Source organism: Motacilla alba, chromosome 1 (assembly GCF_015832195.1).
Source record: "Motacilla alba alba isolate MOTALB_02 chromosome 1, Motacilla_alba_V1.0_pri, whole genome shotgun sequence".
NCBI classification, from domain to species: Eukaryota; Metazoa; Chordata; class Aves; order Passeriformes; family Motacillidae; genus Motacilla; species Motacilla alba.
The window spans coordinates 69,018,163-69,090,251 of record NC_052016.1 but is presented as its reverse complement, the minus strand read 5'-3'; the positions used below and the strand labels follow the sequence as shown (position 1 = coordinate 69,090,251).

At 37.2% G+C, this 72,089-nt stretch overlaps 1 long non-coding RNA gene across 1 annotated transcript; it reads right to left on the bottom strand.

Annotated features, from left to right (window-relative positions):
- Nucleotides 1-30,464: 30,464 nt before the first annotated feature.
- LOC119704419 lies at nucleotides 30,465-71,002 on the bottom strand. Its single transcript, XR_005257968.1, has 3 exons — nucleotides 70,921-71,002; nucleotides 36,875-36,963; nucleotides 30,465-30,579 (listed from the first exon to the last, which is right to left on the bottom strand). It is a non-coding gene; the product is annotated as an uncharacterized LOC119704419 (long non-coding RNA).
- Between the last annotated feature and the right edge of the window lie 1,087 nt (nucleotides 71,003-72,089).

Genomic DNA, 72,089 nt, shown 5'->3' with positions numbered 1-72,089 from the left:
ACTCATGAGCAGGTGTCCTAACTATTGGCAACCAACAGCATCTCAACTGTCACATATCTTTAGCTCTCTTAGCCATAAATCTCTTTTTCATATATTTGGAAAATTTCTAAAATAAGCCATCAGCTATTAACAGACTCATGCTGTGAAAATAGCTTTTCTAAAATATATTTACTTTCTAGTCCCAAAGATTTCTGCCTTGTAATGTTTCTAAGGATGTATTAGCCTTTGTTACTGACCTCTATATAAAGACTGTCTTCCAACCCTGCAGAATAAATACAGAAATAAAACAATCTATTAGAAGAAAGAAATTATCAAACTGTAGAGGCATTCATCTTGTTCTGTGGAGAGAGGCTGAGAGAGCTGGAATTATTCAGCTTGGAGAAGAGGAGGTTCTGGGGAGACCTTAGAGCAGCTTTCAGTACCTAGAGGGGGCTACAAGAGAACTGGAGAGGGAATTCTACAAGAGCATGTAGTGACAGGACAAGTGATAATAGCTTTAAACTGAAAGAGGGCAGATTTATGTTAGATATTAGTAACAAATTCTTTACTGTGAGGGTGAAAGGGCACTGTAATAGGTTGTTAGACAATTTGTGGGTGCCCCATCCCTGGAAGTGCTCAAGGCAAGGTTGCATAGGTCTTTGAATAATCTGGTGTAGTGGAAAGTGCCCTGCCAGTGTCAGGGGGGCTGGAACTAGATGATCATTAAGGTCCCCTCCAATCCAGGTCATTCTATGATTCCATGATTCTATGATTCATCTACTAAGTCCAGAAGGGACTAAGTTCCTATAACAGCGTCAGTAACCAATGCTGAGATTGGTTGCTATTTAAGACTTAAAGTTTTAAGTAAATGTGCTAGTGAAATAAGAGCTTAAATACCTATCATTTTATTATTATCTCATATGGGAATTTAATTCAACAAAATATTGTACACACTCCTTTACCTAACTGGATATTGGACCATCCTCTATCACTTCTTTTTAATTTCACGTAAGTGTAGAGGAACTCATGGAAATTCTTCATTTTCAGTGCACAGCAAGCTCTGTAAAGGATAAGAATTGATGTTGTTGTCATGCCAATCAAAGCTAAAAGCTTTTTTGAATGAGTACTCAAATCAAGCTGATACTAAATGTCACTGCTTTCCTACCTCATGGCTGAAAGTGCTATAAATTTTAAGTACAGTTATCAGGAAAAAAGGCTGTGTGCATTTTGGAGGAACCATCTTAGCTTAAATACTGAAAATTAAAATGGAATACTTGAAAAATAATGGAAAGCAAAAGCAAAAGTATTCCATAATTTTAATTTTATGACAAAAAAATTAAATTATTAGAGTCCAAAATACAGTAGTTACAATACACAGAGAAAAGAAATTACCTTATAACACAAAGTATAATATGCACTAACTTGTTCCAGAGAATAAAAATATTCCATGACAGAATTCTGGTTGTATCTAAGGGTATCTCAAAAAAGCTTTAAAAATTTTAAAAAGCCAACCAACCAAAAAGAACTACCACCACCACCAACAAAACTGGAGTTAAGGAATAGCTCATTATCAACAGGTATGTCACTCGATACCAGTAATAGTTTTGGCTTTAAAACTTTTATTTCTCTGGGTAAAATGGAATAAAGATGGACAGTTATGTTTTGCAGATATGCGTATTTACCAATATTGCAAAAGCATATTATACAGAGTAAAAATGTATTTAAAGATTTGTTCAAGATAATTGCCAACAGTAAAAGATCTCTAATTAGACCCAGAGTTCCATAGCTCTGCAGATATCTTAATGGTCTGGATACAAACCTGAGTCAGGAATGAGGACAAAAGCATTTTGGGTAAACAATTTTAGAAAAAGAAGATAGGGAGGTATCATGTTCATTCCTTTTTCAATTAATCTTATCTTGCAAATCTGCCTGCAAATACCATCCCACCTGAGAGAGAAGGCAGAATTATCTTGTAAAGAGGCAGAAACTGAGTTCTATTGGGTCAAAACCACCCAGAGACTTAGTTCTATGGCCCAGTTATATGGAAATCAATTCATTTATTCACACCAGAATCTCTGAAATTCAATAAAAATATGCACATCCACAAGCCAGTTAATTTAATATATTTCCTCTCTATTGGCTATAAAGGAGTAGACTGTAATTTGTTCATAGACTTGTAACATTTAAAAATCTAACTTAGGCAAAGGGATCTCATCAACCATTTCTATGACACACAGTCATAGAAAGCAGAGAAAATTACTTTAAACTTAACCAGATAAAGAAGTGTGTGGTATTTACCAAGCTAGGATTCTACTGGATTTTATTTAAGGAGCAACTAACTGTCACACCTATTTTTTTATATATATACACACACACATATATATGTATGGACATATGTATATATATCTAAAGTAGTTTATGTTATAAAAGAGAGTATGTGCAACATATGTGCATATATATGTGCATATATAAAACATTAAACTTATACATACATGACCAAAGTGGAAGTGCAGACAAAAATTAAGCAATTTTCTGAGAAGGCCAAGCAAAAGGAAAAGATTTTCTTCTTGTTAAATATTTTCCATTTAAATCTTCTGTGAACATTTACAGCTGTTAGACAGAGAAGAAACAAGATATACCAAATACAGAAAGCCAAAATCTGTGATTTATGTGTCATGCTAGTGAAGTATTTATGCAGTGCACTGTTATATACACACTTGGAAATAAAGCATAGTTACTTGAGCCAAATAGAAAGATGTTGAAACCCCAGAACATAAATCTGAATTTTAAAGACTGTCAAGTTAAACCTATTAAATCAACATTGGACAAAGAAGGAAATAACTCAATTTCCAAAGAAACCGTGTATATATAAACACAAGAAAACAAATTTAAATTAGCATAGAAAATTTCTTTGTTTCATGCTTAACTTCTCTTTACTGTTACTATTATTTAATTTAAATTTTGTGCATTACATGGCACTTACATAACAGCTCAAGGGATTTGTATTTAAAATTTCATTGCTTTGAACTCTTTTTAGTAATAAAGGATTTTAGCATGGTTTTTAATGCACATAGATAATGAAATTCTAAATACATCTACTAAGCTGGAGATGCAAATTCAGGCAATGAACCCAGTCCTGCAATTAATCCATGCTGAAAAGTGTAAGGGACTCTGACATGCAAATGAGCTTAGTCACCACTCCTAGGTCTAAACAGAGACTTGGAATAAATAATTTTGTTTTATTTTGAATATGTCCATGTTTTCAAATCAAACAATCATACCTGAGTCATTAAAGTACATATGAACCAGAAGGCAGTTTCTCTCATGGATACTCTCCCAAAAAATCTTTAAACTTTATTTTGCATGTGACATTATTCCCAAAGATATTTATGAGACTAGTTTAGGAAAGCTGAACATAAAAAAAGCAAGAAAAGCAAAAGTTGGATCTGAAAACTAAGACTATCAATTCAAATTGCAAAATACTGCAATAAGAATGCAAAGGTAAATTCATTCTTTCTGATTCAACTTGTTACAACTACTGTATGTGATTTCCAAGAATCTCTGCCAGAAGAATGGGAACAGCAAAGTGAAATCTGTGTTCTCATATGCACCCTCAAGTGCTTCTGAGAAGTGTTGAAAATATCCCCTTGGGCTTGATGCTTTGGTACCTTGTCTTAATTGCTCTTTATTTGGCCAGGCTGAACAACTGGCAAAGGGAATTCATGTCACAAAGGACTGTGTTCAGTGCACAGCACTCTAATACCTGATTATGAACTTCATCTTACTGAACTGCAACTGCTTAACAAATCAGTGTCTAGGGTCAAGCAGATATTGAGGCCTCTTGCTGCAGAGCAGCAAGCACTTCTGGAACTAATAGACCCCAAAACAAGATAAGTTTAAGACTTACCTCTCCTCCTTTTTAAAATGGAGCATAAAGAACTAACTCTAGACACCTACCTTATGCATGGCAAAGGCTGGATGAGATTAATCACCCTCTTAAGAAGAAATACATGTCAGAGAACATCTGGCAGTAGAGCTTCCTTCTCTTTTTCAATTATGTGGAGTATTTCTGCCACAAACTGCCAGAGAGCATGTCTATGGCCAACAGTAAAGTGATATTATGAAAGGGCTGAATATATATAGCCATCTTTGTGTGAAATTTAGTAGTATTTAGAAATAAGGAGAGAAAGTAGAATATAATAATTGATGGATAAGAAAAGTAAATGTTCTTAATATCAATTGTGATTCAAGGACAAAAATATGGGAACCTCTGTTCTGGGCAGTTTCAGAGAAACATGGGTTTCCCAATGCTAAAAGAGACATTTCGCTTGGTGAGTTATACCGGTTTGTTTCATCACTTCAGCCTTAAACTCAGCAGCAATGTTCTCCATTTTGTCCATTTACATTTACACAATGCAAACTCCACAAAACATACTGTAGACACCACAGGGTACACTCACACTAGTGCTCAGAACAATGAGAAGAACAGCGATGTAGAAGGAAAGCATGCTGCATTGGCAATAATTCATGCCTGTGTAATGTATATAAAGTGCTACATTGGAGATGATTGCACTCTGCTGGACTGCTATAAGGGTTATGCAACATCCAAGACAAAAGACTTCTGATGCAATCACTCCCACATCAGACTTGTCTTACTGAAGTTGCCATTTAGAACATGGCATGATGTTCTATAGCCATGATTTAGCTCTGGGTAAATCTTCAGTATGTATGTACAAATGCTGTTCCACAGAGTTATCAATTATTATGCTTTTACTGTGAGTCTGATGACTCCAGAGCTGAAAAGTCCAATAAAATTTTGATAAAATCTATTTTGTAAAAAGACAAATGAAAACAATTATTCTTTCAGTTGACTTCATTTGTATTTTTTAAATTTCAGCCATATTTATGATTTTGAAAGAATTTAATATCTTTTTCTGGATATTTCAAATTTATAATTTTGATGTCAGTACCTGTTTCAGTTTTATTTGTTTGTTTTTTAAAAGGATTCTGACCCATCTTGGACTGGCAAATCCTAGAACTCAGAATCTTAGCTGCAGGAAATATTAAAGTAATACATTATTTCCAACTCAAATAAATAAGCTGGCCACCAAAGAGCCGCTTTCTTTGTTTATTTAAAAAAAAATCCTATTAAGCAAAAAATCTGATACCAGGGTAAAAAAGAAATTTGTTCACACTGGTTATTGCCTGTTTGAGACCAACAGCATACTGTGGGTAGACCAAAATAAAAGACAGGGTCATTTGTAGCTTAGCTGAAAGTGTTTCCTGAAGGGAAACTGTAGCTGCTCCACACAGTGGGAAATGTCATCTGAGGAGAGCACACTGTTCCAATGGTTAAGAACAGCACTGGATTTACACATCCATGCCCCTGCATATCCAAACAGAAAGATCACTGCTGCAAGCTCTGTGTGTGCAACCACAGAACTGCTGCCCCTCCTTGAACTATAATGAGTTGATTTTCAGGTAACCAGAAAGACAAAGTGAGTGTCTCATGTCTCTAAATCATTGCATGAGTAAAGTGAACAGGCAGATGCAAACTAGGCATGCACTATTTTTTTTTCCTGCTGTTTCAAACTCAGACTAATTATCTGGGCAAATAGATAATTTTTTTGAAAGGATGTCTGCTCCACAAGGATATGGTTCACATAAATATCATCCTACTGCTCTCTGTGCTTCCCTGTCTTCTCCCCCTCACATCCCAGCCTCCCATTTCAGGCATCTGACAATGCTTCAGGGAGTTTTGCTGACAACTTGGGGACACACAAACAAGGAAGTAGTGTAGCTCAGATATTTTTTATTTCATAATCTGCAAAAAACATTTTAGCTCATGCCCTGCAAGAAACACAAAGTACCAGAACCTCAGCTTCTTCAGATGAATTAAAAAGGAAAAAAACATTTAAAATCAATTTCTCCCTATTAGAAATTGTGGTAAATAAGAAAAAAAATAGCCATTACACTTTAAATGTCTACCTTTTTCAATATATGATAGTAAGAAGGCAAAAAATTTTCAATGCTTACTGAAACATGTAAACATGTTAATGCCCATATTGCAGTTAAAATCATCATGCTCAGCTTTTTCTTTTCTCCTTAATCTGCACTCACACCTTGGAAATAACCTTGGAAATAGACATTGCAATATACTTTGAAAGCTGTGGTAAGTGTCCCTCTGAATTAAGTTCCCATGGTTCTTTAAAGATAAGCATTACTCTAAAATAGTATAAAAAAGCCAGTGGATAAATCTGAAAACATGTTTTCTGGCTTGAGATGACAGAGCTCCCTTTTTACTTCAAGCAGTAAGTATGAACCCAGAGGACAGAGATCTGAATTCTTGTTTTACCACCCACTTCTCTGTATATGAACTTGGTAAGTGGGATGTATACCTGCTTGCTTTTGAGATATTAGCTGAGCATGTTTCTATTAAAAATACTGTAATCAGGGTAGGTATTATTAGAACAGACACTAAAGAAGGGCCACCTGAACATTGAAAGGTACTTAGGATAGGTTGGTGTTAAGAAATTTCCCTTTATCCACACTCTTACAACATTTTGCTTTCTACTAGTATTTCTAAAAGCTGTTATGCAAATATCATGTCTCTGATGCCTGTCCCCAATGATCATTGCACGAGTCCAAAACACCCTTTAAAATGCAACAGTAGCTCTTCCAGGCTACAGCAGCAGGGTATCTTTCAAATGAATCCAGCAGAGTAGCAAAGCTGCAGTGCTTATGTTCATGGCAGATACCAAGTCTAAAAGCAATTTCACAGATGAAAGACAAGTTATCAACAGCATTACAGCCACACTGGCATATTTTCTTTGGAAATCATCTGCCACATTTTAGAGAATAACGATAAAGTGGAAATCTACAAGCCCCCCTGCCTCTGCAACTAACTTCACATGTGGCTACTGAAAGCCATCAAATCATGCCCTGTACATGTGTCAAGAAACTGAATGACAGTGACCCTTCACTGTGCTTTGTTGTGCTGAGCCGATTGACAAAGTGACTAACTCATGCTTCAAATGGTGTGGGAGATAAGTGTTACTCTCCAGAGCATCTCTAAGAAAGTTACTGTTGTTAAGCACGTCTTCAAAATACATGACCTGCTTACTGAGTTCGTGTGCAACTCAGGCAAACATTTTCATTAACTTTTCAGTTCTTCTTCTAGGCCCTAGAGGAAATGTGCCTCAGCTTTTGTGGTTCAAGATGTGATTTCTAGAAGCAGCAGGAGACAAGCAATACAATATCTGACTCCAGTAGCCAGTGTCATAAGCCACTTGACTGGATTTCTTGTCCTTCTTTCTAATCAAGTTAAAATGCAGATAGTGACAAGAACTGGCATTACTTTCTGTGTTGACTTCATTTTATCTAAATTAAAACTTCAGGCAAAATCTGTGGAAAATCCTGGTCTTTGTTGATACCAAGCAGCAGTTATTACACTTAAAGCACATTTAGACCAATATGACCCAGGGTTTCTTGTACAAAATTTCAGATAGGAGAAATAGTTGCAAATTGAAGAACTTCTCCCTGATATTTATTAATCAATGCTACTTTTGCTATGGCGGGGACAAAAGAAATCTTGTGCACTTACATGCAAATGCACTTACATGCAAATTATGAAATTCTACAATTTGCAAACACAGTAATGAGGTTTCTGAGGGAATAGCATTGATATCGGTTATTCTGTGACTATGTTTGTAAGGTAGGAAAAACTGAATAAGTAAAATAAGACATTAGCAAATTATCAATACAGAAACCTTCACTGAATTTGGAAAAGCAAACAGCTGATGAAGAGTACAGTCCAGTTTATGTATGTGACTGAGGATCTCTGAATGAACAGTGATGGTTTCAATATTCTCATTATAAATATCTGATACTTCCTATTAAAGTTAATAGCGTTCTCAGATTCCTGCCTCAGAGACCTGGAGAAAAGGCTATCTAGGTGCAATAAAATGTATTGAAAAAGTGGTTTCCATGCCATACAATCTCTTTTCCAGGAGAAAAAAAACAAACCCTTCCAAGTTCTTCCATAACTATAATACAAAAAATATAAAAGTAAATACAAAATTAACCTGCTTGCTTAGTGTGGAAACAATACTTACCTCTGCATTTCTATTTTATCAACTCATATTGACATACACAATATATCACCAAATGGTAAAATGTTAATAAAGCTATTAATTAGGTCAGCAGGTACTCATGAAACTTCCCACCCTCTCATTCTGCTTTGAATCTTTTCTCTCCACAAATAAAGAATTAAAAAAAATGTATCACTGGACTTGCATAAACGGACTTCTGCTAGAAACTCTTTATGATGGCTGTGCAAAATGTGTCTCCTATGTCTTCTAGCACATCCATTTTCCTCTTCTGTGTCTCATTTAGTTTTTTCCTGGCTTTTTGTCCTCCTTGTGTTTTCTTTATATCTTTTTACCAAAAGATTCCATCAAAGTGGTTCAGCCACCTTCCTTTAAAGGCATTTTCTGCACTTTAACTTATTATTGAAATGATATTAACTCATGTCACGCAGCATCAACATCATCTATTAAGAGAAAAACACCATGCAGAGATTGCTGATTTTGTGTTAGGAATTAGTAACGTTTGTAATGGAAATGAAAAAAGGAAAAGACAAAGAATCTTAAACACACACATGTAATCAAGTAGGGAACAAAATGGGACTAAGAGCCCTGAAAGCCCAAAGCTTCATGAATAAATAAGTATTGCGACTCTAACCTTGGATTGTTTACATTAAGTGTAAACACTCTTTTAAACTTTTTATGAAATTCACAAACTTCATAAAACAAAGCTCTTTAATTAGTAATAGCTTCACACAGTGAAGTGTCAAGTAATGTACCTAAGAACCAGAATTTTCTGCTTACACAGCAACATGAACCACTCTGCCTCATCTTTGAAAGGCAGAGCTCTAATAGGTATTCAGGGGCACTCTGCCCAGGAGGAACTTTTACAGTCAGGCAGCCATTATACAGGAATGCACAACAGTAATTTGAAAGAGTAAACTTCTTTTCCCAATGCTAGACTAGATTTTTCTAGTTGCTATGACAAAGCCATAGTCTGTTAGACGTCTGGTTTTGGGATATTTTTTATTTTAAGAATTCTAAAATAAGGAAGACCTTTAATGCTGGAATAAAAAGAAAAGTGTTCCCCACCACCTTTCTTTGGTTCAGTAATGAGCAAAATCCAGAATATTGTTTTCAAGTACTTTAAATGAATTGCTTAAGTTGCACCAATTAAGTCTGCTTGAAACTCATCTTACTCTTAAACAGCATAGAATGAAGATAATGATTAATTGCCTTTCATAATGTTCTGAAAGTTGGGTGTGTGGAGTTTGGATTCAAATCCCATGTGATTTTCACTTCAGGTTTGCTTTGAAAACCAGAATATTAAATTTAATATTTTCTTCTTTATACAAATGGATTTTAAAATTAATTTTCAGTTTGTTTGGGAGGAGGGGCATTGCCTTTTTCCCCCCAAATGGAAACATTTCTGAGCAGTGCCTAAAAAGATCTGTAACAAACACCATAACAAAATATTTAACTTCATATTTATTTTACAAAACTCATAATGCTATCTGAAAGAGCCATACATCAGTCTCACTCTGCTGATGATGAAATGGGTCTATCAAAACACAAGACACCATTGTGAATAACTGGAAACCCTTATGTGACCTACAGTAGCTCTATTCATGTCAATAATTAAATGAATATGTGATTTCATGTCAAGGCAGACCTTCATATGCAGTCTCCTGACTATCACCTCCTGATCCTAATTGTGGTTAACTGCTAGTGGAGCTGCTGTTTCTGAGGTAATTCTGCATCACTGTTTGATATTTAGGCTCCCAAAACCAAATTCGGAACCTCCATTTCACAATGAGCTTTTTTTTTACTCACAATTCAAGGATTGACTTTTTCTGCTGTTTGGTCTTCTAAAACCACCTCATTTACTATTTTTTCTTTATTTTGGGTTCCCTGTTAATTCTGTTCTTATCATTTTAATATGAGTTTGTTCTTTATCAAAGAATTGCAGTTGCAATTCAAGTTTCAATCCTCCAGAGCCAGAGGTTACAGGATAAGCCTAGAAGATACAAAGTTCCTTCGTGTGTTTCTCAGCAATTTTTTCTTTCTGAAAGGTTTCTGTCTGCTACTCGCAATTTAGTGAGAAGCTGAGACATGAAAATAACCCCTATCTTGTTTATTCAGGAAGAATACTGAGCAAAAACTCTAAGCAGACTGTACATGGCAAAAAGACTTTTTAGATGGGCTATTTCTGCAAGGAAGAACTTCCTAATGAAAGGTATGATTACATGCATTTTCTCACATTGCATACTGGAGTCTCAGATATATGGGTTTTTTTCACCATAAAACCCAAACTGGATAATATAATTGGTCTAAAATGACAACCTCCTGTCTATAGGTAAGAAGGCTTGGTTCTGTTCTCATTTCTGCCTCTGACTGTATCTTACTTTCTTCCCTGCATGAATTGATGAGAGTGTTTAAACTTTTTCATAGCTATCTTTGAGATCTAAGAAAGAAAAGAGGCATGTAAATGTCAAGTGTCATATTTAACTGCCTATAAATCTTCCTGATAACATAGCTGTGTTGTCAAAGTAGTATTCTGGAGGCAGCCACAGACAAAGGAAAAGAGTACAAGTGAGGAGAAAGATTCACTTTTTATTCCATGAGTCTTTGTAATATAGCTGGAGCAGAGATGGGGACAGACTATTGTTTGTGTGAGGGATAAAGCCATAAATATTTTCCCAATATATATTATGTTTTCAAAATGGAAGTTATGTGGGACAAATTTATGCAAATTCTATTGATAGCTAAAACATATCAGGAAGTATCTTCTAGTATACAACTTAAAACACATTTCTGAGGCCCACAGTTCTCACAGACCTGGAGAGTTTTCTGTCCTTCGTAAACAGAAATACCTTGAAATAGCAAGATTTTTTTTTTCTTTCAAATGCAAATTCCCAGTGTATATACTTACTTTAGAAGATCTTGTATGCCTGTGAATTTGATTTTTCCTATGTTTTTTCACCTGGTTGAATAAAACCACTTCCATTCACCTGCAAACTGTTTCTTTCCTCTCTTATCAGACAACCACAGCTACAACAGCCACAGCTGTTTCCTTCTGTGCCATTATCAGAGTGCAAGAAGGCTCTTAAAAGCACTGAACTTTCCCTTCCTTTCATGGCTATTTATTTGCCACACAGCCTGTGAGTTAATACAAAGCAGGATTTCATTTGGGTTGCTAGATTAGGGCTGCCCTATTTGAACAACAGACATTATGCAGCAAGGCTAAATTCACCTTGCTGCCTTCTCCTTAAAGCTCACCTCAGAAAAGCAAATGAAATAGTGGCATAAAGACAGAGTTTTGCAGATGGTCAGGCAATAGGCCAGGCAAATAACAGGAGAGAAGAAACAGAGTCAGGGCTTCATCTGAGCCCTGGGGAGTCCTTGAAGACTGCAGAAGCATATTGTCCATCCTTGCTGTAGGAAATACTGCAGTATGTGAAGCTTTATAGACACAGCATCAGTTCCAGCACGTCAATATTAATGACATTTTGAGTCAGGAGTGAAACTCAACTGACACAGACCAACCCTCCTTGTTGACTAGGGAATATTTTCTACAACTAACTCTCATTTAGGATTCTTCAGTGCTGGCTTTCCTACTTTATAGCTGTGAGCCGACAAAGCTACAAATGAGGCCTCCAGTAAAAACATTAAAAAAAGGGCAAGTAAAGAAAACCAAAAAAAAATCCCAACACAAGCAAACAAACAAACCCCAAACCTTAAAAATAATAAACTGTAATTCCTCTTTTTTTTTTTTTTAAACAAACACAAGGAAGTGAAACTGGAAAGCATCAGTAAAGAACATCACTTTTGCTACACTGCAGCTGAAATTTGGCTTTATTTCTTATTTATTCTTTATATTTGTTTACAACCTTTGGTGGTGGGTAGTAAATTGTCACTGCAGAATTAAACAGTTCTTACAACTTCTTTTGCAGAGCAGTAATAATATAGATTCTCTGGCCTAGCTATGCACAGGGCTTAAGCAATATCTGCAAGGATCTTAACACCTTTAGGTATAATTTTTTATATACTCAGTTTTTTTCATCTTAGGGTTCCATATTTTTGTGTTCCCTCTATCATCCTGGTTATCTTGTGTTGAATCAAATTCCATAAAGAAACATATCTGAATCACTTGGCAAGACTATTTGTATGTAAGAAAAAGAAATGCAGATCACCTTTGAATAGCTAGAAATGGTTACATGAAATGCAGTAAAAATGCAATGATAAAAAAGTATGGTAGAAATTATCTTTCCTAATCCAAATTAGATGCCTAATTATGGATTAGAAAAAGGTAAAATTCTTTCTTCTCTAACAAACAATAATACATAGGCACTGGTAAAAGAAAACTTATCTCCCCCAGAGATAGTTATTAAAGTACAAATCTTAAAATGACTCACCTTTTGAAGATGCTTATTGTGTGACTGCCCCAGGCACAGATGTTTCATTCTTGATATCTAAAGACAGACAAATCCCTTCCTACATAGAAACTTATGAAATAGTGACTTGGGAACTGGACTGCGTGGCACACAGTGACAGGCATGTGTAAATTTGCAGCTCATCAACCACAGGTATTATTGCCTTTTTACATGTTATGAATTCATGTAACCCACAAAATTACTCAGGCTCACTGTTGTGTGAAAGTAGGATGGTAAAATTAATCACATGGTCTCTAATTATGAAAACAGAGCTAACATTCTGCCAATGTTAATGACACCATTCAGTGTGACTATTCCTGGCACTGACATACAATAACATGTAAATTTCTGCATCATTTAATGCAGTCATATCCATGAAACAGATCTTCCCACCCCTCTTATCAGTTTGAATCCCATTTCAGATTAGGATTTTGTTTGCCTTTAGGATCTGCTTTCTCTTCAGCAGAGCAATTTCTCTGAGGATACAGCTTGTTATAGCATCATGCAGTTCTGAGATCTACCTCAACATGAGCCGAAAAGACAACTCTACTACTTTTCCCTGAATCACAATTACACTTCTTTTTTCCCTCATAGAGCTAACATTTGCATGTTGAGTTAATTAAATTTAATTCAGATTATTTTTATGGACCTAATATTGAGATCCTGCTGCCAACCTAAAATGTCCATGAAACAGCTCCACTGACATGACTAGAATTCTTCATAGGAGCAGGAATTTACTGCAATGTGATCAGAGCCTCGTGAACTCCCTGTGAAAGCAGTGACTTGCATCACTCACAGAAATCTCTCTGCTGCTTTATATGATCATCTGTTTCTGAATGAAATCATATGTCTTCTAATCAGAAAAATCTGAAACTTGCTTCCACAAAACTCAACAAGTGATATCTGTCCACCTTGTTTAGGAATAACCTTCTCACAAAGAGAATAAAGCCTCGAAAGATTTTGCCCAATGACACTCTGTGATCTCTCTCCTTGGATACTTTGAAGGCTAGATCAGCCCTGAGCAATCTAGTCCAGCCTTGATACTCACCATGCTTTCAGCAAGAAGATGGATATTATCCTGAGGTCCTTTCAGGCCGAATTGCCTTGTCCCACAAGCATTTAGTCACAGCTCAAAACCAAAAGTGCCTAACATTTGTTTTTCTAATATGGTGTAACAGAAGTAACAAAATTATCAGGTGTGAAGGATGGAAAGAGAGGAAGGATATACCAGAGGGGTATACCAGAGTGCAATACACTGATGTCCACTAAATTTACCGGTCACTGGGACCCCAGACACCCAAGCACAGCGATTAAATCCTGATAAGGCACACAGCTGGTACAGAATAGAGAAGCCAAGAGCCAGATGAAGTCAGAACAGCCAGTAAGATTCCTAAGGCACCAGTCAAGTCTGTGGAGTTTATTCTCAGTACATCACATGACACTTTGAACGCTATGATTCTGTATAGGAAAAAATTAAAATATTTGTTTATTCTTTCTAGCCATTGTTCTCAGACATTTCTCAGAATTCTGTTGTGTTCAGTCACTTAGATTATGTTCTATTTTCTTGGTTTTAGTATGAAATTTTCTCCACCTACAGGAAAATTTCTCCATAATTGAATGTATTTTTCAGTCCAGGCAATCGGTCTATCAGAGTAATTTTGTACTATACTTTTTCTATCAATGGCTACTCTAGTTTTTAGTATCAGGAAATTTTATCTCTACTGCACATCTCTTCCTCTGGGTCATTGCTTTACAAAGTGAACAGTATTGCTTTAGCATTTATTCCCACCTCTGACCATTTATTTAAAACATTTTGTCTCTCATATGGAGTTCCAAACCCGTAGGTCAGTACTGTAATGTATTCACCAAATTTTTAGGTGTATTTCAGAAAGCATTTTTACACCTGCAATTTGAAAGTAAGAAATAAGCTTTCATTTGCCTTCTCTAATAGAAATTGCTTAGCTAACAGCCTGTGTAGTACTCAAAAATTCAGTTGTAAGTTAATGCATAGACACATTATGTCTACGACTTTCTCTTATCAGCCTTATGCTTCCTCTTTTTAGAAAAAAGTCAAATATTGACTATAGCCTTATTTTTACACAAGCATACTGATATACTTAATTAAATTGTTCTTTACTAGATAGTACAGCCACTAACTAGTGTCTCTGAGGTATTGACAGCTGCAGTATTGTAGTTTAAATGTCCATTGTGACTTGACATTTCTTTAATTCACTTTCAAAATATAGATGAATTATAAGACTCTTTATTCCATCAGTTCCACAACCTCCTTCCAAATGTACCTATACAAAAATATACTCTTTTTTAGACCAATGCCAATCTATACCCTTTTGGTGATAAAGGGAGATAAATATAAAGCAAAGGACAATTTAGACAAAACTTTCCATCCTAAAACACCTGGTGAAGTTGAACTGAGTTTATGATGTCAAAGCTCCAGTTCAGACCGGTGTGACTGCAAAGAGGTTTTCTATATATGTACATACGTGCAGACCGAATGGCAAGTTTCTTTTAGCCCCTTACTAACTGAGCCTCTTCATGATTTATTCTTTTGTATTTTTCATCAACTGAACTTGTGCATATTTCAACTGCATAAGTTGTGAAATAGATTTGACAGGAGATTAATGTGACAAATATTATCCACAGGCTTGCTTACGGAGCTATCTTCTCTACAAGGGTAGCAAACAGAATGAAGTAGTCCCTAGACATTAAATTTCCTTGCTGGTTTACCCACTCAGGCACTGAATATATAATAAATCAAGTGGCTCAAAGGGAATAAGTGCCACTTGTATCCTCACCATGCAAAGTGTTTTAACTGACTGCAAATCTGCTATTGCTCCTATTTTTCCATCAGACTTAATATGTCTGTAAATTTAAATAAATATATATTTTGTTCATTATTTTAAAGAAAATTTTACAACAATACAAATAGTTATATTTTTATGATATATAGGTTTGTGCTTCATTTTACAGCTTCTGGTGGCCATGAACTTTCCCATATTCATCTTATCAAAACAGATGGAAAAATATACTTGAGTTTTGACTTCAGCTGACCATGGCACCTGATTTTGAAAACCAATTTTTATCCCTTAAAAGCTAAAAAACCTCTCACTTTTCTGGCACGAATCTTGTTTTGTCGTAATTGAGCCACAATACCATGTGTAGAAACAGCAGTTTATTAAAAAAAATACATTAAGAGGAAAACAAGAAGTAAGTTTTTGCTTGACTGAAAAAGTGATAAATAGTGTTGTTTTAAACTGTAAGACAAGCCATAAGACAAGTTGCCAGGAAAGTAGTACATAAAACAAAACACAATCAGAAAAAATAAACCCAAAAGTGGTCTGAATATACACAGTTCCTGTTGCTGTTACTTTTTAATTATTTTTTTTTTCCTGCATCTCATTCTGAATGTACTATCTTTGCTTTTAAGCTGGAAAAGGGTAGATTTAAATGGTAAATAAAGAAGAAATTCTTCACTGTGAGGTGAGGCACACAGGTTAGCCAAAGAAGCTGTTGGCATCCCATCCCTGGAGCTGTTCAAGGCTAGGCTGGATGGAGGTCTGAGAAATCTGGTCTAGAGGAATGTGTCCCTGTCAAAGGCAGGGGACTTGAAGCTAGACTACCCTTTAAGTCCTTTCTGAACAAAATGGTTTTTAGATACAGTGATTCTATATGTTCTGTAAAGCTGAGAACTCACTTTTTCTCCAACTCAAGTTCCAAGAGATAAGATACTGATGAACCCCCAGAAATTCTTATTTTTGAAGAGAATTTCTCAATATTTGTATGTAGAAATCACCTATCCATTTAGTGAAATAAAAGAAGTTACATACTTACTTTGCAAATATTTTTTGCAGACTGTGGAAAGAGGGAGACAAGAAAAATACAAGAAGAACTTGCTACCCTTGTGAACCCAATTCTTTAGCTTTCCAGAGCCATTGTCTACTTGGACATAGACTTATTTAAAAACAGCTGGAGGGTACATCTACACTGTGAAATAACTTTGTGATCAAATTTGCCCTTGAACTTTGGTCTCCTTTTTTGTGTTAATTGGTGTGGATAGAATACTGCAGAAGACAAGTTTTACTTTCCTCTGACACGGTCTTCAAAAACATGCCAGCAAAGCTTTATGTCCTCATATACCATCACATACCCTCATTTTCACGTTAAAAAGTACACCATTCTAGTGAGCTGTGCTAATTCTGAATTGAAAACAAAACAAAATGAATAACACACACATAAAAAGTGTTTTTTTAAGTCCTAAATTCTGTACCTCGGGCTCAGGGGAGATGTGAAAGTAAATCTTATACAACGTGGATATGTCCAGCCCTTCTGTGAGGGAACACCCTTGCACATGTGGACAGAAGAACTCATCTCTACCAGCTTCAGCTCCAGCTCCAGAACTCACTGTCCAAGGTAGAGGTACTTCATAGTGTGGACCTTCTGAAAACAAGGCAGGAATCCACTGATTAACCTTCCTTGCAGGGCTGGACACTCACCCAACAGGAAGGGTACTGGTAGTATGTGTAGTAGAGAGATGAAGTTTTTTAAAGTGTATTCCATTATTGTTTCTAATAACCATTTTGTAGATCCCTTCCTAATTTCTCAGAGACTAGCAACACTCTGGAGAAGTTCAGGATCACTTTATATTGGCAGAGATAAAAGGCAAAACAGCAGAATAGCCCTTGGCAGGTATGAGGGCAAAGTGATGGGCTTCACACTATAACCCCACCTTATGAGAGCCCATGTTTTTGTCTCCCCATATGAGAAGCTTTCAGTGAGTCACAGACTGGAGTGACCAGCTGGGACCATCACAGGGGGTCCCAAGTTGGAAAAACACATGCAGCACAGCATGGCAAGTGGGACATATATGGGTTTACATCAGTATGCTAAGATTCACATCTTAATTCTCACGATTACTTGTGTAACCTTGTGACATGTTGTCATGGTTTGACGCTGGCCCAATGCCAGTGCCCCCATGAAAACCTATTCTTCCCTGGTGTCTGCTGTGAGATGCGATCAGAGACAGAGCAAAGCAGGCCTCCACTTGTAAACAAAAGGGAAAAAAAACTTTATTATCACACAATTATACAATGAACACACAGAGCAGAATGGAAACCTTCCAAACATTTCTCCTCCCCCCACTCAATTTCCACAGAATGACACAAAACTTTAGATCTCTTCCCAGTCCATCACCCTTCAGATAATCAACTCAGTCCATCTCCACCCTTCCGACAATCACCTCTCATTTCATCAAGGAGAGAAGAGCCCCCTTGCGCCACAGGTTTCCCTGTCACTCAGCACCACACGTCGTGACTTCTTCCTTCCATGTTCAGTGCTCTCACCACTGCACATGGACCAGAGCTGCTTTTAGGGTTTCCCCTTTCAAGGATGCCTTGCCCAGTTCCAGAAGAGAACGACAGTCTCTCACCTTTTCAGGACACCAGTCCCCCCCAATATTTCACCCCCTGGGGCCGAGGGGTCTCACCATCACTTCTTTGGCACCGCCTCCTCCTGTTCAGGACACCAGTCCCCCCCAATATTTCACCCCCTGGGGCCGAGGGGTCTCACCATCACTTCTTTGGCACCGCCTCCCCCTAAAATGCAGTCTCTGTATTACAGGAAAGATTCTGTTCATGGCTATACAAGAAAAGTCCAGCCAAAAGCCACTCTATCATCTCCTCCACCTAGGATTTTCTCAACTTCTCTCCGTTGTTCTTCACTTGCACAGCTCTCATCACACTTCTATATTTCCTCTCATCCGTCTCTCTCCTCCTTCGACTCCCGGAGGATCAGCATTTGCCAGGTTTCCACCGTCTCACAGAAGGGTTAAAATCACAGTCTCTGCTCATCTCGAAACTCCCACACTAGCTCTCCGCCGGCTCCGCTGGGCACGCTTCCCATTGCCCCCCCACTTTTCTTCCTCGGCCAGGCCGGTACTATCAAGTTCAAGATAGCACTGGCACCTCTCTCTCTCTCTCTCTCTCTCTCCTGAGGAAGGGGGGGGCTGCCCGCTGCCTCTCTGAGTTCTTCCACCCTTCCATCTCTTCCACCCTTCCATCTCTTCCACCCCACATCTTCCATGATGTGGGGAACTCACTCTTGTCCGAATCATCGCCTCCCGTCCTCTGCCCAAGGCTCCGGCCCACCTCCCTCGGCCGCGTGGCTTTTCCCCTCCCCCGCCCAGCCCGAAGCTGGGCAGGGGAGGTCTGAACTCTTCCATCCACCGGAACCAAGAGAGGACGATCTCCTGGGAGCTCTCGCTTTTAACCCCTGTGTTCTCAGAGGCGGATCCATATCCTCAATGGTCAAACCAGGTGTCAATATCCACATCTGGGCACCTATTGGTTTGACCACTACCACCTCCCAAAAACTCATTTCCTCTCAAACCACGACACATGTCTAGAGATTACCCATTTAGAAATATTTAAGACACATAAGATTAAAAGTAACCAAGATGGGGTTTTGAGTTACTTTGTTTTGACATAATGTGTAAAGGGATCATAGATTGACTTTGTTTTTTGTGGATTTGAGAGTTAATGTTACTTACTCCTAAGGGAGAATATTTAATGCATTGACACTACTCTGCAGCCACCTGTGAGGTAGTGATTAGACAGAATATGTAAGGAACAAAAGGTATCTTTGGGAAAATATAGGAACAAAAAATGTCACTGAAACACTATTGTGTATTCCCTTTGGAAACCTTAATTTAAGGTAATTACACTTCAGGAGTGAGCAATGCTTTTCTAATTGCTTGTATTATCTCCTTACCAGTGTTTCACAACAGGTAGTAGATAGATTGTAACTGGCAAATCTCTAAAGACTCTAGACAGAAGCATAAACACACAAGAAAAAAAAATATAATTTCAGTGATTACCTTCCAAGCCTTTAATAAAAGTAGTTAAGGCCTGATTTAAAAGCCTCCCCTCTGATGGTAATAGCCTATTTGTCAGATGTTATTATACAGTGATGATAGTCATTGTGCAGTAAAATGCTTAGCATTTAGCACTAAAGGCTGATTTTTTTTTTTCAATTTTTTTCTCTCTAGAAGTTTGTATCATGGCAAGTAGTGAAGAAATTGGCCTGAAGACTGGCTCTCTAACCCCAAATGCTTTAAGATTAAAAACAAATTTTAGAACTGTATACTTACTCATATGTTGAAAGGAAAGCTATTTCACATCAACAAATAAGAAATATGTCTAATTCATATACTGAAAGGAAAGCTATTGCACATTGACAAATAAGAAATATGTGAAAGTTCCAAATGATATAATTCCTAAAATGAAAAGGATTTATATTCAATCTAAATAAACACTGAACTAAAGTTTAACCCATTACAGATGTCACCTTCGGGTTGAAACAGTCTCTTCCTCTTGACTTAAATGGGACTTTCATTGATGGACATATTTCTCTATAAATTCTAGCCCTCAGGTTCTGTCTTTTAGAATATTATATTCTGTCTGTCTTTCACAGAGTTTTATTACATGACTTTATGAATGAGTCAGATCTGGGACTCTATTTATTTCACTCCTTTCATAGAATATATGGTGTGGAAATCTGACCACTAGTGAATATGTGTTATAGGAAAATTACTATTAGCCATCTTTGAGGAGGCAATGCAATGGTCTTTAAAATCTCTGTGTTTTTTTCGCCATAAATTCACATTAAATTAGACAGATTATGAACTAATAGGGATGAAAGAAAGACTAAAAATTTCATTTTAGTATACAGAAACTTAAATACTTCCATATTTACTTTTATTTTATTTACAATGAATTCTTGTTTATGGTCTTTATCTAAGCCAGCAAAGTTAATAAATAAGTGTGATATCAATAAGTGTTCTGGAAAAAACCTTCAGACTATATTTTCCATAATCAGCTGTTACTATACAAATAACACTTTATAAATAAGATACTTGATATTCAGTTCATGCAATGCAGTAGACACTTCACATCATTTACTTGGTGCAATAAAAAGACTTCTTTTTTCTTCCAAAAAATAATCAGTCTGAAGTATGTCAAATTTCCTGTGAAAAGTACTAACTTTTTCTGTACGAATGACAAGATATGCACCTAATTGGCAGTGGATTCATGCAAAGAAAATGGGAATGTGCTTATTGCATAGAAATAATAAACTGGGGAAAAAATTAAAGAAAAACACTGAACCATTGCTAAAATTGAGTAGAGATCCCATGTTACACTGTTGAGTGGTTATGATCACGTGGATAAAAATTTTTCATTTTATTCAAAAAAATACTTTATAAGTATGTAATATTTATTTTACTACCTCTCCCAAAATTTTCAAGAACTTGTTAGCTTTATTTACTCAAAATATAAAGCATTATTAATATGAGATAAATTGTTCAATGATTTTATTACTATAGAAGATACAAGTTTGTTCATGTGTTATCCTTAATGAGTTTTCTTCCATCATTAATTCTAATTTAGTCTTCAGTAATTTGCAGTAACATATTAGTTTGCTATCAAGGAATAGAAGTGCACGCAAAAGCCATGTTAGGATTGGCTGCTGAACATAGGGAGTCAGTGTTCTGGTGACTTTTATAGATAAGGAAAAACCTTCTGTGGCTGGACTGATAGCAGAGACAGTTCTATCTGACAGACTTGTGTTCTTATGTGAACAACTTCCCAGTACACTATGTTCCCCCTAAAAATATATCCAGATAAGTGGATAACAAAGAAAAATATTATTATTGCCAAAGTATTTTATCAGATCAAGCATCAAATTCCTCAAAATTCCAAAATAAATTTCTTTAATTCCACAACAAACTCAGCATACTTAAATGCAATACATTCTGGTTTTGTCCTCGACCAGAAAGAAAGTGTATCACCTTCAGCACAAATGTTCACTAAAGATACAGATATGCTGCAGAACATGTCCCGTGTGAGGTCCCTGGTCAAGAGGAGTCACAAAGGCTTGTGTCCACTCTCTTCACGGGTGCCCATCTACACCAGATTGACTGCATCAAGACCTCAAAGGTTTCAATTTTGGGTCTCCTGGCCCCATACTGCACTTTGGTTACCACAGGACAAAACTGGATGAGGAAGAGAGAGACTGAGTGTTATTCTCAATTCAAGTGTTTTAAACAGTTTGAGGACTATGCTGTACCCAACTGGACTTTTTTTTTTCTGAAAAACAGGTAGATGTGACTGTGCTGCATAAATAGCACATTGTCAGTAGGACAGGTAATGAAGGTTCAAAGCATTCTGGGATAGTACTGAAGGGCAGAGAATGCAAAAACCTGGGGAAATCTCATCCACCTTGTTTATTTGGAATGGGTCACTTACACTTCCTGCACTATCCAGGAGAAAAGGGCCTTAGTTTCCTCTAAACTGTCTTTTGCAAGCAATGCTCCTCACTGAATATGCTATAAATCAACTTCCTTTTAGCACCAGAGTCTCTCCAACTGTATGAGGAAGTGATCTGAAAAAACATGAGATGTTTTGAAAAGCTAATAATTTATGTTAAGCACTTAATAGAAATTGTGGAATTTGAAAATCTGGCTTTAACTCATGCTAAGTCTGCCACAGTTTCATTAACCATAACATTCTGATAATATTATCACTTACTCACTGCATCAAAATATCACAAGGATTGTCTAGAAAGGAATTGTAAAATAGCTTTGTCTCAACTGAAGAAATAATCACTTTTCAGGAAACCCTTCAAGCAGTCCTTTAAAACCTTTCCCGACTGAGGTTGACTAAAGTTCGGGACACTGTCCTCACAACTTAACTCTGGTGCTTCAACAGATTTTAAGGTGAAAAACAGCATCTAATGATTGTGCTCTACAGGCAGCAGCATGTGGATTTCTTTTTTATGCAAGATGAAAATATAAACAGAAATTCAAATCTGTATATAATCTCTTTGGTAAATCAAATAATGTTATACCCCCCAAAAAAAAATCCAGGTTTAAGCATACTGATGAGCATACTGTTAGTTACTTCTGATTATTTAATATCTTTTGGGAATATTCCCCTTTTATTTTTTCACTCTTCACACATGGTATATGATGTGTGAGTTTATTGAAACAATAAAAGATACAAGCTTCAATTTATTTTCTTCTGGAGAAAACCAATTAATGCACTACACCTCCTGAAAAAGGAAAATTGCACTATTGTGTTGAATTTTCTGTCTCAAGAAACCTGGGAACATGTCAAATATGTTACCCAACTGAGTTTTGGAAAGAGAATTTTGCACATGTTTAAAGGAAAAAAAACAACTAATGACTGTTTAAAAGGCAGACTCGTTCTGTTCTTTCTTGTGCATTCATTATTGCAAACATTACAGCCAGAATACACTGCTCCGTTGTTTTTTAATGTTAGATTTAATGTTAGTATATAAACCCCACTATCATCGTCATAACATTACTTACTGAAATTGACAATGCTGCAGATTACAACAGAAAGCTTGAAAAATACAATGCAGACTGCACCAAGAGAAAACCATTTCAAATTCATCAGGAACCATTTTTAATGTCTGAAAATCAAAGTTATACCACAGTCTACAGCTATTACTGAATTTCTCATGTAAGAGTCTTTAATAGCACCCTCTCAAGATTCTGAAATTGCAGCCTGGGATGTACACAGTTTTTCTCAACTTACTTTCATGCTTTAAGAACTTTTAATTACTTTTCTGTGAAGGCAAAAGCTACCACAGAGACTTTATAATTACAGAAACTCTCATGTCTTTTTCCAGTCATTCTCAGGCCATTTGCAGTTTATTCCCATGAATTACACAGAAGTTTCTTCATCAAATCCACATATAAAAACTGTAAAAGGTATTGATGAAGTAATAGTTCTTGCCAGTATTATACCACATTACACATTTCCCTAAATCCCTGGGTAAGAGCAACCCTCATTAAAGTTCTCAGCTATCCAAGACTGAAGCCCAAATACTCAAAGAGATCTCTTTTTAAAAACTTTGTATAGGCTTCAGTTTTGGGTCTCCTGGCCCCATACTGCACTTTGGTTACCACAAGACAAAACTGGATGAGGAAGAGAGAGACTGAGTGTTACTCTCAGTTCAAGTGTTTTGTTTTAAACAGTTTGAGGACTGTGCTGTAGCCAACTGGACCTTTTTTCCTGAAACTCAGGAAGATGTGACTGTGCTGCATAAATAGCACATTGTCAGTAGGACAGGTAATGGCATCAGAAGGTTCAAAGCATTCTGGGATAGTACTGAAGGGCAGAGAATGCAAAAACCTGGGGCAATCTCAATTGGAATTTCAGGAATTGGGCAGTTCCCTGAAACGCTTCAGAGCCATATAGTCTGTTGGGACATAGACTAACATGGATTGGTTAGCTATTACATATGTAGAAAAAAATTAATTGGTTTTACAAAACTGATAAAGAAAACAGCTGAAAAGACTGAAGCTGCCATGAGATATTTGCTGTCTTAAAATGTAAAACCTCAAATTTATCAGCCCTTGTGGCTGAACAGGTATCCACGGTCAGCAACATGCTGCATGAAGAAAGCTGCAATCATATTTCCTCACCAGTCTGATAGATATTCCCTTGTACTGGGTAGAAATATGATTTCCAGGTTCTTTTAGGTCCTTTGGATTCCTTATCAAACATATAAGTATCGTGGCCCCTTCAATGCAGAGGAACAGTATGATCTCAGGAGACAATGGATTTTGGTCTCTGCTCTTGAGGCTTGAATTCTAAGTGAAAATCTAAAAATACATCGATTCACTACGATCTGTCTCCATTATACAATTGCTAGACAACATGAACATATTTTAGAAATATAACCTCAGTTCAACTGTTTTATTAATTCTTAAATATAGATATAGAAATAGATAGATTTTGATATGGATATATAAGTATCTTCCCACTCCTTTTCAGCCTACAGATAGGTAATTACGGTTGCCCCCACACTGCATGATTCCCCTCATTGCAAATTTGCATTCTGGCTATATCTCTTACCATATTATGGTTTCTATTAGATGGAAACTTGTGTGTGGGTAGGCAGAAAGTCACAGTGCTCTCTAGCTGTTTTCCTGATCTGGATGAACGAGCATTTTGTGAAATGTGAGTGCAGCACAGTCCAATTTCAGCCACTGATACAAAGTAAAGTGCCAATTATATGCAGAAGACACACAGTGAAACTTAATCTTCACTACATCTGATTATTATAGTTGCAATATTAGAGTGCTGGGAGAGAGTTCCCTCTAGAATGGAGCAGTTGGATAAGATTCAGCTGTGCCTCAAGCTGAACCCAACCAGCTCAGCTATATTTCTACAATCTATACTCAGGCTGGCAGTACCTCTTCTGTTACATGATATAAAGCTTTGACCTACCTTGATGGAAAATTATCTGGACTCATTTATTTATTGCTGCAAAGACAGACACTGCCAAGGACATTTTGGAAAGAATAACACCCTCAGTGCTTTGCTGTTCTCAACAGACAGAGGTGCTTCAGTCCATCAGATCTGGCCTCAAGTAACCAGTGCATCCTCATAGCATTAATAAACAGGTTCAGTGCTTCTAAATGCTTTGCATACACACGCTGGGAATTTCAGCATGTTAAAAAATTGTGGGAAAGAAATCATGGGGTTATAATAAGAGTAAATAAAGTCATGAGTGAGGCAAACAGCTAAGGAGGGATTGACTATTCATTATTCTTTGAATGAAAGCACCACAGGTTACCAAAAAAACTATGTTTGACCTTCAAAAGAAGAAAATGTGGATCTTTATACATGGTGTAAGTAATCTGTGGAACTTCCTGCCACAAGACATTGTAAATGCTAAATAGATTTTTAAGTTCAAGTGGGGACTGTGCAAGTTCATGGGAGAAATTGTCATCAGTAGTTATAATCTCAAACACATCAGCTTTTCTTTTTCAGGAATTTCTTCTGCTACAAGTTTCTAAAGACTGTAAGGCTATCTGAGAAAGTTTAACCACATTTTTTCCATCCCTACACTCTTTTCTAGATATCCACATTTGGTTAATATTACATAGACAATGCAAGATCTTTTGACATGGCTTCCTATAGTGATTCTATCTTCATCATGTGTTCTTTATCATGAAAACACTCCATAACCATGAGCACAAATATTTGGGTTCTGTCTTAATGAGGCCAGTGGATGAATTTGAGCAGAAGATAGACCCATTATCTATCCTTTAGCAAAGTCATTGTGCTCATTTCCTATGTATTAAATTTCTATGCAAGGGCAATCCAAAGAAGTCAAGAGTTAGGGAATGAAACCTTCTAATTGTCTACAAGGGAAATATGCTGCATTGCTCAGAACTGTAAATATAACCCAGGTGATGCCCCCTGACCTTATGATTGTGGATTTGTTTCTGGCCCTAATTATATCTTAGAATAACTGGAGCTCTTCTAAATAATGACCCCAAGATCAGATTTGCATCTACGGCTTGAGATACTGTGTTACACATATGTCTTCCTTATTGGGATAGGCAAGAATAAATACAAGAGTAATGTTAGTCACATTGTTTAACTTGGCAGTGAGAGGCACTTGGATGTGAGCGCAGTATACAAAACTATACGTTGTGGAGCAGAATTTAAGAAAAAAAGGGATGAGGTGCAGACAGAATAAGTGGCCTCCAGAGGTCATAACAGAAGTTTGTGTAAAAGCAAGAAATAAATCTTCAACTTTTCAGTCCAATGCTTTTATCATAAAAGGATCATCACAAGAGGGAAGACCTCTCTGGCTAACACTGCATGCTCTATTCCCAGCTGTGCCATTTTCTCGTGACAGCAGCTATCAACTGTTGCAAAGCAACTTAAGACCCTTTTATTACAGCATTAAGCCAACCTTTCATAGACATAAAGCTGAATCAAGATTTTGATTGTCAGTCTGCCTCTGTTCAATAGCTCCACAGAGTAAATTTATGAACGCTACTATCTTAACACCCGATTTGTTTGTATCCTTTTGTTATAGCCTTGTCCCTAAGATTTAAAATGTTCTGTACCACTGCACTGAGGAGAACTGGTGCTCCATGTTTAGTGCATATATAGAACTGTGTAACCTCTCCAATTTCTTTTTCCTAGTCTATTTTCCCAAATATCAGAAGTACAACTGCAGACTAGTAATTCAAGGCAAAACTTGAAAGTTCTGAATTCTAGCTCTGTCCTTAATCTCCGTTTTTGCAAGTAGGAATAATTCTTCTCCATCTCTCACAAGAGTAACAAGGACAAATGTTATTCTTAAAGTAGATGAAAATCGGCGCAGGAAATTCACTGTATGAGCTGAAAATCTTACTAGGGCCTATCCTTTTGATTCATTTTACAATTTGTCATCACATGGAAAACATTTTGTGCTGAATTGTGGTGCCCTAGTCATAATGAAACAAGTGTTCCACATTAATGGCTACAGCTAGATTGCTCAGAGCAGATTTAGCACTGTATAGACCTCTCCACAATATTCTATACAGGTGTTTTGAGGGCATTATACTAAGGTTCAGATATCAGTTATCTGGATGTCTACATCTAAGGTAGACACCTACTCTTTTCTTCCTGATCAATGAAATGGAATGGGCTCTTTTAGGACACAATTCTTATGATACTTTTTATCATGTCTAAGTTAGAATGAGATGAATCAGTGATCCTGAGTGGTCTCCTGTGAAAGGAACAAAAGTAAACTACTTTGATAATGACATTTGCACTGGCAACATTCATATTTCTCAGAGGAATTTTACCCTTCACTATGTGAATTTAATGGACCACAGTCCTCCAGTAGCAAGTTAAATGCTTAAGTTTCCAAGTTCTCACAATTCCTTGCTTTCTGCTGTACGGTACATACTTTTCTGTACGTTCTGATACAGATCTTCATTTCTATCTTTCAGTACAGAAATTGAGACTAGTGACAAAATACTTCCTCTCTTAAGGTCAGTTAGTGTATGTCAGTTTGGACAAGGAGTTGCCTTGTAGCAGTACAGAAGAAAATGTGAAGTGACATATAGATCAGCAGCTTGTGAAGTTGCATCTATGCATAAGGACGTGATTCAACCACAGAAGTAAATGAAGCTTTAGCACTCCTAGTGCTGGATAAAATATTCCATCCCAAAAAGCACTAATGTGATATCAATTATTTTTCTAATAATTTGAACACAGAAATATTGCCTCAGTTCAAAACTTTTTATGGGCTCATTTATGGGAGGAAAAGATTGATCAGTGGCACTGTATGAGAATATCAAGGAAAAAAATATCATTTTTCTGGAGCTCTGTGCAGCATGTCATTTCAGAACTGCAAGTCAGCATAAAATCTTCCCTATATATTTATAAAACTGTGGCCATCACCACTATGAACATCACTGTAAACTTCAGATATAAACAGCCAAAACTCCTCAGCAGGAACTAATACTTTCTGCAGCTCTGGCTATCTGTATAGATTTTAAAGTTTAAAAATTCTCAGAGGCTGTGATTTTTAAGTCCCACATTGAGCAGGACAAGAGCCAGAATCCATGTCCTTATTTCTACTGCTCCTCTTCATTCAAAAGTTGATTGTCTTCACTCCCAATGTCACCATTGTTATTTAAATTTTATTGTGAAAAAATTCAAGATGTCAATTGCCACAATTTCTATTTAATTTAAAAATATATTTGTTTGCAGACATTATGGACATTAGTGCTGTTGAAATATCCTTGTAATTTTGGGTAATCCACATCTTTTTACTTGACCTGTAAAATCTTTAATTAGACATTAGTCATTGGTTATGATCCATTTACTCTGTCTTTAGCTCTGTAGACCACTTATCACTTATCCTCCCTATATAAGGAATAACATCCCAGACTAAAATAGACATCAAGTGGGATGAATTGCTCTCTGCAGTGCTAATTCTAGTAAAACTTCATGGGCTTCCTCTTGGATTACAGAAACTATTTATCTCCTGCCTTAACTGACATCACATGGCTGTAAAGGGTGCATTTGGGAGACTAAGGGAAAGCTGCCACTGCCTCTTGCTGAATGCTATTTGCTTTGTTCCATGACTGTATACCACATAGTCTCAAATAAAAAAGAGAGCTTCCCTACAAATCCTGCTGGGATGCATAGTAGGGGAGGTTCTTAAGTTGAAGCAAGGACCAAAAAAAACTTTTCTTCCTCCAAACGACAGATGCCAAAGGCACTGACTCAGAGGTGCCCAGTGTCCCTATTCTGAGTACTTGGGTTATTTGAACAATTTTAAACTTACACTTTATTCACTGACTATGACTTTTCCTTGCATTATATTTTATAATATATTTCATACAAATTCCATGAGATACTCATTAACAATTTCCTAGGTATTTGAAACAAATGTCACAACTGTTTGTCAACAAACTGCTTTTATCTTTAAGATCTGTGATGGCTCGCATGACCTGAGTGCTGTAATGGAAGGATATGAGATCCTTAGGAAGGATGGACCAGGAAGATGAGGTAGGATAACCTGGAGTTACTGGTGGACAGCAATTTGGACGTAGCCAGAAATGAGCCCTTGCAGCACTGGCTGTCTTAGGCTGCCTTAGGCAGGGTATTGACAGCAGGTGGAGGGAGGTGATTCGTCCCCTTTATTCAGCACCACTGAGGACACACCTGAAATAGTACAAGAGGCACATGGCCATACTGGACACAGTCCAAAGAAGGGCAACAATAAAAGATCAAGGGTTTGGAGCATTTCTCCAATGAGGAAAGGCAGAGAGATGAGAATGTTTAGCCTAAAGGAAGGAAGGCTCTTGGGAAGATCTCAGTTTACCTAGATAACCACAAGGAGAGTGTGAGGAGGATGGAACAGACTCTTCTCAGCAGTGTCCTGTGACAGAACCAGAGGCAATGCTCACAGGAAGTTCCCTCTGAACATCAAGAAACTCTTTTTCACTGTGAGGTTGATCACCTCTGGCATAGATTGCCTGGGAAGATTGCTGACTCTCCAACCTTGGCAACATTCCAAAATCATATGAGTTTGGTTCTGTCCAACCGTTTGAGCAGAAGTGTTGATGTAGATCACCTCCAGAGGTCCCTTCCAATCTTAGCTACTCTGAGCTCATGAATGAATCTTCTGGAACTCTCCATGAATGGATGTTTTATTTCATGTGCTATTTCACTGTAGCTGTAGCTCAATGTGCTTTCTTCTTTATACATTGTTAAATATTTCATGAAAATATCATAAATATTACATGACAATTTCAGAGAGATTTCTCATGTGTGTTTCAGGAAATATCCTATGAGCATTGCTATGACATTTCATGAGCATACTTATGCTTGAGGAAAAAATATATCATCAAATCTTCATGAGTCTTTCCAGAATACTATTCAAGTTTCTTATGAAAATGGTAATATTTCAGAGATACTTATGTTAAATACTTATTGACTACTTTCTAAGCAAGTGGGGTTTTTGTGGTTAGGGTTTTTTCCTTTTTTCTTTTTTCTTTTTTTTTCTTTTCTTTTTTCTTTTTTCTTCTTTCTTTTTTTGAATATGCTATCTATTACTGCAAAAAAATAAAGCACCAATGGGTAAACATTTTAACCTCCTCAGGTATTTTTAGATGGTAGTTTAAATACATAAAACTGACAGTGTAAATTCATCACTGTCATAACCATACACACTGTGAGAAGGTGTAAATACATGACTGGAAATCCAACTTGCATCGAGGCATGGAGTTTCCTAGAGAGAATGGAAGAATATCTCCTTTGTGTATTTTCTTTTTCACACCTATTACTAGTTTTGTTATAACTGCATGCCACATAAATCACTGCTGTGTGTATTTCAGGCTTTCTATATGGACACATTATAGCTTGTGGTGTGATGCACCTTAGAAAAATGTACCGCTTGGTTGTGAAGTAATTTTCACACTGTCTGATTTGAGGTGAATATGAGATACAATATGTCGTATTTACCCAGAGTGATAGGCTGCCTGAGTTACCTTTCAGTGGTAGACAGAAAGGAGACAGCTACAACTGTTTTCATGTAAAGCAATCTTCAACACATGTCATTTGTCCTTGGCACTTTTATTATATGTAGAGCTCTGCTGAATCAGCTCTTTATTCTTGCTCTTCTAGGCCAACAGAAACCGCATTCCAGAGGTACTTTACTCATATCCTTTGAAACTCCTAGGAGGAAAAAAAAAAATTGTTTTTGCTTCCCCTAGCTACCTAGTCACAGTGGTTAGAAAACACACTTATCTTTGAGTACACACTTATCTTTGAATACAAGACAAGTTACAATTTCAGACCTGTGGTGATGAAAAAGTAAAAAGTCATTTTGCCCTACACATCTTATTTTGCATCAAAGATGGTAAATATCACTCTAAGTTTTAGTATAACATATTCAGCTCTTCTTCCTTCTAGCATTAGTACAGTGTATAAACAGTAAGATATTTTCCACCTTACTTATATTTTGAAAAAATGCTGCCATAAGCCTTTTATGTACTATTTGAAATTGTTTGAAAAATGCATAGAAGCTCTGTGCACTGCTTTTTTTTGGAAGGGCTTAGAAGTATACACTTGGCTGGTTCATGAGAAATGGTTAGTTGATTGACAGGAGTCACTCCCTGCCAGTCAACCTGAATCACAGCAGGAACTCCCAAGCTAACAAAGAAACTTGACTGACATGGTACATTTGCAAACTGTGGAGCGGTTTTGGAGACCAGGTAAGAAGTCATATATGCATCTCTGCAGAAACTTTTTGTGCTAGAAGAGGTCCCTGATACGAGTTGCCACAAAAACAAAACAAAAAACCCCCCCAAAAAACAAAAACCAAAAAACAAACCAAACACACACACACAAAAACAAAAACAAACAAACAAACAAACAAAAAAAACACAAAAAAAAAAAAAAAAAAAGCAAGCCCATTCAGGCCAGAAATCACAGAATCATAGAATATCCTCAGTTGGAAGGGACTCAACAGGATCATTGAGTTATCTGACCCTGCACAGGACACACCAAGAGTCACAGAACATGCCTGAGAACATTGCCCGAATGCTTCTTGTATTCCGGCAGGTTTTGTGCTGTGATGAGTTCCCTGGAGTGCTGTTCCAGCGTCCAGCCACCCTATGGATGAAAAACCTTTCCTAATATCCAGCCTAAGCCTCCTCTGGCACAGTTTCATGCCATTTCCTTGAGTCCCGCTGATGGTCACAAGAGAGAGAGAAGAAATCAGTGCCTGCCCCTCCTCTTCACCTTGTGAAGAAGCTGCAGTCTTCTATGTGTTACCTACATTTTCTGTTCTCCAGGATGAACAAGTCAAGTGACCTCAACCCCTCCTAGAATGTTTTTCACTTAAGGCTTTCACATTCTTCATTTCTCTCCTTTGGATTCTTTCTAGTAGTTTGATATCTTATATTGTTGTGCCCAAAACTGCACAAAGTACTGGAGCTGAGGCTGCACCAGCTCAGAGTAAAGCAGGACAAGATCCTCCATTGACCACCTGTCAATTCTGTGCTTGATGCACATTTCTCCTTATACTCTGTGTGAATTTTTCTCCTCGCAGTTTATTCCCAGTGTCTCTCGTCTTTACACCATTCACCACTGTGAAGAGCCTAGATCTATTCTCTTGGAACTTTTCTGATAGGTTTTGGGGGAAGTTATTAGGTCACCGTGAAACTTTTGATTTTCTGGACTCAACAAGGCCATTTTTTCAGTCTCCCCTCACAGGGAGCACAATCCAAAGTATTAGAAACTATAGCTGAATATTTAAGTAAGTTAAAAAAAATGTAGAAAAAAAATTGTAACCAAAGCTGACATCTAGATGTGCTTAGGGACCATTTTAAATCCTTGCAATCCTTAAAGTAAAATTAATAGATTTTTCTCAGTTAGTGCCCAGAACCATAGAGGTTTAAAACATTCTCCACCAGTTGCACCTCTGTATCTCAGTATTTCTGTAAATCTATACCTATGCCTTGGTATCTCTTCATCTATTTGCAATTATAAGTTGTGAAATGTTCCCCCAGGAGAGCTGCAATATTACTTGTAACAGGCAAAAATTCCAGATACAATGCTGTGATTAAATGTTATGGTAGGATATTGTATAAACATCTGGGAAATGTGTGTCAGAAATTCTGTAATTTGCTATAATTTCATCCATAGCATCAACTATATGCTGAAAAAAAAATTATTTGGATTGCATTTTCTTTTTACATAACAAATTTAATTATGTTACTATTAAGTTGCTACTTACATGTGGTAAAAGAGAGGGTTTCAAACAATAGTAAGAAGGGGATAGACTATAAAATTATAAAGATAAATAAATGTTCTGGAAGAAGTTAAATCTCACTCCAGGCAGACATCATAAAATTCCCAAAGCTAATGTATTTTGGAAATAATCCCTTTGGTCCTGTTCATGTTTCAAGTATACAATCTGAAGGAAAAAAAAATTGAGCCTGTTCTTGCTTCTGCATAAAAAAATGGCACCCAACCATCATATAGTACTTCAAAAATTTTCTGAATAATGTTTCTGAATGTCTTTAAAATTCATCATAATATTTCACAAAAAGATACCTGATGACCATATTACCATCTTCTGAGCTGCTTCAAACTTTTACCAGACAGTGCACATCAGTAATACAATACCTTCCTTGACAAAACTTGTCTTGGAGTAGGAGAATGAACTAAATTGCTGTGCCTCTATCAGCAAATAAAACAAATCAGAAATTGCTGGTAATGTCAGCTGTCCCAGCATGTCATGTGTTCATATAGCTAAAACATTTTGCCTCACCAAACTGCACATCTGCATCTCAAACCAACAAGTTGGGAGTGCTGTTTGGGCACTGCTCCCTTCCAGAACCTTCCTGTCACCTTCTGCCAGGGTACAGTTTTGACTGCATTGAACTTTTCCCTCAGAGCATGTATAGTCACAGCACAGACCACAATACGCCAGTACACACATAGGTCTCCTACAACTTTTTCTTACTTTTACTTGTTTTCTCTTACTTTTAGGAGAGCCCTAGGCAGGGTTAAGGTGTTCTCTCAATGCTCTCCACAATAAAATTAAAAAAAACAAAAATAAACCAAAAAAACCCCAACAAAACTATTTATCCACAACACAAGACTTCATCCAAAAAACTAATGTCAGTTTTCCTTAACATGGGCAGCAGAAAACATAAATAGACGTTTGTATATCATACTAGATTTTTTTTTTCCCCATTGCTAGAACGTCCAGATATCTCTCCTTTTTTATTAATTGATATGATCCTCATTCCATTGATCATGAACATTTCTTACTCTGATGAGCAAAGAAATCCACTGGAATAAAAAGCCCTCCCCTAGAAGTTTTGGCAGAGACACAAGTAACAGCACTATATTTTGACACTGTAAGGGTGTGGATCAATGCCATTGATGAAAGGAACATGCAAACATATGCTCCAAATCTGACTGTCATATAGTATTGAAATATGAAACTTGTACACATTCCATATAAACCTGAAAAATAAAGAAGTCACACAGAAATCTGCCATTGACTGATGCATGATACAAGTAAGAGATGGCTGGAGGACTGCCAAGCCTGGGCATGGTAGCAAAGCATCTGTGCAAATATTAGACAATCCTAACACCGAAAGTATGTTTGATATTGAAGAGTTCAGGTTGCACATGAGGTTGCACACTATCTTGCTCTAAAAATTGCATGATATGTACACTGATTGTTTAAAAAGGAATTAATTAGGCTCACTGAAAAGTAAACCACACCCAATCAAGGTTATACAAGTATTTGGGAAAGTAGATGGAAATAGAACTCATTCAGATGCCCCTTCTCATTATCACCTATCAGAATAAATCATTAAGCAACATGCAGGAGAGCAAACTACAGTTTGGAGTCACTCCCACTGAAATCATCAAATGTTTTCTGGAGAAAGACGATAATAATACAGAATTATTATAGCTGTGACATGACTGAAGACAATTAGTGGGCTTCTGCTGTCACATGTTAAGAATTTACATTCAAGAGTAATATTTGTTACCTTATTTCATGACATCTGTTTTTTATTGTTGTGAATACCGTGGTAAAAATAGCAGCTTTCAGACTCGTTATTTTCCAAATTGGCACAAAGCCTTGTTAGGGGAGATTTAGGTTGGATATAAGAAAAAGGTTCTTTACCCAGAGGTTGGCTGGGCACTGAAACAGGCTCCCCAAGGAAGTGGTCATGACACTAAGTCTGCCAGAGTTTAAGAAACCTTTGAAAAATGCATTCAGACACATGGTGTGATTCTTGAGCTGGTCATTTGCAGGGCCAGGATTTGGACTTCAATTGCCCTGATGGGTCTTTTCCAGCTCAGGATATTCTACAATTCTGTGATTTAAATTAATATTTTTTTCACTTTCAACCTCTCTGCTTATTACCTTCTTCACCTTTTTTTTTTAAATCCTCACCTTGTCAAGTTCATTTTTCCTATCTCTACATCCAATTTGTGATGTACTTACTATAAAAAATGCTGATAAATACATTTTATGGAGAGTTAAACTTTTAACACGAGTGCATTTCATGATTTATGTTTTAATTGCCTTTTATACTGATATATTCAGGCAACTAGAGGTCCTACATTTCACGACTGCATTATCTTGGCCAACATCTACTTTCCGAAATTGTGCTTTGTATTAATTGTTCAAAGCATCAAGAATGTTCAAGACAATTGGTAAGAGCATAAAAATTCTAGGCAGTATGCAGGGGAGAGAAGGAAGGCAATCACCCAGCTTTTCCTCACAGAGAATATTATGCTGCCAGAATAACTCCACTTTTCCAGTATTGCCAATTCCTGTGAAGCTGAGCACAGCATTAAATTCAGCGCTGGTACATGCTGCATGTTAGCATGGGGGGGGGGAGGTCCATGCACAGAGAGACAACTGCTGAGCCATGATAGATGACTGTTTAAATTTAGAAACTGGGCAGGCATTTAATTACGATTTACAAGGACAGATACTGTGAGTTAAGTATCAGATGATGGCTAGAAGCACTGTAAAACATGTCTGTAACAATTATAATTGCCATATAACTAAGGCTTGCCATCATGTAAAGCACAAAGAATTTTGCAGCTTTGATCACAGATGACAAAGTAGCAAAAGTTCTTGCTGCCCTTAACTAAGGATATTTACAAATTTCTGAAGACCTATAAGAGAATTCACACAGCCTTAGGTAAGCCTTTGACCCAGCACATTGAGAACAAAGTACTAATGCCCTGAGAAACAAATAACATAAGTGCACTGTGATTTATGTGCCAAAAGTTTTTAAATGCCATTTGCTCATGAATGACAGAAACTTTAATCTGAAGCAAGGCTGAACAAAGCTCTTTGCTTCCTGTTTGTTGTATGAGCCTAAGAAAAGGAATTTTTGCATTGCAATCACTAGCTCATCACCTACTGTATCTATTATGGTATTATTCACAATTTTAAAAATCACTTTGATTTTTGCAAAATTTTTGTGAAAATATATTTGGCATTCTAAAATGTATGGACTTATATAAGTAACTGAAGTAGCAGAAGAAATATCACTCCACCTCACATCTACAGCTGAACTGTGAACTGCAGCTTAACTTAATATTGTCAAGTACAGCAGAGTGCATCTGTGTACCAGGGAAACCCAGGTCTTCTAGAAAAAACAGTTTTGAAAATTAAAAGGGGTGTAGTTCTGCACCTTTTAACTCCATGAAAGCTTGGCTCAAATGACAGTGAAGGGTCTGGAAGGGAAGCCAGATGAGGAGCAGCTGAAGTCTCTTGGTCTGTTCAGCCTGGAGGAGAAGGAGACCTCATTTCAACCTTCAACCTCCTCGTTGGGGGAAGGGGAGGGGCAGGCACTGATCTGTTCATTCTTGTGACCAATGACAGGACCTGAGGGAGTGGCCTGAAGCTGAGTCAAGGGAGGTTTAGGTGGGATATTAGGAAAAGATTCTCCACACAGAGGATGGTTGAGTACAGCAACAGGCTTCTCAGAGAGGTGGTCACAGCACCAGCCTGACAGATCTTAAAAGTTGTTTGGACAATGCTCTCAGCACACGGTGTGACTCTTGGGATGGTCCTTTGCAGGGCCAGGAGTTGCACTCTGATCATCCTTATGGATCTCTTCCAACCCAGCACATTCTGTGATTCTATAAATCTATGACTGATAGACATTCTCTGGGATGAGCAAAGCTGGTTGTCTTGATGTACCTTCTTGGTGAAAATTATATGGCTTATAAATTAATTCATTTGCCTTGCAAGGCACAAAAAAAAAAAAAAAAAAAAAACCAACCAAAAAAAAACCAAAAAAAAAACCAAACCCACCCAATAATTGTTGTGCAAATATTTTGTGTGAATTTTTGATGGCCATCTATAACAATGAGGTGAAAAATTAGAAGCACTCTGATGCACCAATTTTTTTTAATTTACTTTTTTTTTCTAATTGGACTGAGTCTGTACCCATTTCAGTCCAGTTTCTCCTACCTCACATTCATTAATCATTTCCAACGTGTCAGCATAGCACCATGATAGCCCACAGACTCCTTGGGAACAGGCAATTATGTTTATCCAGGCTGGAAAAAATGCAGCAGATAAATTGGAATAAGGCAGATAAGTTACACGGTATCATATATTTCTTGCCTAATATAATGTCATAAATTCACTCAGAGGTATTGAGTATAATGCTTTCATGCACACAGACACAGAAAAAAACCCCCACATTTCTAGCCATATTGTTTATATTACTATAGCCTTGAGTAAATAGCTGATTTCCTCCAGCAAATTATCTATAGTGGAAAGTTTCTTGTTCTGCCTGAGTTCTACTGCCCTGAAAAGTCATCTCAACAAATGGCAGAGCTTGATCACTACACGGTGCAGCACCACAGCTCCCTTCTAGAATTATATTGAATTTTTTGTCATCATATGGACTTTGTGACATATTAGCCAGAGATCATGTTGTTGATAAATTGGGGTTATGCCTTATTGACCTGCATTTTGGACTAGTGCCAAGCCCATGCAGCGACCTGTGACACATGCGCTCCTCTGTAACTTAGTTTACAGAAATGAGAAGATGAAGAGTTCTTGTTCTGTTGTTACTGACTTATATGCAATTGCCAAGACATGAAAGACCTGCTGGCAGAATCTCCTTGTTGCATACCTTTTGCCATAGCATTTTAACTATTTAACTTAAGATAGGAACTGCAGTACCTGCTTTTCAACACTAAAATATATACTGAAGATTAAGGATTTGGTCTAATTTACTTACAAATATCAATATTTTAAAAATAAAATGAAACATTTACCACATTTTTATTCTTGATATTTTCCAATGAAAGATAAAGTGGGTTTGCTGGTTTGAAATTTTTAAATCTGTTTATTGCTCTTCCTGTTCCCAGTGTTTATTACAGAACTAGAATTAAAAATATTTCCAGATTGTTTCCTAATTAATTCTGCTGCCTGATGCTGTTCATCAATTGAATGACTTTGTACTTCTGAAACCCAAATATCTGCTTACCTCTCAGTAATGAACAATGAAAAATATAAGTGAAATTCTTGTAATGCTAAAAAGTAAGAAGAACATTGTGGAACATGTTTTCAAAATCTAACATTTGGTTTTCATACTGTAATCAAATTGATTTCACTTCCTAGAAAAATATTTGTCAGATTTAAAAATGCCAATTACAATTAAAAAAAAATAGCTCGTTTTATCTCCACATCATCACTGGTTTTGTGCAAAAATACTGAGCAGTCTGAAGTCTGTTACTATTCTCCAATCTTGTGTCAGTTCAGAGAATGCTGGTGTGCCTTTCTTACAGGATACAAAGTTTCCAGCAATGACACCAGCTGATTCAATAGTCCTGAATATTTTCTGATAAGATCATTCACAATAACTCGGAGCACTGTGTGCCTGATACTAAAGCAAGTTTAATTTTAAAAAACCCTCGAAAAATCTGCCATTAAACCAAGAAATCATACCATGTTTTCTATTTAATCAAAGCTTTCTGAAATAACTCTAAGAGTTTGAAAGTATTTCAAAGTATTTTTCACCTCATGACTTTGTGACTTCCTGCAGTGAGCAAATTTGGCACAAACAGCAAGACACCATGAATCCAGATGATTATGTTTTCTGCTGCTATATAAGTTTTATTGGATATTATGCAGTTTAGTAATTTTCAAGGAATAGTTATTTTGAAAAGTTGGAAAGAATAAGTACAAGCTCATAAACTGTGAAGATCATATATATTTTGAAATAAATCACCTTAATTTGGCACTGATTTCAAAACTGTCAAATAAATCCTTGGAACTTGATAATAACAAAATAGCAGAAACATGACAACTTACAGTATGAATGAGCCTTTTAAACAGCAATAAATGCTTCAATCAAAAATAGTTTTCACAATAGTGAAATTTGACATGCTTTCTGAACTGTCATGATAGATTGAATTTCAGCAGTTATTCTTTCATTGAAAGGAAATAATTGAGTCAATATTAGTTTGGTCCAACCAGACACCCATTTAATGCAAATTAGCTAAGAGACAGTTAAGCCAGTCAGTACCATCTCTAGAGACAGACACTGGGATTTTGCTGCTGAAAAAGAAGAGGCCAAGGCTAACAGGCACTGATTTCCTTTACATCATTTAGAACTTAACCCTTTCTAAAGCTCTTTGCTCTTGGAGAAGGCTTTTTGGAGCAATGCAGAGACTGCAATAAGAATTAGGCAGCAGTGAATGATGGGTAAGCTGTGAGCATGACTTAAAGGTCCCTGAAGAACAGGGTAATAATGAGCATTTAATTTAAAGAGAAACAGGCATGTGTCACAGATCAGTAAACAGAAGCTTGTAACTGTTAGCCAGTGGTATACTCATGTCCATGGATTCATTTAAAGAGAAGAAGATATCACTGAAAATAAAGGATTAATTTTTGAGCAAGACTCATTTTAAAATAAACCAGTTTAGTATGCTCACATTTTAGGCTATTTAAATTAGATTTTGACAATTCTCTCATTCATAAAAAAGCTACATTACACCCTGACTCTGTATGCACCTTTCTTGGTTTCAGATGTTGAGCTGTTTGGCCATGTTTTGTCCATGCATTGAGTAAATGAATTCTTTGCATTTTGCCCAGCTGCTCTGTGAGGATGAGGAATGTCTAATCAAATCCAACAAATGTCATTTGGACACCATGACTGTAGTACTTATCCAAATTTCTGCCTCCAGTTGGCACTCATTACAATTTAAATGTCTTTCAGCACCTGGACTGTTAATTTACACGATCAAGAGCAAGATTAAGAAACATACCTTCTGGATACCTGGAGTGGGATTTATCCTACCTATCAAAAAGACATCTCTGTCTAAATATCGGCATTCTCTTTCCAGGCAATGAAGAGAAACAATTACTCTTAGGGTATGGTTCATCTAACTTAAAGCATCTCTATTATCATAAGATTCTGTATCATCTAGAATTTTTGCTTGTAGTCCTTGTATTACTTAATGTATTGAAAGATTTATGCATGTACTAGGAGCTCCCATCTTGGATAAGCTGACCACCACAGGAATTGTCTTACGAACATGCAAATTTGAGGTTCAGACACCTCCTGAAGAGACTAATCCGCTGTGTGCACTCACATCTACCAAAACACCAGTCACTGAATTTAGCAAAAAGTATGTCCATTTGTTCAAATTTCATTCTAAAGTGTGAAGAAAGCAATGCCAGTTCATAACTTTTATGAGACACATGTGAATGCAGCTGAGAATTAGATTCTGTTAGCTTTATCCATAAAGGCTACAATACAATTACTTACCCAAGCCACCAAAAAGTTTAAAATAAAGATCAAGGCCCAATTCTGTCAATGCCTTCAACTGAAATGCAGCCATTGAGACCAGCCAACAACAAAAAGTTTCTAATACCAGATACAGACTTAAGAAAGGCCATGTTTACATACTTTTGTCATGCTCCATGACAGCAAACTTTTGATCTCCACTTTTAAAGGTCATCGGTAGAGCTACAGCATAAAACATGCAAAGGCTGAGGCAGTGAAGATCTCCAATTCTCATACATCCCAGACAAATATATTACTGTTTTCTTTTTAAGTTCGAGTATTTTCAAATGAAAATTTCTAAGAAGGAGATTTAATTTATTATGGTCAAAAGGATGACAAATACTTATAATACAATAGATATGAGGTTAACCCTAATTATCAGATGGGTATTTATATCAGCATTGCAGAAAAGACCTTAATTTTCAAAGAACATGGGGATTGCAGACATGTACATTCTGCCATCTTTTAGGTTGTCTAGTCAGAGCCATGTCACCTCTTCCCTTGTGTTCAGGGCTTGGCAAAAATTACTCCTGTTCTACATCAGATTTATATTATCCACTTCCAGAGCACAAGGGCTGAGAGACCTGTGGAGGAAGTCGTCATTTTCTTCCACAGTTCTCAAATTGTCTCCAGCCATTGCCAGTTGAACATGAAGCAGGTTCTCTGTGGGTTTGCAGAATGAAAAAAATGGCTGCTATGTGGCAGGATTTGGGCAAGGAAACCAGCTGTCTAAAGCAGTTACTAATTCTATACCTTTCCCTCTCACATGACGATTATACAGTCTTGGAAATAATGCAATGTTTGGAGTAGGGCTAAATTTACTGCTAAACCAATCCTCTTTGAACCCTCTGTCTGGATGCATGCCAGACTATGAATTGTTATTACAAAATACAGTGAGGTAAAAAAAGAATAATATCTCTTAGCAGCTCTGGTTGATGACCAGGCCAAAGAAATGGGAAGGGCTGAGAAATATATAGCAAAAGTCTTCTTTCTCTGTAGTGTTCTGCAGTCTCCTTGTATCAGTGTTCCTAAAACACAAAAGCTCTTTAATTTCAGAAATATGAACGTTCATGAATTAGTCTTTGCATGGAACATGTAAATTCCAAGCCAAACAGTTTGTTTTGCTCATTGTTCTTGTTAAAACAGACTCTTAACAGGATTCCAGAGGCTAATAAATACATTAACATGCAAGGATTTGAAGCTAATGGTAAATAAAACCTTGACAAAATGAGCTTAGGAAGTAAGAGCATTAAAAATCAATGGTTCCTTCAAAAGAGACTAATGGAACCACTTAAATTACTCTGCCATTACAATGTTTCTAATCTTAACCGATAAAGGACTGAATAAGCAAATTAGATTATTAACACAGAAGCCAGCACATCCCTGTAACTATAATAAGATTTTTTTTCTGTAGATACAGTGGGAGAGAATATAATCACTTAGACATAGAAGAATACAGTTGAATGGCTTTTTAAAAACTTCATAATGAATCCTAAAATCATCATTTGTGTTCGCACAAGGACAAAGGGAACTAAATATTAGATCTTGTTGATGTGAAAATAATGCAGATTTTGGATTTTCTGAGCACCATACTTAGTTTTAAAAAGACAAAATTATATCCGAAAGCAAAATTACGAAAATATTGAATGCTGTGTTTCTATCTTTGCCAGTATCCTTTTCTCAGCTTCTTCTCTTTATAATGTGTTAGAGCATAAATACTTACTCTCTATTTAAAAAAAAAAAAATCAACATGATTCTAGTCTTTTGGTGTGTAATTAATTGTAAATCTTGGGCAGAAAAGACAAGATTTCAAAGATATGGTAATATGGTCCACTGATATAACTCACTCAACTCAAGGTCTGCAACTACGAGTAGATCCTTCTTTTCCATGCATGTCTAGAGATGCATTGAAGCCCTAACTTCACTGTTGTTCATCAATAATGATGATTTCCACATTTAAGCCTTATTTATTAAAGACTGGGATATTTCTCAAAGTTAATCTAACTCAACAATCTGTCAAGTCTTTACAGTATTCCTATTGTATTCCTCACTGTCTACGCTGAACTTTTATTTTGATTTTCCAAGATAAAGTAATCTCCTGTGCTGCAAAACAGAAGCAGAATTGCTGAAGTGAATAACGTGCCTTAATCTATGCAATGCCTTCCTTTCTTTCCACATGCATTTTTTAGCAGGAGTGACAAAGAACAAACTGTCTGAAAACAAAAAAAACCCACTGATTTCCGGGGAGAAAAAAAAGAAGCAGCACAGTGCAAAGTACATGCATTATTTCTTTTCTCCCAGACTCTATCCTATCTACTGCTGATTAGTAAAAATATAACTCTAGCACCTATGAAAGTCACAAGGCTACTGTTGCTTCAGCAAGTGGCTGAAAAGTAGGTACTAAATAATTAACTGCCACCTTGATAAATGTGGAGGGGGGTGGAGGCCCAGAACTCTCTTGTTGGTCAACAAGCAAATTGTCGTAAATACCTTGCAATCAGTCAAGTAGTTAAGTACTCTATGAAAGGGAAGGATTGCTACCTAGGAAAGGTCTTGGAGGTGTAGGAGGTTGTAGCAGCCTAGAAGGTAAGGCGACTATTTTGCATGCCTCAAACACATATCATTGCAGAGCCAGAATCCGCTGTAAGAAAGAGCAATATGTGGCTGGAGAAGGGGGCCATACAGAGGGCAGCACTTTCCTGGGACAGACAACCTTGTTCTTTTCCTGGACATAAGCATAACACAGTACAGTACAAACACAGAAATGAGGTCAAGAAGTGGGCATGGACTACAGGGGATGATCAAGACCACCAAACATCCACAAAGCCCTCTGAACCATTTTTATAAAGGTCTAAAAGAACAGACTATGCACAATTACTCATTTGCATAGGAAGTCAGAAGCTATCTCCAGGGCGTGGAAAAGTTACCTATAAAAAGGTACCCAGGTGGCACCCACAAGACCCTTAACATCTCAGCTGGAATGATACTGGAGTCAAGATTGTTGATCTCTTTTTCAATCTTCCTTTCTTTCTCTCTCTCCCTCTTTAACCCATCTCCCTCTCTCTCTTCCTTTTCACCCTACCCTTCTGTTCAAAATCCACTGCCTCCTTCTCATATGGAGAGATCAGGGACAAACACACTAATTTCCATGTCAAGTGTGCAATTTACTAATAAAACTTTGGAAGCTTTTGTGGACCCTATGACTTTTATCATTCCTTTCCATCATGAGCATCTATAAATCTTGTGTGCTCCCTTCCCCTTAAGGGTGGGATTCCACACAGGTGCAAAACAATGAAACATTTGAGAGAGACTGAAAACTAACACGGGAATGTCTTTGGGCAGCATTTGTGCCACTTGGTCAAGTATATCAAACCAAAGTCCTAAAGAGAATCCGTTAAAACTTTGTTAAGTAATAATATGCAACTTGCTTTCTATTCTTGTCTCAGATCACTGAGTTTGTTCATTTTAGGATTAACACAATGTGAGTCAAAATGTTCTACCGCCTAGTAGCAATCCAGGGTTCCTCACAGATTCCTTTTCTATGTTAGATTCAGAGACTTGGGATGCAATAGAAGACTGTCCAGACTGCAAGGAATCCTAACTTGGGCATCTGTCTGTGCCTTATGAAAAACAGAGAGCATTTTACAAATCTGATGTGGCATCATTAAACTGTAAAAGCAGGAGAAGCCAGCTCTCCAGACTGCTCTTTGTTGTATAACTACTGACAACCCAGGAAAAAATATATTTGCAATTGTGTGTACTCGGAACCATGATGTTGAGAACAAAAGAAAAGTGAAAAGGAAAATATCTTATCTGTTTAGCATTGACTTGTGAATACTTTTTTGTACAGAACAGCAGACTGAAAAACCACCTTTCTCAGCTGTCATTAAATGTAAAAGCTACAACTCTTAACTATCAAGTGCAAAACTTTGTTATACGTGAACCGATTGTAATAACCATGAAAAATAAACATTCTGGCCTCTCAAGAGCATTATCGTGCACAACTTTCAAACCATATTTATGCACAACAAAGGGTATGTGAGACATCCACACTGAAAAGACAGAATACAAAAATACAATTTTTAGTAAAACTGAAACATATTATAATCCCTGCATCTGGATTTTATATAAGCAATTTAAGGAAACCAATTCTCATATAGTGTGCTTAAAGAAATAAATCTGCATTTAGGCATGATGATTTAGGTACTTAAATATACCTTAGGCTCATTAGTTTCATTGCTGAGGGCTAGCTTATAGCAAACAAAAACAAATCATGATACTTAGATCAGAAGCACCAGAGGGTTATTCCTACTTTAAAAGTGATGGTGATAAAGTGCAGTGGAAGAATATGAAGGAATGTAATGCAGCTTTCTTTAAAAATGCACACCATTTCATCATATTTCATAATATAACATATGTCCAGCTATTGTTACTGAAAATCATTTTTCCATTTGCCTTGTCTGTTTTGATTTGAGAGTGTTCTTCTGCAATTTTGTAGGTTATTCTGGTGGAAAATTTATTTAGGAAGAAAATTTAAAAAGATTCAGGAGAATTCAGCTAAAGCCTAAGTTATCTTTGTAGCACATGCACTATTCTTTTTTCACATGCCTCAGAAAAGAATGCATAGAATTATATTTTTTTTTCTAAAGAAGCAAAGAAAAAATAAATGGCAAGGGTGCAGTATAGGAATGGATACAAGAATATCAGATGTATAAGTCCATATGGAGGAAAGTAGTTTAAATATAAATATTTGAAACAAAGAAAGTCTACGAGATAGATAGCTGCCTGGATACCTATAATTATCTGAACAAAAACAGCTGAAAATAGATGTTAAAGATTAAAAATATTAATAATAACTTTAACTTTCTATAAGAAAGTTATGAGACAAAGAAGTTATAAGTTTTAGATTAATCTTAATAAAATCAATGGTGACATCCTTTGCCATGATTCGATGGTTTTTTTGTCCCAAAGGAGACTGTGGAACACCTGGTGTGAAATCTTATAAATGCAAATTTTAAGATAGCTTTAGATTTCATTATCTGATAGCAGATCATATCTTATCTTTCTACCAGTAAACCTAGTCCTTTATTTTACATGCAGATTTCAGTAATGGAAGCTGAGCCTCACATACTGAACTCGGGATATAGCTCCAGAGGAACACATTGTCCTTGGGACAAGAACTCAGGATCTATCCGTAACAATGTTAGGATCCTGGGGTCAGTCATAGACTTCATCATCCCCGCCTGCCACCTCCAGTGCTCTGGCCATCCCGCCCATGGCCCAGGACCGCATTTTGGTTCCTTCCAGAGCTGTAAGTCTGTGCTCCAGAAGCCCGACAGCAGCTCAGCTCTCCAGCACTGTCTCTGGCCCTGATCTATACCACAGCTTTGTCTCTTAACCACCTTCCTTTTAACTTCAAACTGGAGCCCCTGGATGCATTCTAGACCTCTGCACTACTGGTCATCCCAGTGGCTGTCAAAGCACCCTTCTGTCACCACCTATGCTCTGCCAACCACACTCAGTCCCTGAAAGATGGCACCCCTTCCGTGGAGCACTTCTCTTATGAGGAAAGACTGGAAGAGCTGGGCCTCTTCAGCCTCCAGAAGAGATGACTCAGAGGGCACCTCATCAATGTCTACAGCCTGAAGGGAGGTGTCAAAAGGATGGCTCTTCTCAATGATGCCCGGAAGTAGGACAAGGGCAATGGGTAGAAACTGGTGCGTAGGAAGTTCCACCGGAATACAAGAACTTCTTTACTCTTCAATGGCTGAGGACTGTAACAGATTGTCCAAAGAGGTTGTGGAATCTTCCTCACTGGAGAGATTCAAGAACCATGTGGACACAATCCTGTGGCATGTGCTCTAGGATAATCCTGCCTGAGCAGAGAGGTTGGACCAGACGTAGTCCATTGCAACCTGGCCCACTCTGTGATTCTGTGATTCTGCGATTCTGCAAACGAAACATGGGAGGCTTGTCCTGGCTAAAATAAGCAAATATTTAATGTTTTACCTTTATGTGAGAGGAATATGAGAAAAAGAGTGCAAAATACAGTTTTGCAAACAAAAGCATTCAAAGATAAGAAACAATTTTGTCTTGTAATGGGTTTCCTATAATGACATAGCCATATCCAGGAAGAGTTCAAATACTGCACTTTGTATCTTTCTTGATTTAATTCCAGCCAGCAACTAAGCACCACAGCCACTCTGCAGTGTGATGACAGTTTAATAATTGAAATAGAGTAAAATATTTTAGTAATAACCATAACCACAACAACAACAACAATAATAATAACAATACTACTAATAATAACAATAATAATAGTAATGGACTGACTGATGCCGTGCCTATCCCCCGGTAGCGAGCAGCATCCTCAAAACTAACTGTGCCCATTTTGTGTAATGAGCATGGCATTCTATAATACTGAATATCCCCTTGATGAGTTTGGATCAGCTATCCTGGCTTGCTTACTCCAAGCTTCTTGTGCATCTGCTCACTGGCAGAGCATGGGAAACTAAAAATTCCTTGATTCAGAGAAAGTACTACTTAGCAATAAACAAAACATCAGCATGTTATCAAAAATATCCTCATACTTAATCCAAAACACAGCACTGCATCAGCTACTAGGAATAAAATTAACTCCCTCCCAGCTGAAATCAGGACACTGTCTCACAGATATGAATACATGCCAGAGACCTAGACAATATGTTTTGCATAAATGCAAAAATATTTTTACAAAAGATACTGAACCACTGATCTTTGTATGAAATTATTATATGATTTTTATCAATTTTATGACACCTTTATTTACCATGACAGAAGCCTTGTTGTTGAATCCTTGATAGAAAAATAATATAAATAAAAATAATATAAAGAAGTAGCCAATATATCTAATTTAATCCAAGACCACAGGTCATTGGCTGCAAAAAAAAAACAAACTGTGAAAATGAATACACAAACACAAACACACACACACACACACACATATATAAGCCTGTCAGAGGGCCAGAGTAGTGAGTATACATAGACATACATATACATATATATATATATATATATATATATATATATATATATATATATATATATATATATATATATACATATATATATATATGTATGCAGGTAGTCTGCCTTTTCTGCAACTGTCTAGTACCAAAAAAAAAGACAATTACTCAGGTACACTGACAATAAATAGCAAACAAGCCAAGACTCCAAGGTACAAGTCTCATAAAAAAGATTTGCCTTCATTAAAATGATATAAAGCATGGTAGTTCAGGCACAAGATTTCTGTGAGCTGAGAATTTCTTTAAATTATCAGAAGAAAAAATTATAATATATGAAAGAAAAGAAAATATTTGTAAACTGGTATGAAATTAAAAAACAAAGAAGTCTAAGTAAAAAGTTCTAGGAAAACTCATTGAAAATTTCCATTTTTTGTGTCAAAAATAGGTATGAAAAACATGTATCATGTGAGACACTAACCAAAATGAAATAAATAATTCCAAAAAAAAACACTCAGTGTTGGCAAAATAAGAACAAAAAGTTTAAATTGTTTGTTCAACCTCTTCCTCTCTTGAAATGGACACGTTCCAAATGAAAGATCCATTTCCAACAAAGGTCTGATTTCCAGTAAAAAAGAGCGCTTCATTAAATATTTTAAATCATTTTTTCATTATACTATTCCAATACTGCCTGGCACCTACTCAAAGGTGGAAGCATTACTTTTGTCTGTGAGAATAGCATATGGTCATCCAATCTCTCCTGCAAGACCTCTTTGGGAGGAACCTGGGCATGTTGATGGACAGCTGCTGAACATGAGCCAGTTGCATGCCCAGGTGGCCAAGAAGGTCAGTGGCATCCAGGCCTGTATCAGAAATAATGTGGCCAGCAGGAGTAAGACACTGACAGTGATGAGGCACAGAATAAGCTGGACAGAGAAGTTGTGGATGCCCCATCATTGGAAGTGTTCAAGGTCAGGTTGGATGGGGTTCTGGACAACCTGGCCTAGTTGAAGAAGTTCCTACTCATGGTAGGGGGGGTTAAACTAGGTAGCTTTTAATGGTCCCTTCCAAACAAAACCATCCTATCACTATCCTATCTAACTATTAGATTTAAAACTCTTAATCAAAAAAAATGTGTAAGACTTGATGTGCGTACATAGGGACAGAGCAATCAATGTGCCTGTTATGACTTTGCTGCAATAAAAATGTTAAAGCTACAGGGGCAATAGTGATCCCATATATTTGTTGTTCTCGGTCATCTAGGGATTCAATGTAATACTTCTGACAATTATATAGCAACAGGTCTAAAGATGCATTGAAAATGACATAAATACAGTCTCATCAGATGTCACCAGAGAATTAAATGCAGCCCCTCTGATAAAAAAGTATTACATCTTATTTTCTTATTAATCTTACAAAAAAGAATCTTCCATACATTCAGCCCAAATGGCTGCATAATGTGAAGTTAGCAATACTATATAAACTTAAGAGGAATCAGTCTTGCATATCTATTTATAAATGAAACTTCTGTGAGAACTTGCTTGCTTTTACCTTGTGACTTCTATCTTTTTCCCCAGTGATCTGAGTGCTTTCCAAAATCTGCCATTGAACTTCATTAAAATAAAGCCCACAGTGCACAGCCTAGCTCTCATCTTAGCACAATAAAGATGTAAAATTTATTATGTATGCATAGGACAATCTAAATAAATAATGACTTAAATGTCTTCAATCTCCAAGTTAAATAACTTAATTTACTTGGAAACAATGTGTATAACTGAAACATAAATTATATAAATCCAGAATCAGGAATATAGAAAATAATTTTTGTTTATTTGGGTAAATTTTCTTGCCCTTAAATCAAAGGAAATTAGATAAAACTTCACCCTCTGGCCTTTTTGTATCCAAAATTACTTCATATTTCTCTTATTCCTTTCCTAAGTAAAATTTATTTTCCCATTTATTTTCCTCAGTTGAAATTCATCACAAAACAAATGCACTTCCTAAAACCTTCATATTTCCTTCTCATATCTCAAGTCTTACCAGCAATTCTATCAGATTTTAGTACACATCACTTATTTTCCATCTTCTAGAACCAAGTGTAAAGGGTCCAATGAAATACCTATTTGTATTGTGTATTTTATCTTTATAGACCCAGTTAAATCACATTCATTAATTTCAAAATGTCTTGCAGCAGATACTCAGTGATACATGAGGTATACAATTTTCCATTTTCACACATAATTCCTTTTTCTCAATCTTTTCCTTTAGCTACCTTTCCATGTTACCTTCTCATGCTTCCCAACTGTTCTTGTTTTATGCAGGACAGACACAATATTTTCGCAGTAGCCATGAGGGGGTGGACTTTGCAGCCATGTGGGCATGTCTAGGTTGTTATTCTATACCACCTCACATCATCACTAGTGTGGGGAAGTAAGGGATTTCTCCTTCTGAGAAGGACGTGAGCTTGCAGTTGGGAGGAAAAGCATAGGCATGTAGGGTTGCCTGTGTAATGGTTGCTGCCATTGTCCATTGTCTCAGCTTGGTTGTGCACATAAATCATCTTCTCTTTTCTATTGTCAGTGTTGTTGCTACTACTGTTCAGCTTCTTGTCTCATTGCTTTTTCCATTAAATCATAATCTCTGCTTTTTGTGTCTCCCACCAGAGCGGGGATGGGAGCAGTTTGTGTTTTTCTTTTTAGTGGAATTACTAAATTGAGGAAGACCATTCCTAAACCATGACATCAACCTCTTCCACAAATAATACAATTGATGTTTTCTCCCATTCATTGTTATCTCCATAATTTTCTTCACAGCACTTTCCACTTGCTTGTATTTCAAACTGTTTAGATGTACCATACCTTGCAGCTAAACCTCCTGATGCTATCACTGTCTTCATCTCCTCTCTGAAATCTGCTGCCCTTCCTGGAACACAATGAACAGGAAATGCAGCATCCTGAAAGGACTGCAGACACAGCAGCCATGCACGAAAAATAGGAGCTGACAGCATCTGAGTGTAGTCATAACCAAGTTATGAAGCGAGTTATAGCCATATTTGAAGAGACATTGAGATTTCTACCCAGGAAATACATGATCTGTGCTATAGCATTGGGCATGAAAAAACAAGAGCATGCTCACTCACAAATTGGAGATGCTGGGTCTGAAAGTCAAAACTGGTACTTCATATGTGCAAGTAAGGCAAACCACAATAACACCTAATATGAATGCTGAGATTTACTGCAAAGTTTTTTTTATAGTTCACATAATGAGTAAGAATATTGAGACTCTTCCACAAATCAGGGACAGATAGCATAAATTATGGAGGGTTGTATGAAATCTAAGTTTCATACTAACACTACTAAGTGTTTTTCTTTCTCAGTAGAAAAATTAAAATATTATGCATATTAAATTCAGCATATGCTTCAGTAAGATTTCACAGTAATTTTACACATTTCAATTATACAGAAGACATGAAATCCCCGTTGTGAAAATAAAAAGATAAAAACATTGTGTAAGCACTGGCAATGCATATTTAAGCAATAAAAGAAAAATTAAATCCAAGCAAAGTATTGTGTTTCTGGATACAGACGAGAAAAGACAGGTTTATTATTGCGCTGCATCACTTTTCATTTGTGCCCTAAAAAGCTTTCTCTCCTTTACTGTTTCCAGTTAATGGCACTGTTGTATCTCAAGCCCACTAAAAGGGAGGGAAAAAAGATTAGGTGGCTTATAGTTAAATCATGCTACACTGATCCTATCATGAGCTTGGTTCAGTGCCGTGAAAGCAGAAAAAAAAAAAACTGTGGCTGCTGTGGAAATGGTGAACATAGGATTGAATGCCAACCCTGGTTTTTATCATCAACACTGCCAACAGACTCTGACCACAACACTTGGGAATATCACCAAGTCTTGTCCCACAACAGAGTCAGGGTGTGACTGTGTTACACACCTTGGCATGACAATTGGGAAGGACTCTTTAGTCACATCATTTAGATACAGCCTTTGAAACCTGGGATGGACAACTCAGACCAAATAAGTAGGTTACCTTGTGCAGGGAGCTGAGTCCTTTTACGGGTAAACCTCTCTAAGTGACTGCCTCTGTTCTTCTGTGAGTAAAACATGCTGGATATCAATAAGAATAAAATATACTATATAAGGAAAAAAAAAAGATGGGCACATCTGTCTGTGCAGTCATATGAATATGTTATTCTGAGTATAGACATTGATTGAAAAGATGGTAAAATCAGCATCCTCTACATTTTACTCATTTGCTCGGGTACTGGCACAAGTACTGTAAGACCAGCTTCCTTGCAGAAGAGGATAGCGGTAACCACAGACTCAAGGGGAGAGATGGCACTGTGCCTTCAAAATTTGCTGCTGCGTAGCTAATGAAGCAAGGAAGGAGTCAAGAGGGAGGCACAGGTGGGTCTGACCTTGATGGATTAGAGCTAATACCACCTTCTGGTTCTTAATATACAATTTATATACAAGCTGTGACTTGTCTCATGGTATTTACAGTTCAGAATTGCAATTTGTTATGTTCTGTTCATTCCTGAGAAAAGCCTTGGGTATGAAATTATAGTTCACTTTCATAGTTGCAAACATGCTCCCTTTTTACTCTTAGACTGCTGAAAAAGTTTACATTTAACAAACAAAGGGAAAATTCTTCTTCTTAACCATTTTCGGAGAAGTAACATTTATTTTTTCAGCTAAACTGTTTCATGTTGCTGTACAATTAGTTATACCACAATTTAAACAAACAGTCTCGACCAAGATTTCTTATTTTAGAAACCAAAAATACTATCAGGTGACTTTATTTATAAATTAACGATCCAACTATTTACAGAAGAGGCCTGTTAGACTACAAATAATACAAATAAATGTACCCTAGAAGCTCTTCTATTCCTAAGTATTTATGAAACAACCAAAATCTTTTAAACAAACTATTTTTCAGCAAAACTTACTTCCATGGATTCTCCAAAACCACCTAAATGATCTGCAAAACAACTCTTTAAAAAGAATGTTCCTGGAACTTTCCACATCAGGTCAAAAGAGAAGCTTTCTTTGTGAACAAAGGAGGGCACACAAAAAGGTACAAGAAGAAGGATGTTTCTCTTCATAGTGTTCTGTATGTTAGAAAACTGTCATATATGTTACTCATTTCTGAGATCCTGCTGGAATAATGTCATTGCCTGGACAATGATCTTCCATTGCTCATGAAAATTTGCTTTCTAACTAAATAGTTCAAAAGGCAGGAATTAACAAATGCTTTACCATAACTCCAGCTAAAAAGTTCTCATCAAGTATTGCACTTCAAATATTCAGTTCTACTGCTTTGTAAAATAAATCACACAAACATCTTCAACTAACCAGAGGTTTCCAAACTGCATTCTAGACACTGCAATTGGGCCTAAGAGTCAATTGTGTAGATTTGTGTGCCAGGAGGATGTATTCTCCTTAAACCTCTGCATGTCTTTATCTAAGATTGCATGGGAGTTTCATTTCAATTAGGCAAAATGCTCCCTTTACTTAAACAAAATAGCTATAAATAAATATGCTTTTATTCACATGCATCCTATATATAAGCATTTTTTTCACTTTTAATAAAGGTTGCAAGCAACTTGGGTGTAAAGGTTGTGTAGCAGGACGGGTTTTTTGTTGTGCATGTCTTCCCAAACATGGGAGAATTCTCCCTGCAGTTCACTTAAATACACTTTTGATGGCAATTCTGTAGTTTAGGGCATGTAATCAAGGCACAGACAACTCATGTCTGATACCATCACGGAGGAGAAAGTATCCCAACAGGCACAAAACTTGCTGATAATCTCTGTGTGAGTGTATCAGGAAATGGCTAGGGCACAGACAGGCTGAGCACACACTGAAGCCATCCATACTACTTAGCTTCTTACTCTGCTGCTCTAACACAGTGGGTCCTGGGCCACAGCACCTACCTCTTGCCCAGACAATGGCAGGCACAGTTCAAGGACAGCTGAAGACAAGGACTACTCCATTTTAGCTTGGTTTAGGTATAGCCACCTTGCTTTGGTCACAGCAAGGTGCCAGGCCATTTAAACCCATTTGGCCTCAGAACTAGATGCAGAGGCCCTGAACCCATTTATTTACTAGTACAGGCATAGCATTCCTGTCTCCCCTCAGCCTCTCAGCAAATACAGGAATCAGAATTTGCTCGTCTGTTGCAGACTACTTTGCTTGTCAAAGAAGTCTTGCCTGGTCTGTTTCTGTACCCCATCTTCCATGGATGAGTGGTTTTCAATCACTGTTAGGCAGAAATTGTATCTCTGAACACAGCTGTGCTATGTGCAGCCACCTGACAACAAGTTTCAGCAACATTAAAGTATTACTGGCCTAGGATCCACAGAAAATGTCTGTCTCCTGCTGCTGAGATGAAGTAATTGGCCCATCAGGGGTTGTCTGCCTTCAGGGAGATTCAGCTGATACAGCTTGATTGTTTCCATTCTCCCCTCTGCCTGCCTATTTACTCCTAGCACTTTATCCAAATTCTCCCTCTTTCTCATCTCTGTTTCCCACCCCAGCATCTGATCCTGAAGTTGTTTCTACTTCAGAGTTGTTTCAGGCAAGCTCTCACCAGAAGAAATGGAAGAGTTGGATTACTTTCATCTCTGCAACAGGAAGAATAGAGGCTGAAGGACCACATCTGGACATTTCAAAATTTCCAGACATGTGTTTTGAGCCTAGCAGAAGACTTCAAAAGGCCACAGGAAAGTTTTCCCTTTTCTCCATATCAGTTTCTTCATCCCCAAAATAATAATTAAGAAAATAAAAAAAAAAAAAATAAAAGCCAGGATTTTTTGTTAATTGTGAACTCTTATTTTTTAAAAGAATATCTCAACTGGTGTTAGCACTTGGAAGCTCCCCAAAGCTTACTGGATTACTTATTTACAAAACTTTGACTAATTTGTGTCTACAAGGAAAAATACATTAAAGCAGAAATCAGCATTAACAGCTGCCTGTAGAATAAATAGATGAGGTGCAGAGAATGAGTTATTTAAAAGCACCTACAAACCATAAATGTAATTCTTGATGAATCAGATTCCGAATCATTTTCATGTCTCCAGATTTTATTACTTGCAAGTGTTAATCTTAGCCATCCATCTTATTTTTGTATACAAGGTGTTGTGCAAAAAAAAAACCCCAAACAACCAGAATTTTTAATTACAAACATGTAAATTTTAGCATTGAGAATTCTTTTCATCTCCAAACTTGGTAACAAATATAGTGAGACTTTTACAGTGCTTTCATTTCTGTAACAGGCACTAATTTCATACTCACATGGGCTGCATTCTCACTCTGTTGTGGCAGCTTTTTACATACATACAGAAGAAAAATCCCTAAACAATTCTCACAAATACAGGAAAAGGCACAAATCTTAAGAGAAACTCTGGCAGACAGCACTGGATACCCAGTAGATATACCTGTTGATGGCTTTCCTTATGTTTGAACTACATCCAGCCATCACAGGGCTGGAAACAGCAGTGTATCTCTGAACAGATTTTAAAAGTGTGCTCTATGTTATGGAGGCTTTATGATCATCTTGCTCTTATAGGCAGCCTAACAGCTCTTGAATTACCAGAAAATACATTTAAAACTTGTAAGAAAGAATAGTTGAGCTTCGTATCTATATTGTGTGATCATCCACACAATGTATGCTAGCACTGTTTGCTGCGAACACAGTATAATTTTGCCCTGGAGACAGAGGCTGAGGTTCCAAAGCATTTAGCCATCATCACTGGTGTTCACAATTACTGCATAAATCAGCCATAGTCATCAGTGAGGTTTTGAAACATAATACAATAAATAAGAGTAAATCATGGACCTCTTTTAATGGGTATGGCTAAGAATATAAGTCCTGCAACAGCCCTGAGGAAAATAAATACAGTGGAACTGCTCCTAAAAGACTTTTTGCTGCAGGATGTTACAGGTTTCATGGCCCATGTCTCGTGTCCAGGATTGCTCCATGCCTGTGGGCAATGCTGGGACAGGCAGCATTGCAGGTGTGTTGGCTGGACCCTGGCTGGATGCCAGGTGCCCAGCAAAGTCCCTCTATCACTGCTCTACCACTCCCCTCCACAAGTGGTCAAGGGAGAGAAAACATAACCAAAGAGTCATGAGCCAAGGACAGGGAGAGGTCACAAACCAATTACCATCAAAACTGATTCAGTTTAGGGACATTAATGGAACTTATTACCAATCAAAATCACAGCAGGGAAATGAGAAGTAAAACAGATATTAAAAACATCTTCCATCCACCCTTCGCTCGTTCCTGGTCTCTACTTCCTCCCTCCTCTCAAGCAATGGGATTTATGGTCAGTTCACTACACGTTGGTTTTACCACAGCTCAAGTAGATAAGTCCTTCGCCTGATTCAACACAGGGTCCCTCCCACGGGAGACAATTCTCCATGAACTTCTCCAGTGTGAGTCATTGTCATAGGTTACAATCCTTTCCAAACTGCTACAGCATGGGTGCCTTTCCACGGGTTGCAGTCCATCAAGGACAAGCTCTCCAGCACCGGCCCCCATGAGGTGACAAGTCATATCAGGAAACCTGTTCTAGCATGGACTTCTCTCTCCATGGATCTGCAGGTCCCTACACCCTCATTGACCTCCATGAGTTCCAGGGCCAGAGCCTTCACTACAGGCTGCAGGGGAATCTGAACTCCAGTGCCTGGAGCACCTCCTCCCCTGCTTCTCCACTGACCTGGGTGTCTACAGAGCTGTTCCTTTCACCTATGCTCACTCCACTCCTCTCTGAGTGCAATCACCTCTGTGCAATAAATATTTTCCTTCTTAAATATGTTATCACAGAGGCATCACTACCATCTCTGATTGGCTGGACCTTGGCAAGTGGTGGGTTCATCTTGGACCTGGCTGGAATTGGCTCTGCCAGACATGGGAGAAGTTTCTGGCAGCTTGTCACAGAATCTACCTCTGTAGCATCCTGGCCCTCGCTACCAAAACCTGTCCACACAAACCCAGTGCAGCAGGGTAGGCATGAAGGAAGTAGGTGAGCGTACTCACCCTCGCTGGGCTGGCCTACAAGAGTGGCTGAACACAGCTGCACAGCCATGAGAAATGACCTTTTTCTTTTTTTGGTAGACTCATTGCCACGCCAGTTTTACATTTTGGAAGAGTTGCTATTGATTTCAATGAAATAGAGTTAATTTCTGATACACGAATGCAAGTCACATAACTACATAGCAACACATAATGAGAAAACAAGAAGGAAGTTGTGTGGAATAAGCAAAAACATTGTGCTGAATTTTGACCAAGCTGAAACCATGCAAGTGCATGGGCAGTGATTCTTAGTGGAGTTCTGTTCAGTCATCTCCAAGAGCATATGAAAAAGAAAAATACTGGCTCATGTGTCCACCAATTTCAACTGAATTAGACAAATCTTACATTCAGCAGCATTATATTCTACAAGAAAAGAAACAGGAGGTAAATGATGGCTAAATAACAGTCTTCCTTAAGGGAGCATAAAACACTAGTCAGAGCAGATTATTATCACATACCTTGGCTATATTAAAAAAACCCTCTGCCTAATAAAATTCAACATAAATTCAAACACTCAGTTTCTAAATTCTTCAGAACATGGTTCCAGTGTCATCATGATTGTATGATGACACTAAGCTGAAAATAAAAACAGTACTCCTCAAAAAAAAAAGATAGTGTTTTTATACTGGGGATAGTACAGACGAGTATAACTGAAGAGTCTGCTAAGACATTCAGTGGAAGTGATGTGACATCATCTCAAAGAGACACTGTCAGGGCTGAACACAGGGCTTCCCTTTTTCTGCTTTATTTTGTTAATAAGGCCTCTCAAATTCCCAGGTATTGAAAACACCAAAATCTATATTTAACTGCGTTCTTCTTCTTTGGATATTGCAAAATTCACAAAATAAAATCATGCTTACATGATATTAATACTTTGCTAATATAAAATGCTTTTTGAAAGCTTTAACTATTTTTCCTAGAGGCCAGATGATACTTTCTTCTGAAAAAATAACCTTTATGTCACAAGCTCTCTGTAATTTTCTTTTTCTGACTTCGCTTGTTATTAGAGGCATTTGCATGAAGAAAAAAAATAAAGGAACTTTATTTTCGTGAGTTTATGTGTCCTTATTTTAAACCATCATCTTCTATGTATAACAGCATAATCCTGTCCACTGAAATGAGGAGTTTTATCACACATTAGGTTGCTCTATTTTATGAAAGAATAAACTTTAACCATCGATAAACTCTGAAAAGTGGCAGACAAGGCAGGGAGGGGGGTGCTGCAGGTGTGGCTTCTCTGAGAAGCTGTCAGAAGAATTCTAGATGTCCAACAGTCAACAGAGTTAAAGCTTTACATATATATACATATACATATATATATATATATATATATATATATATATATATATATATATATATGTATATGTATATGTATATGTATATGTATATGTAACATAGACCAAGCCCCCTGGGATAACAGAGTTAATAAAGAGGGGGAATCCTAAGCAAGAGCAAATACCAGTCAAAAAAAGGATGAGGGTATGTGATAGAAACAGCCCTGCAGACACCCAGTTCAGTGGAGAGGGCAGGGGAGGATGTGCTCCAAGGGCCAGACTAGAGATTCCCTGCAGTCCATGCTGCAGACCATGTTGAGGCAGCTGTGCCCCTGCAGCCCATGGAGGTCAACAGGGGAGCAGAGATCTACCTGCAGCCTGTGGAGGAGACTCCACCAGAGCCTACACTGGAGAGAGATCCTGGCAGGACCTATGGATATGTGGAGAGAGGAGCCTATGCTGGAGATGATTTGCTGGCAGGTCCTGAGACCCTGTAGGGGGACCATGCTGGAGCACCCTGTTCCTGAAGGAATACACCCCATGGTAGGGATCTGCACTGGGGCACTTTGTGAAGAACTGTAGCCCATGGGAAGAACCAATATTGGAGAAGTATAACTTCCCTAGATAAATCAGTCTTCCTTGTGAGATTAATAACTGAACTAATTCCCTTATTTCAATCCACAATCTTTTGTTGTATTTTCTCCTCCACTTTGTTGATGGAGGGGGCGTGGTAGAGTGGCTTGGTGGGCAACTGGTGGCCAGTCATGGTCAGCTCACCACAGCTATTTTGGTATCAATAGAAATTATGAAATTATAAACTCAAAAATTACAAACCTCACTATTAAAAGTCCACTAGGTATTTTTCTTCTTTTAAAAAAAATACATTAAACCTGAACAATGTCGTGTGTATTTTGGATCCAGACTTACAGACTACAGGTTCCGTTTCTTCAAGACAATATTTTTAGCTAATCTTTTTTATCATAAGTACCTTGTTGATAATAACCAACCACTACAACAAAAATGCAGACAAGCACATCTACATTTTGCCATTGTTTAAAACCTGATTTATAATAAATCCTTGAACCTAGTTATGAAATACATAGCTCGGACTATTTTCTTGCTTGTTATACTCAATGTAGCAAAATGTACTTGTTAAGCTTAACATGGTAGTTTGAGTTTCATAGAAGTTTAGATATTCCCTAGTTCAAAATGTTTCAAGAACAAAATTATGGAGGATAGCATCATCCTTATAAATTAAAACGAATATAGTAATTCCACATTCTGAATAATTTTAAAATTTGCCCAGATTAAGGATGGTTGGCAGCAGAGGTAAATGAGGGGGAAGGAAGAGAGTCTTAAATTTTTCCTCCCTTTCTCTGCAAGTAATTTGGCAAAAGTTTTGGTCACCACATCTTTACAGGCAGACAGCAGAATATTCAACAGATGAGATGTTTAGACAAATGAGTAATTTTAAGTGCATGATCAATCATTGGCTATATTTAAAGAACTCAGGACCTTGGGATTTTGCTTGGGAAGTTAGTGTGTGGGATTTGTGCTAACATTTCTCTGAGGTATTAAAATCTGCGGGATATGGTTAATAGCTACTGATCTTCTCATTACCTCCTATGGTATGCATAGCACTCCAGTATCTCAACTAAAGTCTTGCAAAGTCTCTGAAGTCTAATAAATATTTTCCAATTCCTTGGATTTATTTGTTTACACTATTTTAAATAGCTAGAGATCATAAAAGATAACCCTTCATTCTCCATACCATCATGACCTTTCTGAATGAGAACTGCCATAAAAGATGATGCTGCAGCATTTCAAATCTTTATGACAGTGTCTGGCTGACTGTTCTTTTAACAGCTTGCTGGTTTCCTAATGATCCCTCTTTCTGTTTGATTTCTTCAAACCCATTTATTCCCCAGTAGGTATTATTTGCCAAGGACATACAGTCTCTCTTTGTACAATATGCCTCCTTTCAAAAACTGAATGAAAATGTAGGCTTTATTAAAATTACTTGCTACTATATATATATATATATATGTGTGTGTGTGTGTGTGTGTGTGTGTGTGTGTATAAGGACTTGATCCCAGTCAGAGAAACAATTTCACAATGTTATTTTGAAACATATTTTGAAACTGCTCAAAAAATTTGGATGTTCAACCACTTAAGTACAAGATATTTATCTTTATAGATGAGAAATTAAAAATAGATTATACTCTGTATTGTAGACAATAGGGGGACACTTCAGGCATACCAAACTGAATTTATGGTTTGAAGACACAGTGTCTCTCTGACTTGGAAGATCAGCAGAATACCTAGAAAAACCTGGAATATATGAAGGCATTTGTTATCATGCTAGAGAAACGATCTAGTAAAGTTATGCTAACTGTCTTTAAGGATGAAGGTGCGCCAGGTTTATACGAAGGAAGAACCTCTTTAATTAGACCACTTGACACAGTTAGAGAAGACAGATGCGGAAAATTTTCTTTAAATTCTGAAAATTTGCATGCTTGGAAGCCTGTCAGCCATTCAAGCCACATCAGCTAGTTTATTAAAGCTTATTACCTTTGCCAAAACAAAATGAAGCATGGATCAAAGGCTGATAAGGTCTCAAAAGATGGTATTATATACGTATGGAAGTGCTGCCTGCATTTATTATTTTTCTCTGTTTATACTTACTTTTCAACCAGTTTCCTGAAATGCTCCATAGTCCTGCAACCACTTATGCCTCCATTCAAAACAGAGGTAACCTTAATGATGGCAAGGGCAGGGAAAATAAGTGAGTTTGCATTAGAAATGCTACAATTGCCTTAATGAAAGAATCTTCTTTCTTTTCCTCTAATATCTCTGTGAAGAGAAAATACTATTCTATGACTGCATTATTATTTTCTAGTGCATATGAAAATTACACCCTGATTTATTTCATATTTTCTAAATTAATGAAAAATAAACCCTAAATATGTCAATATAAATAGAGAGAAAATATTTTCAAATTGAAAAAATAAAACAAAACAAAACAAAAAAAGGTGTTTAATGATTCCTCTACTAGGGATGACATAAAATTGTACTGAGTGAAAGAAATAGGTATGCAAATTACACATGCATAACTGGATACCATTTACTTTTAATGTCTGACCTCTAATTTTGAGAAAGAGTCCATTTAATTAAGGGATGTTATTGTTGTACTCCTCATTAAATCCACACTCTTAAAATAATGACTGTTCAGCACCTGATCTGTTAGACTGAGCTTCCCATTTGACTTCCTACTTTCCAGAACTGTTTGGTCTATTAGCTGTTCACAAAAGTCCTGATCCATTTTAGCATACTATTCTAAGGAAAGGTGAGCCTCTCTTACAGGCAAACAGGAAATAAAAACAGCTAAATTCCTCTCTTATTAATTCCAATTCTTTTTCTTGATGAAATAAATCCCCCAAGAAATAGTACTAGCAACAGTAGCAAGAGGATGTTTTAAAATATGAAACGAAATCTTAATTTCAGAAAAAAGCAGTGCTCACATCATATCACATTTATTTGATCTCATCACTCTTATTTGGTCTCAGTGTGTATTACATAACATAATGAAGCAGGGAGATCCTAGGACTGTAAAGCATTCATAATGAAAGCATTTCATTTCAACCAAGTTACTCATTATGTGACAAGCAGTAGAGCCCAAAATAGTACTTCAGTGATGCCTTTTTTCATTGTTTTTTTTTTTTTTCATTCTGTGTGATGAGCCAGATAATACAAGTCATCACTGCTTATTCAGTACATAGGAAAGCAAGAAAGGACACCTGGAAATTCAAAAAAAAAAAAAAAAAAGAAAAAGATAAAACATTGCATAGGAGGGGGGAAACCAATACCAAATTTATTCATTGTTTTGCATTTGGTTTTCATATTACCTCCTTCATTTTCGATGTGGATTTAGCTGTACTGCAAATTTATCTTTCCATCATCATAATCTTCAAAAATTGTGGCTAAACTTAAACACTCTTAAAAATTGTGTCCCTGTAGTCATGTCTGTCTGAGATTCTGGGGCTTAGTTGTAGAGGCTCATCTTGAATTCCCACATTGACACTAGCTAAGATAGAAGAATAGGTCATAAGGAGTATTCAGCATGATTTCACAAAGGGAATATCCTGCTTGACCCACCTGATAATCTTCTATGATGACATGGCAGGAGAGGACAATGAGGGCAGAGTAGTGGACCTTGTCTACCTCAACTTCAGCAAGGCTTTTGAAAATGTTTCCCATAATACCCTCTTAGGTAAGCTCAGCAAATGTGGATTAAGTGAATGGACATTGAGTTAGATCAGAACTGGCTGAATGGCAGAGCTCAGGGGGTTGTGATCAGCAGAGTATAATCTAGTTGTAGGCCTGTAGTCAGTGGCATTCCCCAGAGATAAACACTGGGTCCAGCCTTATTCAACTTGTTTGTCAGTGACCTGAATGAAGGGATAGAATCAGCAAGTTTGCTGATGATGTGAAACTGGGGGGTGGCTGACACACCTGAAGGCTGTGCTGCCATTCAGTGGGACCTTGATAGGCTGTAGAGCTGGGCAGAGAGAAATCTAATGAGGTTCAGCAAGGGCAAGTGTCAAGTCCTGCACCCGGGGAGGAATAACCAGCACAGGCTGGGGGCTGACTTACTGGAGAGCAGCTCGGCTGGGAAGGACCTGGGAGTATTGGGGGATGAAAAGCTGACCATGAGCTGGCAGTGCCGCTGTGGCCAGGACTGCCTGTGGTATCCTGGAGTGCATCAGGAAAAGTGTGGCCAGCAGGTCCAGGGAGGTGATAGCACCCCTCTGCTTGGCCCTAATGAGGTCACATCTGGAGTGCTGCATCCAGTTCTGGGCTGCTCAGTACATAAGAGACAAGGAGCCACTGCAGAGGGTCCAGCAGAGACCAAAATGATGATGAGGAGCCTGGAGGATCTTTTAGAAGAGACTGTGAGAGTTGGGCCTTTAATCTACAGAAGTCTGAGAATACATGAATAGCTCAAAGGCTGTTGCCAAAAGGGTGCCAGAGTCTTTTCAGTGGGGCACAGCAACATAATGAGGAGCAAAGGCCATAAACTAAACCACAAGAAGTCCCACCTCAACATGAGGGTGGACTTCGTTATGCTGAGGGTGGCAGAGCACTGGAGCAGGCTGCCCAAGGAGGTAATGGAGTCTCCCTCTCTGGAGATATTCAAAACTCACTTGTATGTGCTCCTGTGTAACCTGCTCCAGGTGACCCTGCCTTGGCGGGGGGGTTGGACTTAATGATCTCCAGAGGTCACTTCCAAACCTAAAAATTGTGTGATTCCATGATTCTGTGAAGTTATAAATAGAACAATTACTTCAAGATAAATCATCCACTTTATTTTGGAGATTAGAGATATTTTGCTATTTTAAAATTTTCTGGGGAAGAATTATTGTTCTGAGTTGGAAGGGACCTACGAGGCCCATCGAAGTCCAACTCCAGACCTTTTACAGGACAGCCGCAAAAGCCATACCACATGCCTGAGAGCATTTTCCAAACCCTTCTTGAACTCTGTCGGGCTTGGTGCTGTGACCACTTCACTGGGGAGCCTGTTCCAGAGCCTAAGGCCCTCTGGGTGAAGAACTTTTTTCCTGATATCCAACCTAAACCTCCCCTGACACTGTTACTTTATTATCTAAAGCCATGCCATTACTTTATTGTCTAAACTACTAAGGCAAATCTCTGCTCTTCCACAAATCCATATAACCCAAATAGTGTCAGTGCCTTTAAACCTACAAGATAAGTCTATTCTTTGATACAAAATCTCTATAGTGTTGATCTGTAGGTCTAAGACAGGTAGATCCTGAGTTCCTATTTCTGTGAAGAAATAGCCAGAGAGAGCTACACCACAGAAATACCTTGCATTAGGCAAAAGCCAGTTAGGCTGGAAACCATGGAAAGTGCAGTGGGACACAATATAGAGAATTCAACAGCCTAGAGAGTAGGTCAAGAACATATTAATATCAAAAATGAATAGCAAATATTCAGCCATCAAAAGTGCTTTTGAAGTATGACATACAGTCTGAAGAACGCTATCCCATTCTCTTCAAAATTTATTATATTTTCATGAGTCTAATCAAAATTTGTAGATCCTGTTGGATTATTTTAGGGTATATACTTTTATTCTCTGATTATCAGTAGAGAAAACTTGCAGAAATAGTTTATCGCTTACAGTGGAAAGCCTAACTGTAGGACCACAAGGGTGTCCTACTCTTCTCTATGCACCTATCTATAAATTTTGACATTTCATTCTATCATGAACATCACTGCAAGTTTTCTACATCTTGATAGCCTCCTTTAGTAAGAACTCACCCACCTTCTGTACTCACAAGGATATCTAATTTGAGTATTTTCATCTTCCTGTAGTATGTTAAACTATGGATTATCACCAGAAAAAATAACAACTTCCTTCTTCTGAGTGGAGACATTTATAGTCGCAATCTGCTAACATTTACCATTCTGTCTCTGTATCAACTCTAGTCTCTGGTTTTGCAACTTTATCCAAACTAAAAAAATTGAGAGATACACTCAAAGTAAAATCATGTACACTAAAATATGGCATGGAGTGAGATATTATAAAATTTCTCAGGAAAAATTTCTCACATTCTTCAGGAGATTAAGTGAATTGCATTGCACCAATGCAACAGTGTTAAGGAAAAATCCACAAATCAAAGTTGTCTGTGCACTATAGCTCAGTATCCTCAGATCTTTTTTTTTTGCTTTGATTCCAAATTCCAGTACCCCCATGATCAATAACAGACTGTGCCACTTTCCAACACAATTCACCAATTGTATTTCACCAAATGTAATTCAGTCTCGTTCTTACAGTTGCAGCGGATGCTGTGCATCTTCCTTTCCTTAGAGGAAGAGAATAACAGCCTTTTACATCATTTTTCAGCCATTTTTTTCCAGCCAATTTCCAGCCATAACCTATCTCAGAATATCACTAAAAACAGAACCTTTTTTCTTTCAAGGGCAGAACAACAACATATTCTTTTATGTTTCCTTCATACGATTGATAATTTGTGCTCTGCATCCACCTCTAAACGAATTAAGAATCACTGGAAGTCTTGAAAAATAACTAAGTGTGCATTTTTAAAAGCTATGTAATAATAGTGACCATCTAACTTACTGGAGTTACTAAAAGTTCCTGCTGTGCATAAGCATCTGAAGAAAGTCTGCAAGGTCTACAAGAGATCCTATTCCAAAAGGTACAAGGGAAGGCAGAGGTAATCCATCATACCCCATAGCTTTGAAAAATTGCTAATATTTGACACTGAGATTATTACACAAGGGTTTATTATCAAACATTCTGAAAAGTGTGATTTACCACAGCCCTAACAGCATCCCTACCCAGTGCTCATTTGTACTGCCTAGCTGTGTCCCATGACATCTCTGATCATGTCATCAGCAAGTCAAATAAAACCTCTGGAGACATTGAACTTGCTGAGATTAGAGAGATTAGAAGCAGATGTGATGTACCAAATATTGAGTCAATGTATTACATATTTTACTGATTGTTGAACTTTGTTCATTCACAGCCAAATTTCTGTGGCGTTTCCTTCTCCTCAAGATTTATGTCCTTATTTGCATGTTAATGTGCTTTGAGTCAGAGCAGATACTCAGTAAGCAGATATGGAATAAAAGCTCCTTTAAAAATAGACCATGAAGTGCACTCTATGCCTATTTATGCAATCTGTGAAGATAATGCCGCAGACTCATAATAAGATTGATATTAAATATATTTTGAATATGACAATGTGATAATATGAAAGGTAGTTCAAGCTGCTTCTAATCTCATTCTGTGTCTCTCAGTAAGAATCATCAAACTCAGACTTGGCCTTTTAATGGGTTAGATATACTTTATCAGAGTATTTAAAGTGTTCTGCCGAAGCCAAATTTAACGGGCCAGGTGGTACTTCATGAAGAGAAACTGCATAAAATGTAGCTGTATAAATATGGTCTTGACAAGGATGTGTTTCTTTTGGAAGAATATTAGGTACAAGACTAGAACAAGGATGGGATGTTAGGAAGGCCTTTATTTTTGTTCTGTAGGATAAATGCTGAAGGTGTATCAAGAGCATTTGATTTCTGCTTTTGAAAGGAAAAAGCATGGTGGGGGGGAAATGGTGGATTTTGTCTTGACTAAATGTAAAAATGGCTTCCAAAACAAACAGATTTCCTCAAAGGCCAAGCTGATAAACATACTGAAATTACTTTCAATTTAAACTTTTCAATGCTAATTTATTCCCCTTTCTTCTCTCACAGATCAATTGCACGTCTAGTTTTTGTCTGTTGTTTAATTAGATTCAGGCTTCTCAGAGTGCACAGAAGAAAAAGCAAGATAGCTACACTGGTCTGGCAGAACAGAAGAGGCATTCAGTACAGCTGTGCCAGAGTCTGGAGTTTCATTCCTTGTCAGATTTTCTTTCTGTGTACTTGTACAGACTGAGAGGTTGCCCTCTAAATGCTAAATTAACTCCAGCAGAAGACAAAGTGACTGTAACCATAGCAGAACAAGAGTTCTCAAGTTTTTTTAAATGGAAGTTTCTATATGCAGAGTAGAGAATGTTTTATTGGAATTATCTTGGTATTCTTACAATACTGGAAATAAAATGTAATATATCCTTTTGGGAGTAGGAAGTTTTTTAATGGAAAAACACTTCAAAATATGGTAAGAATTTGGTGATGGGTAATTTTTTCCAGACAATGAAGTATATTCTACACAGAGATAAAACTGCAAGATTGCTTAATCTATACTCACTTTTAATCAAAAATATTAACAGGTTAGTTTCTTTGGCTCTATGATATAAAAAGAGATTCAGAAAAAGGAAATATAAGAATTGACAATGTTTTTATAAATAAACTTGGGTTCTTATTCAGAGAGAGGGAAGATTTCTGAGCTTCTGGGAAATAAAAAGTCACCCAGGAACCACAGTCTTAGGAGAAATTTACAATTCACTTTGAAATGACCCATGAAAATATCGCAGCCAACAGCAGCTCAGGTAAATCAACAGATAATAAATTCATTCCCATTCCATCAGGAAAAAAAAATCTGCTACTGAATATCAGATCCATAACATTCTCAGACCCTGTTTTTGGGTTTTGTCAATGAGATCTTATACAAGATAATTATTTTTTCTATATGCCTAGGAAATAACCCCCTTTAAATTTTCTGAAGAATGCTCTTTTCAGGTTATATGTAAACAAAGGTTCCATTTCAGCCTCAGGAGAGAAAAGTTCTGCTCATTTAAGTGCTTGGAGCTGTCAAGAAGGTAGATTAGGTGCAGCACACAAAATGAATTCTTGAAAGGATCACTAGCTAAGAACAAATGGTAGTCATTAGAGAAGCCTCCAGCCTAGTTCAAAGAATCTCGTTAGGCCTCCTCTGCTGACAGGCTCATCAGCTGATTGCAAAGAAAACTTGCTCACAAAAGAAGAAATCGTAGCCAAACCATGAAGAAATGCCAACAAGTCAAAAATTCTACGACAGCCTTGTGGAAGCCCACACCTTTCATTTATCCTTAATTCTGGTTTTCAAGTATGAACTTAGAGGTGAGAATTTTGTGGACTGCAAGAGAGTGAAGCCAAGACTTGTTAGGTTTAACTGCCTTTACCTGGGTGGCCAAGATGCTTTTATCTTGCTCTAGCACTGTTGAAGCATGTAAATCCTATAGGTATATGAATCTTAGATTGCTTCAGGAGATGTTTCTATTAAGTTTTCCACTGAGTGTGCTGGAACAGATGCACAAAGGACCACTCCTATAAGTATGTTGGCATACTTGGCCAAGTAATTTATTCACTGCAGAAAACCATTATTTGACAAAGGGCCTGTTGAGATAGCTGCTTCAGGCTTTATTACTTTCCAAACAACAGCTTTTGTGCATTTTCTGCAACTACATGTACATTTTGCTACTCATAATTCATACATATATCAAAAGCGAAGCCTAAGTCTTTTCTGTTGATGTTGCCAACTTGATTAATCGAGTCTGGTTGATTTTTGAGTCCTTCAAGTTCTCTCTTAAAAGAAAAGAAATCAAGATTGAGCTTTCAGTTATGGATGTTTGCTCACTAAACGTCACAGCAACAACTACTTCACACTCTCAGCAAGCCAGCAGTTCAAACACACTGGAAAATTTGGTTTGAGACTAGAGAAAAATCATGTACTTATATACCATTCCCAACTCTTCAGATTCTTTTTCACCCTTTATAGCTTTCCCCAAGACCCAGAAATACCCTCTGGATCCTCTGAAGAGGAATTCATATAATATTGGTACTGCTAGCTGTACTAAAACCACAGGCTTCAAAGTGGTTTTGCTGCTCCTTAGGACTGAAGTTTGTCAGGCTTGCGTTGCTTGAAATAATTTTGATCAGTCTTTGCTTTGCTCTAGTTTGTTTAAATGTAGCATGGTTTTTGTTTTTTTTCCCTAATGAACAAGTGGATAAACCTAATTCATTTTCCTTTTACCAATTTCTGTATGGTGCAAGAATAATTTTATAAAGTCAGTAATTAACAGGTAGCTGTTCCTGCAAGGTGAAACATTCATTTCACTGAGACAATGATGGAGTGCAGCAGAACACGAGCCTGGTATGCAGCAAGGACTTTGAGCTAGTAACAGCTCTGTAAAGGGATTATGAGACCAGGATGACAAGAAAATGGACAGAGATTTCCATTTCACTGGAAATCTAGAAACTAGAAGGCTAAAATCAACTTGCAGACATGAAGCTTGGTAAAAGCAATTTTAGGGGTAAAAAAATAAGAAAAAAAAACATAGATAAAAACACCATTAAAAATAAGTTCAGATATAACGAGACCTTGGAGGCCAGAGAAAAAAAAACAAGGTGTAGCACTTGTTATCAAGTAAATAAACAAGATCCCAAATGGCTCCTACAGTACTGAAGAAAAAACTATCATTATGATCATACTTCTCACAACAATGGGCTCAGAATTTTGATAGCAGACTGTACACTCTACACACATATGAAATTAAATAATTCAGCTTAGAATCCAGAAAAATATTGGAAGAGTAACCACACCACCAGCATAAAATCAAATAAGAAAATAACACAAAATTACATACTGGCACCATATTTGAACTGCTGGGTCCAATTCTGGGCTCAGAAACACATGGACCACTAGAAACAAAAAACACCTGGACTTCTAGACAGGACTGAGTTTGTCAAGAGAGCATGAAGATGATGGAGCTCCTGGAGTATCTGTCCTGCCAGGAAGGGCAGAGAGAGCTGGGACTGCTCAGCCTGGCAAAAAAACTCAGGAGGATCTTACCCTTAAGAGGTGCATAAATACCTCTTATGGTGAATACAGAAGACAGAGACAAAACCTTCTCAGTGGTAGTCATGGACAGGACAAGACACAACAGGCATGAGTTGAAATACATAAAATTGCAATTAAACATAACAAAAAAACTCTTCACCATTAAGGAAGGTTGCACAGGGAGGTTGTGATCTCCATCCTTGGAGATAGCCAAAATCCTGTGGGACATGGCCCTGAGCAACCTATCTCAGTCTGCTTTGAGCAGGCCAGTTGAACTAGGTGCTCTTCAGGGGTGCTTTACTAACTCAGCCATGCTGTGATTCTGCAACATGTGTGAAGCTATGATTCTGTGAAAAGGGGAAGTGTGTGTACAATTATTAACACTTATCTTTCTGTATGACTCCTTTTTTATTTTTAATAGTTACATCTGGACTAATAACAATTCACTGATGAAACTATTTAGATGCTAATGATAATGATGCTAATGAGTTTACATATAAGGTGTTTTTCTTTTCCCATACAAGGTTTTGAGCATTTTCAAAGTGAAAATGTAGTGCACATGAAATGCAGTCAGTGACTGGGCATGTATTCACTAAGAGAGCTCATTTTGTCAGGGACTGTACTTAGCACTTCTTCACTTCTATAGAGTGATTAAAACCTATTTTTGAAGGGTTATGTTTAAGTTTGTTGAAAGTCAGTCCAATCACATAGACTGTTCCAGCTGTAATACAATATGACTAGCTAACACAGAGTTTTATGAAGTTTGCTACCTTTATTCACAACTAGGAGCAATCATGGTAATTCTCACGTTACAGCAATAACTGGAGCATATTTTATTAGGTTTAGGTTGCATGTGCAGTAGCCACAGCTACTCAGTATTTTTTTGTGGGAAGATGTTTTTTGTTTGATTGAGGGTTTTTCCTCTTTTGGGGGTTTTCCTGGCTTTTTTTACTAGACTTGAAACAGGTTTCTACTTCATATTTTACAGGGTTTGGGGTTTGTTGACTTTCTGTATGAGCAGTAATAGTACCCTGGTTTGGAAACCACAACTGTCCATTACTATGAAGCAGCTCTGAGTTGCTGATTGTTGCCTTTGGCGAGAAGGGTGGGTGACACTGAAAGAAGTCATAGGATCCTCCATGGAAAAGTAAACACAGAAGAAAATGAGAACTTGTAAGTGCCACAGAAAGAACAGAGAACTCACACATCAGGGAAAAAAATAGGAAATATTTCCAAAGCCTCAGAATGAGAGACAATTATAATTAAAACTAATATGTCCTATAGAATAGAAACCAAATGGATTTTGTAGCACAGAAGATATCAAAAGACTGCAATGAAAGATGGGAATCTCATAATAGATCTTAGATATGAAAACCTCTCTTTGAAAAGTTCTGGCCAGCAGGTATTTTGTTGTGAACTACCATTAGCCTCAAAGTGAGCATCGTATATAATTTCTGTGTCATTCTGAATGCTATAATTCCCTTGGCAGAACAAATAAGAGACGAGGTCAATGAGGATGAAAAAAGAGCTGCAAATACTTATATCTTGTAAACAAACAGTTTGGAATTGTTCTATTACTAAACACAACAGAACTGATCATAATTGGAAATTTCTGATTCAAAAAGTAATGTCATTACTTGGTATTCATAATACCAAATTACACTTGCAAAGAGGGAATTATTTTTCTGCTACAGAGCTTTTTATTTTTTAATGTTTCATGCATGTATTTTAAATTACAATTCATATTTTCTAGTTAGCAGCAGAATGTATATGCTTCCATGATATAAGTGTACGAGACATAAAAGGGCTTGTACAGGAAATGTGGTGTTGTGTAACAGCAATGATTCTAAATCCTGGTGCTTCAGTCAGCAACCAAATAGTAAAATCCGAAAAAGCAGGAATTTTAATGTTTGCCTGGGAAGTAAGTGGGCCAACCATCTGGTTTTAAATATATCAAGACAGTAAAATTGCTGTTTATATTATCATGAAAGCAAAAGCAGCTGCAGTGGAACCTACCTGTAGGATATTTGAAAGAGACACTAACCTGCTTGTACAGTGTTGGAGTGTTGCTGAAGAGTCTTCTGACAATAAAATCCACGCTCATGCCGAAGCAATTTCTGGCTCTGCCACTTTCACCCTGCATAAAGCCAAGCAATTCTCAGAGTACTTGCTATCGCTTCTGTCAAAACCAAAAACATTCAAACTCATAATTAATGATTGTGTTTAGTGAAATATTACATGAGCCCAGCCAGTCACAACAATAAGCAAAGATACCAGTTTTGGCTTCTTTCACTATTGGCATTTTTGTCACATCTCATCAGAAGGGCCCAAATTCTTTGCCCCGCCATCCTTCTGACATAGCTCTCATGCTGGGTCTCCATGATGAGTGTCATACTCCAATCAATCAATAGCTGCTTCTTCTGCTTCTAGCTGAAGAATAGTGTATCACATCACCTGTCTTCCTGTTAATTAAAGGGGATCCTGTTTGTGACATTTATACAACAAATTAAAAGATAATGTAAGAAGGAAAAGCTTTTGCTAACCAGCAGCTTTGACTCAGCTCTTCACCATGGTAATTTTCTCTAATTCAACTGTTTTACATTCAGCATAGAAGAATAATTAAGCTGTAAGGGAACAAAGAGTCAACACATGACAAGAAGTGGATCACTTACTGAACAGGGAGCTCCTTAAGAGCTGGCCAAATGGAAAGAGGTCCAGCCCACTGTCTCTTCTCCTGCATTTCTCTGTTAAGCACCTGAATGTTAAGCAACTTAGTCCATTGCAGCTATTGCCTATGGAAGTAAAAGGCCAGGACTGTTCTCTGATGTCCAAGTGACTCATACAGAACTGTCCACATCACATATTGAATGTCTAAACCCTTGAAAATAAGATGACCTCAGTAAACAACTATTTCAAATGCCCCTAGTCTTTTTGAATACTGGAAACTGCTACAGTATAAGCAGTAGAAATTTAGGTGCATAGGAACATTCTTTCACTGGCGCAGTTAATTATAATAAGAACTAGTGATTACTTTCAGAAGATAGGAACCAACTGAACTGATTTGGTCTAACAAATTCCTATGGAACAGAGCGGGAAAACTGGATCCTAGACTGATTAAGACTTCTATTTCATAAGGGATAACCTTCCCTCTTTCTATTGATGGTAGTCTGTAACATCATGAAGAATAAAAAATTCTGAGGCTAGGAGAACTTA